Source organism: Sander lucioperca, chromosome 16, assembly GCF_008315115.2.
Source record: "Sander lucioperca isolate FBNREF2018 chromosome 16, SLUC_FBN_1.2, whole genome shotgun sequence".
Taxonomy (NCBI): Eukaryota; Metazoa; Chordata; class Actinopteri; order Perciformes; family Percidae; genus Sander; species Sander lucioperca.
In genome coordinates, this window is record NC_050188.1 from 17,808,638 (window position 1) to 17,873,710 (window position 65,073).

The 65,073-nt window shown below is 40.4% G+C and overlaps 3 protein-coding genes across 6 annotated transcripts in view; 2 read left to right on the top strand and 1 right to left on the bottom strand.

Annotated features, from left to right (window-relative positions):
• Positions 1-27,173: 27,173 nt before the first annotated feature.
• mylipa (myosin regulatory light chain interacting protein a) lies at positions 27,174-44,167 on the top strand. The gene is made up of 7 exons (XM_031296248.2): positions 27,174-27,436; positions 28,642-28,832; positions 37,923-38,111; positions 39,703-39,900; positions 40,025-40,189; positions 41,176-41,599; positions 42,603-44,167. The coding sequence occupies exons 1-7, from the start codon at positions 27,350-27,352 to the stop codon at positions 42,792-42,794; spliced, it is 1,446 nt and encodes a 481-aa protein (XP_031152108.1). The 5' UTR covers positions 27,174-27,349; the 3' UTR covers positions 42,795-44,167.
• Positions 44,168-52,100: 7,933 nt separating this feature from the next.
• gmpr (guanosine monophosphate reductase) lies at positions 52,101-60,581 on the top strand. Of its 2 annotated transcripts, XM_031296250.2 has the most exons (9): positions 52,108-52,506; positions 55,728-55,847; positions 56,324-56,407; positions 56,527-56,700; positions 56,785-56,866; positions 57,452-57,558; positions 58,843-58,885; positions 59,006-59,165; positions 59,322-60,581. In XM_031296250.2, exons 1-9 carry the CDS (start codon positions 52,420-52,422, stop codon positions 59,503-59,505), a joined length of 1,041 nt encoding a protein of 346 aa, XP_031152110.1. In that variant the 5' UTR covers positions 52,108-52,419; the 3' UTR covers positions 59,506-60,581. The 2 variants fall into 2 exon arrangements, with proteins under 2 accessions (XP_035849110.1, XP_031152110.1); XM_035993217.1 differs by lacking the exon at positions 56,324-56,407 and having other exon boundaries at positions 52,101-52,506; positions 59,322-59,563.
• Positions 60,582-64,427: 3,846 nt separating this feature from the next.
• Positions 64,428-65,073, bottom strand: part of atxn1a (ataxin 1a) — a 90,560-nt gene continuing 89,914 nt past the window's right edge. For all 3 annotated transcript variants that reach the window (XM_031296247.2, XM_035993215.1, XM_035993216.1), the window contains one exon: positions 64,428-65,073. This exon is cut by the window's right edge and continues 6,333 nt beyond it. The gene's annotated coding sequence lies outside the window, so the exon portion shown is untranslated.

Sequence of the window (65,073 nt, forward strand, 5' to 3'; positions counted from 1 at the left end):
GGTCATGCCAGATGTAATTATTCCACTCATTTTTTAAACAATGCAATTACCTGTTTGAGCCACCAGGGCGGCAGTGCTCCTCCTGCCCCCCCTCCCCCCAGCAAACTCCGCGTATGCGGTCAGACCATCTGCTAGGGGGCCGAGACTGAGAGCTACATGGATAAATATGCACCAAACAAGCCACTTTGAAATGTTGCTCTTTTCATGAATAAAAAAGTTGGGTGACCCCCCCCACCCAGACTAAAAAATGTTGGATGACCCTCCCCTCAGCATAAAATAAAAAGACCTGACCCTCCCCTATTTTCCTCCGGTGGTCCATTCCATAAATACCGAACGGTCCCTTAGTGCCATCAATATTAAACTACAACACTGTAATATAATTATTTTCCCCAATTCTACCATACCAGAGTTTTTCACACAGGATCGATTTGATTTTCAACAGCTCAAATGCATTTCCATTCCAATTGTGCAGCAATACAGTGTGTGCAAACTATACCATGGCTTTCGGGGGAGGGGGGGCTTGCACATGCCTCAAAGAGGACTGACCGTGACTCTTAAAGAAACATTCATAGCTGCAAGCATGTAGGCCTACTTGCTTTATGTCAGTGCATCTGATATATAATAATCAGTTCATGACCACATCAAACTTCCACACAGGGATCAAAACCAAGCATCACTGTATGATACAATACAGCCAATTAAAGCAGGGCACAGTATACTCTGCAGAGTGAAGTTCTTGATGTTGCACCGCCAGCTTTGATGGTGATGGCAGGAATAGCATGCATGCCGGTATCTTCATTAAAGTGAATTAGTGATGAATCACCCTCATGCATGAATCATATATCAATAATAGCCTAATTTTACACATGATCCATGTTGATAAAGATACAGAAAACTAGAAATGCATGGCAAAAATAGCATATTGTCAATATTTTAGAGAACCCCAAAATTTCACAAATCATGTTTCAGGGTAGCTCATGTCTTCTCAAGAGGAGCTAAGCTCTTCCAGGCTCCCCTGTAGTTCGCACCCTGATCCCTAGTGTCAACTGATGAAAATCTGCATCAATGTGTATGAAAGGATAAGGCTAACACTTTCTTTATCTGACACTCTTCAAGAAGTTGAGGCACAATAATTTCCTTTGTCTGGGTTCGATCATTTTTTTTAAGCACTACTGGCTGCTTACAATTTTTATTGATGGATTTGAGCATATTCAATTACATTAGCATTGTATGTTTGGAAAAGAAGGTACATTAAATGGTTGACATGCATAATGGTTATGGAATTCCTGCTTTGTAAGGTCCTTTAACAAGGACCAATGCTGGGGAGAGTAGAAGAAAACTTGAATCTGTTGTCCTATGAACATGATATGCGTATATGTGATATGTGTCTTCTTGGCCTTGTGGTTTGCCAAATGAAAACAGTGTAGAAAGTTTTTCATGTTAGTTGCTCCCACTCAACACCTCCCTACACAAGCCTGCTGCTGTGTCCCTGCAAAACCACATCCTAAACCCAATCACACATACAATTTCGTCCTCTCATGTTTTTAAAGTACAATGACCTCCCATCTCTCTGTTCTGCTACCTACCACAACTGCTAGAGGCAATGACTGACCTGTGCCACTACTCTTGTTATCACTTTGAATTTTCCCCATTTCATGCCACAGGGAGCCTTTTTGATAGACTACATTAGACCATAAAAAGCCAGCCTTTTATAACTGAAATGATTTTCCTCCCCCCTCATGTTGCTCCCGTTTAAAAGTGGCCCGGGAGAATAAAGACTTGAAGCTTGCTAAAGATACGTAGATAATTCATCACAGTGACCATCATGCCCACTTTGATTATTGTCAAAGGTTATGGAGGTTATGTAATCATTGTGCAGCAATGCAGTGCACAACATTCAAATCAGACATCAATTCTAGCTTTAATACAAAAAATAAAAGCAGACAAGAGGGCTCACTGTTCACAATACTTTATATTTTGCAAGCACATGTTAAGTTCATGCAAGGTGATACCAAATCATAGTGTAATGAATAGTAAATCAAACAGCCAAGAAATCTGGTATACTTTGCAAAATGTCACTTATGTCAAGCATGCACAATTTTCATTTGATAGGCTAAACATGGAGAATATTATTAGGTGAATCAGCTTGAAAAAGGTAGAAACAAAAGTGTGCATGTTGCCTGATATGTTTTGTCATAGGATAGCCCCATCTAGTGTAAGAAAAGCAAAATTCTTCAACATTAACGGAGGGTAAGACGCTTCTCTGTGCTGTATTGTATCCCTGATTGGGCCTCAAGTATTGTGAAAAGGTTCCATATACTATGATATCCATAGCATTTAAAATCTTTATTATCTTAAAGCTATAGTGCATAGTTTCTGTCGCCCCCATGAGGAATTCTAAGTAATGACAACAAAACTGTCGTCACGTCCACATGATACAAGCCTTCCGTGATCGCGCACCGACCCCACCCCTCCTACACACAGTTGCTAGTAGCCAAGGAGGACACGGAAGATTAAAAAAAAACATGATGGACTCTTCAGAAGAGGTAATTATCTTCATTAAAGTTTCTGAGCGTGAAAGCTGCCAGACGACACCAGTTTCTGAACATAGCCATACTGAGAAATACAGAGAGAGTTGTGTGGAGCTGATAGTCTTAATTAGCTTTGTAGCAACTCATTTGGCAATCGCTTGAACGTAACAGACGTTCATTAATATCAAAAAGTTACGCACTAAAGCTTTAAGTGAATTTTGGTCCATCTTAAATGTAGTATTTAATGCCAAAATACTCTCTATCAATATATGAGGAAATGTCACATTGATTGACATACAGTAAGGATAACATATAAACTGGATATAAATTGTATCCTTGACATTGTTATTAAAAATGTTTAGACAAATGCAACATAATGAGTGCTAAATTCAAATTTTCCACAAGCTCAACAACAATACCAAAACAGACTGCAGACGTGAATGCTCTAAAATTACTACAACGAATTTTAAAAATGTACCCTGAAATTGTTAAATGAGATTGTGATGGGAACAAAACATCCCTTGACAGAAGATGCCAACAGCTAGAGAGACAACTGTGGGATGATGTGGCATGAATACAAAACGGAGTGAATGATTGTTTTTCTCTGCTATTGTCTTGAAATGCAGCATTGTCAATCAGGCAAAGTTGCCAATAGCTCAGTCAAAGAGAGGATTAGATAATGACTGGCTTTCTAGCCTCAGAGCAACATTACTGTGTTGTGGGTTCACAGCTGTTCATCCTTTACCAATATCTTCATACTCATTCGTTCTCTGTTCTAAAGAATCAGTGGTAGAGCACTGAGACATGCAGTACACATATGTTTACTCTTTAAGAAAGCATGGCTGCTACTACACATATCCAATATACAGATATCCTCCCCTGACAAGTTTCAGTGTTATGTAACATTACTTTGATCAAAAATGTAGGTTCATTTAAGCTGGAGCAGCTTTCTCTAGTTTGATATTCAAATTTGACAAGTTTTAAGGGACTGTGAGATCCAATTTCAGCAGAATGGTCTATGAAGTCTTGTGTGGACACCAGCACCTCATATGTTCAGTACTTTGGACAGTGTGAGATTCAGGCAGCATGGCATACAGCGCAGGGCGGCCTGCTGATGTACAGCAGTTTGCAGTTGTAGATATAAGCATACATTAATTACTAAACTGGAATCATGTTTCCTTTTCTGAATCCAGAAATGACTGAGTGGAATCACAGTAATTTGTTCTATTTCTGCCTCTCTACATGTGCTCCTAAACTTGACAGAAGCACATGTCACATGTGACATATGACATTGTGTATGTGTGTGGAAGAGAAGGCTGAGTGTCTCATCACATGCCGCAGAGCTGCATGGCTCCACCAGTGACAGGTGTGCTTCATTTCCTCTGGATGCTTTGATAGTCGGTCCAATTTAAACATCTAGTATCTTATTGCTAGCCTAGAAATCTAGACGCACCCTAGTGGCAGCAAATTTATTTTGCAGCCAGAGGGGTCTAGGCACCTCGTTGGCTTGCGAGCTGGAAAAACCAAACTCTGGTCAGGCCAATCACATCGTGTATAGAGTCGGTAGCCGGGCTTATGGCTGCTGCTGCTGGGAACAGCGGTCTTCTGGAAGACTTGGAGTTAAGCTTTTCTTTGAGAAAAGAACAAAGAACAGCACTGAAATCATTCTTAAAAAAGGAAGATGTGTTCGGAGTTTTGCCGACCGGATACGGCAAAAGTTTAATCTATCAACTAGCTTCGCTACCTTCTTCGTTGCTCTGCCTGGTTGTAGCGCTATATATTGCGTGCAGAGGGAATTTGAAAGACAACTGTTTATCCCGCCCCTTGGATTGAGCTCCGTCAATGGTGATTTCCCAGAACCAACATCTTGATGTGGGTCTGGCTTGTCAGATCTTATTGCTGTACGCTAATGAAATCTTAGGTTCCATTTCTCTCTTTCCTGACATATATGACACTTATTGAACATAACTAAATGTGTTTTTTACAGGGTTGTAGTTCCAGTGCAGGAGAAAACTGCTCTTGGCAGCTCCCAATTGAGGATTTGTCTAACTGTGTAAGTGTGAATGATAGACAAAAAGCAAATGATTAGGCAAACTGTCAAAAAAAAAAAAGTAATTCCCGATCCATTTCACGAGAATAAATAAATAAATAAATAAATGAGCACAGTTGGCAAAGTCAAAATGCAAGCAGAAAAAGGGAGCAGGGAAATGAAGAAATACACAGCAGGATGTTGGAGGAATAGAATCAGATCTACATATTCATGTTTTTGGCGTATTGAAGCATTACGCCCACAGGCAGCTGCATATTCCCCAATCACTCCTCCTACTGCTGTAGAAAGCTAGAAAGCTCATAGGGAAGTCAAGTCATACTAACATCTCCATAGACTGTAAAGAGAGGCTGTATAAAGCTCCACTCAGGCAGATGTGATAAAGTCAGTGTTCAAAGCAGGAGGGGATTGTGTCTTTGTCTGAGTGTGCTCTCTTATTAGGAGAGGAGAGAACTTTGTCAACAGACTCCAGCTCAGTGAGGAGTAATATGACAAAGCAAAAATATGGTGCACTTGTGCTCTGTGAATGTTCACAATTTTTTAGTGTCATGTGGTTCTTTTATTATGTACTGAAGGTGAATCAATATAGTATGTGGGGACTATATTTCAGGGGTGTCTGGTGGACCTTAAAGGTGCACTATGCGTTCCTGCATGACGTTACTTCTGTTGACGTTCCAAGTAAATTCAAAACAAAACAGAGCAAGCTCGCCCCTCCGTAACTGTTATGACTAACTGACTAAAGGCCGTTACAGACCAACCAGACGGCCGACAGTTGGCAGAAAAGGCAGTTGGACTGATCAGTCTCCCCGAGTTGGTCAAAAAAAGTGCCTCAGAACACACCAAAGCAACGAAACGTAATACATCTCCATAACAGCAGGCAGCGCTAATCTGTATTGTCGCCCACAAAATGAAAACCGGCAGCTGATTGGACAAAGGGTCTGACTGCTGCATCCAGATTTTTGATTTTTCAACCGACCATTAATGGCAACTCATTCAGAATACGATCTCATATTATACTAAAATAGTTCACCGAAACGTGTTTCTGAAAACATTTTAAGCGAGAAATAGGCCATGCATTTGCTGAATCTGTCTTCATTTTGGATAGGTCAGTTTAAAAGATTTTCGTCAGATTTTGAGAGGCTTAGTCACGGTCATCCCACTTGCCATTTCCGGGTGAGTCCCGACTGCCCTGTCTCCGACTGAGCACATCAGGTCGGCTAAAATGAAGGCCGACAGCTCCTCCAACGGAACACACCGAACAGACTCGAGTCACTAACCTCACCAGACTGTCCAACGGCTGATTATCGGCCCGGTGTGTAGCCTTAACTGTCACTGACCCCCACCCCCGCCCCCAACCATCTTGTCAGTGATTGGCTGGAACATGTTTGTTGTATTTTGGTGCCTATCCTGTGCCTTTAGTGTTTGTTTGACGTTTACGACCCCTGTGTTGTCTCCCGAGAGTTGGCTTTTTCACAGTGTATTCAGGGGGCAGGCAGCTAGCAGATCAAGGACAGATGCCTACGATTTGAGACAAAAATGAAATCGCGCTGAAACCATGCAGGAACGCATAGTGCACCTTTAAGCAGCAGAAAATGTGTCTGGCATGCTGATGGCTGTACTTTGTGGATATGCACAATTGGTTCAGAAACAGTTTGAAGTGGTACTCTCAACATTTAATCTAGGTCAATTGTATGATATTGTATATTGGGGCCGCATTTGAGGGGTGTCTGGCAGGCCCTTTGCGGCAAGTAATTTGTCTGGCATGGTGAGTTTCGGGTTCGGTGGGATGTGCTTTTTCATTTCAAGGTGGTTTCATGTGGTACCTCCTTCGTTTGATCTAGGCCATATCTGAGAGGCCCTTTTTTGGTGTCTGCCGGGCCCTTCGCAGCAGATAATTTGTCTGGCAGGGGCCATTCAGTACTCTGTGTGACCTGCCTGTTCATATCAGATTGGTTTGAGATTGTACTTGTGAATGTTTGATCGAACACATTTTTTCAGCCCTCTTTGAGGCCCCCAGGGGCCAAACGCAGCAGTGGGGCTCCGGCAGACATCCATATCTGCATATGAGAGGTCATCCCCTGGATGCCCCTGTGCTCAAATGTTGGTACTCTTTTTGTTTGATCAAAATTCTCTGGGCTGCCGGACTAAAAGAAAACTGAAAGAAAAAAGTGGGCGTGAGAGGGAAAAATAGTCCCTCGGGCTCGCTGTGCGAGCAAACTCTTTTCTTCAGCCACAGAGAGTGATGGGGTGTATTCCACTGAGACTGCCCTGCCACAGTCAGAATCAAAAGCTCTGCATGTCTATTCCACAGGGTATCACGCAATGCACCACACACACATATTTGCAAAGACACAAGGGAAAATATAAGAAAGAGGGAGTTTGTTCGTCTATATCGTGATGTACAGGTCACGAGTGATGGAACTACAGAGTTATGGTAATGCTTATATCGGTGTGCAATATTGTTTATTTTTATTCTGATCCCATTTAAATCTTTTTCTATTTACAGTATCTTTTTTTGTCTGAGACATGCTACCCTCTAATTATACCAAGTGGGATTTTGAAACACCACTCTTTTGAAACATCACTCTTGAGAGATATATTCTAATGTGACATTTTAATTGACAAAATACAATAATAGTACTACTACTAGTACTAGTAGCTACTATTCTATTCTCATATTCTAACGTCTATCCTTTCATGTCAAGCTTGATTCCTATCATCACTCATCTTCTTAATTAAACTATTAGTTTTCCATCTTTTTTAAACCAGGTAAATACTATTTGGACTGGATTTCTGTGTCTGCACTCAAAATCTGTAGGGCAGGTGCATTAAAGGTTTCAGCTAAAGACTTTCACTTAATTTAGAAAGACATACATTTTACATAATTATATCAATTATATACATTTTTCGTTTCATTGTACATTTGTGACACTACCTGTATGAATTAAGATATGAGCCCAAAGTGGTAATTATAATTCTGAACTCTTGGCCACCTAGAAGCAGAGCAGTAAAGTGAGACAGTCAGCCTGACAGACACCACTAACTCTAATCTGGTTTTAACTCTTACATTTAATGTAAAAGCTCAACTCTATTTGAAGGTAGTACTAACAGATCATACTGAGAAAAGAGATGATAATGGATCACTGGATTTTAATGGATCAATGTCCCCATCTAGTGGTTCAATGATTTAATTCAATTAAATTCAATGCAATTTTATTTATAATATCAAATCATAACAAGAGTTATCTCAAGACACTTTACAGATAGAATAGATCTAGACCACACTCTATAATTTACAAAGACCCAACAATTCCAGTAATTCCAGCTTTCAGCAGCAGAGGTTAACACATTTAATTAATCTAGCCTAGTGGTTTGTTTGAACATACTAAGGGTTTATCTTGTCTACTATGGAATAATTTATCTCTCTATATAAATCTAATCTACAGTTGTAGAAATGGTGACACTAAAACACAGATAAAAAGTTGTGTGTGTCCGTTTGCTTTTTTGTATTTTGGAGACAAATAGTTTATTTTTAAGGTACAATCCAAATGTAAAAACAAAATAAAGAAAACAAAATGAAGTACAGAAAATGTACAGGAGGCAGCCTGGCTGTGTTGCCTTTCGTCCTGTAGTGATTTGTTGGAGCCTACACAGAAGTTTTTATACCAGTGGAAAAATCTCAGAAAATTCAAACTACCAGTTACTCAATCACAGGCTCATATAAATCACAGAGATAGAACTACAAACTACAAATAAGTTTAATAAGTTCATTAAGATTTATCTTTAAGTTTACAGAAGTATTTAGATTCATCAAAGGTTGGCTTAAAGGCTGTTAGTTTATGACCACCAGTGTTGCTATGTTTTTATAAGAGTGTTTCCATTTTCTTGATCACATGCACGTGGACCCAAACGCACATGCACACATGATGCGATACACTGTCCAGCCAATGGTTTCACACTATTCCACTAATCTACACGTGGTGGTAAAGCACCAAGGAGCGCAGCAATGCTCCAGCAAAGACTAGATTGCTAGACTGCTAGCAAGTGGGATGTAAACAATGCAAGTACTAACAATAAAATCAGCTCTGCAAATGTTTTATGGGAAAAAAAACATTCAACACGTTTGTTAGGCATCATGAATTTAGATATTTCTGTATCAACTGTACCAGCAGAGTCTTTCCATTTGTATAGGCCATATATTCAAGCACATCAGACTCATTTTCAAGAAACATACCCACTTCATGACACTCCCCCTAAAAACATGCAAAGCTTCAGCAATGTTGCCCTGAAAAAAGCATTTCATACAGCACAAAAATGCTCTTCACGCTACAGGAAATACAGATGTATGTATGCATGAGCAATTTTGATGAACAGTGTTTCCTCAGTTTAACGGTTTCTACTGGCTATAAATAGAGTTAATTTTGAATTCCTCTATTATAAAATAAAACATTTACCACTGGCATGTTGGTCATGAATAAGACATGAAACAAGGACAGGATTGCTTCAATGAGCAAACAGATAACCTAGCTAAATAAAGCATTACACACTCTTTCCATCTCTGAGAGATGGATGAGATCTACAGTACATCTGAAATGTATACTACTACTTGTCTGTTTCACTGACCTAGAAATATCCTCCTGACTCAGTGAGCTCTGATCCAAAGTGAAGCGTACTCCAGATCTGTCGGAAAGGAGTTGTGGTTTGGTGTTCATTCTGGGGAATGTGGGGCAGGTGTACCTACTCAACTGAAATTACTCCACTTTCGAAAGAAAACCTTTCCATAGTAATAATGAAGATGCTAGAGGAGACGCCTAATAGATGTGACATTTTCACACTTTGGCCCACATACGACCTAATGGTGACATCTGAACTGCTGCCAGAACTCCCTACTCTCTTCACAATGTGTAAATAGTATATATAATACTATAATTTCCTCTGCATTGAATATGTTCAAAATAAAATATTTATTTGGTTGAAATTATTCATCATGAGAAGGAGCAACGTAAATTCCAGTTGTCTACAAATTCAGTCACACGTTAATGTTCGAAGTTGTCTCTTAATATAGTTTCAGGAAGTTTTGCATGTCAAAAAATGTATCTGCTTCACCAAGTAGAATTAAATGAATGAATTTGCCCCTGTCAGCTGGAGACATAAGTATGGAAAGCTGGACATGAAAATTGAAATGGCAAATGACTGTTAATGGATTTTTAGCCAAAAAACGTTGCCACATTTTCATAGTTGTCTTGCTCTATCTTGTGTACTAAATATCAAACTGGAAAGAAATGGACTCCTGGGGACTTGTTGAAGTTATTTATAGTGTGAATTTACAATGAGTTGTGTTTCTATGTTAGCTCTGTGATGGACTGACCTATCAAGAATGTTTCCTGCCTTTGTGCCTAATGCATGTAGGATAGACTGCAGACTCCAGTGACTGAGAGCTTTTCCAGGGAAACATGTTTTTCCATCTTTTTACAGAATGTGGTAAAGCATTAGATAGACGCATGTATAGTTCATTATCTTACAGATGGTGCATAACTTCGCATTTTAGCAGATTGATACAAGAAATTGCAATTATATATATTGTAGATACAGCAGCTACTGTATGGTTGGTTAGTGCACTCCAATAGTGTGCAACTCGTCGCACACTATTGATTTTATACAGTATTTCTTATCCCATGGTCTATTTATCCACCAATGTTCTATACCTAATCAGGATCATGGGGCCTCTCCCAGCATGCACAGGGAAAGGTAAAAAAAATATAGGTCACCAGTTTATTGCAGGACTCGTATCAGTCAGTTGTCTAAACATTTTTGAAACATACAGCCGTCAGTCTGAAAAATCTATCAATCAACCTATTGCATTATTTTTCTTTCATTCATTCTTTATTGCATTATATTTCTTTCATTCATTCTTTAATGGCCAGCGAATTAGCAAAGCCTTTTCCGCTATCATTTGTAGCTGTGATATGCCAAACAATAGTGGCCCGTAGGGGAGACATGCTTTGGGACTTCAACACAATGTGAAAAGATTGATATGTGGCCTTGTGCTTTGCTGAAGCATATCACATACCCCTATGGGCAGCAGTGTTGGCAGCTGTTGTAGTCACCAGGAAGTGTGCTAATTTGGACCTGAGCCAACACCACATGTCAGACAGGCACAACACAGCAACTGTCCCTCCCTCCAAACACAAAGTGACCAAATCGTTATGTACGTACGTCTGCAGTATACCTGGTGCGCCATATATCTAATATAGACTCACTTGCATAGGATGTGGGTAAAACAATTTCTCTATTCAGTAGCAAGATTAATTTGCTTTGAGTGCAAAATCAGGACTATCAGGCTTCGTCCCTCCTTTTAGAGAGCTGGTAATACTGCAACTGACCTTACATTCTTTATTGTTGAAATGCTTGCAGCATCAACTATTTTGCAAAGACACGTAAATGAATTCCGCTGTGCCACTTTTTTGTTCGGCCAATTGCTCAGACTATACCAATTTGATTGTTCTGACTTGCAGCGCTTACAATCAAAATATGAGGATTGTTGTCATTTTGACCAAGATATAACCACCAAAAGTACATGTGTTTCCTGGTTTAAAAGCATAAAACAAAGGCGTGTTAGCTTAACTAAATTACATTAATGCTTACAAGTCATAGATTTGTATGGAGGCTATGTACAGTACTCTATCACCCATTTCTAATTCCTGCTCTATTTCCCGGATGCTCATCTAGTCATGAATATTTCTCTCTCTCTTTCTGTGTCCTACGGCAAGGTGACGCAGAAAGCACTGAATAAGCTTTAATGTGTATCCAGACGCAGCTTGTCAGCTTTGAACTATACTTGTCCGACCACCTTTTCTATGCCCATCAGCCAGCGTTAGAGACCTCTTATCCTAAATTGATTCTGTGCTCCAAAGATCTTTGAGGAACAACAAAGCGAGGACTGACAGAGGACTTGAGAGGTACTTAGGGCATGTGAAAAGAGGCAAGAGAGGGCTGATAGATAAAATGGGTGAGTTACAGTATAACAGTGATGTGGTGTTTGGCTGCAGGGCAAAGGTTCACATCACATATTTCCCCATGTGTCTTTGCACCATATCCAGTGTCAAGGCAGTGCTTATGCAGATGTGTGCCCGTCTCCTGATACTGCTGCTGGAAAAACAAGTGATGATTCTGCTTTGGTTTGAGAGCTGTGAGTGAAAGGTCTCAGGCTTTATCCTGACATCAACTAATGTGATATGACAAGGTCCTTGGACAATACACTGACCTGTTACCTGCTCACACACTGAACTAAAAGCATCACACAAGAGATTCATATCAGATTTTTATGGATAAATGTTACACCTCTGTTTTTGACTAACAATTTCAGGACTTTTAAGGCCTATGTTGATCTTATTTTATAACCCTAGTATTTGTCTGCATGAAAATGTAGTAATATATTCTGGCTTCCCTTAAAATAGCAGTGAAAAGGGGATTGCCTAGAACACAGAACAGAAATTCTGGCCTCTGCAACACTGAGGTCTCTGGATTTTAGAAATGAGCTATTTTGGCACTGATAAGTTCATCGTAATAATCCACATTTGGTTTACGCTATCCCAGCTTTAGCTAAAGTGCTCCTATGGATTTCTGTTTATCAATAAACCTCTTTGGAAAAGCAGGGATTTTTGTCTGGAGATGGAATGAGATAATACTGGTGCAAAAGACAAGAAATTATACATTATCTGAACCATTTCAAAAAGTAACATAGTGTCACTTCAACAACTCAGACTGTTGGCTGGTGAACCGCCTGCAATATAGGCAGATATTAGACATTATTATGATCATTTATCGCATTCTAGATAATAGGCAGTCTCTTGCTCAAGTGATGAGTTTAGGTATATAGGTCACATGTGTATAATCAGGATATAGAGATGCATGCAAACTCATTAACATACTACGTTTAGCAGGATTTAACAAATAGACTATTTATATATATATATATATATATATATATACTTTTATTTTTTTTACATAAGTCAGTGATGACATGGAAGTTGTCAATGTGTCACTTATGCCACTTTATTTATCCAGGGTAACTGCACATGGACCTTACAACATAAGTGTAATAGTCACATCAAAAAATGATTTACATTGATTACTATGCCGGTAACCAAACTTTTTCTTATGTGTGCTATGTTAAAAACCTAAACTTGGAACCAGGCCAAGGACCCAACTAAAATATGAGCCACTGTTCTAGATCTGGTACTGCTAAATGTGAACAATACATCACGATACACATTGGTACATTGAAGCAGGTGTAGCACAGAACACATCAGATCTTCAAACTCACTATTCTCCTCACAGTCAGTCTGTCTGAGACATGACAGCTCTGCAGGGTGAAGAAGCAATTAACAAGGAAAATGATTAGTCTGATTGAAGCAAGAGAGAGGAAGAGCACGTCAGAGTGGGAGAGATAGCAGGGAGAAAACTTCTGACACACACACACACACACACACACACACACACACACACACACACACACACACTGATTTCCCCTAGAGCCTCTAGGCCTGGACCATGGCTGCCTTTAGAGATAAACCATCCTGCTATCTTCTGGAGATTTCTCTTTCATACAAGTTCAATGAAAGCTGTCGCATTCATTTTTTGAAGTCAGCATAAAGTGTGTCTTACTTTTGCTTGGATATTTAAATCTATCTTTTTAGTTCACAGAGTTCATTCTTACCTTCTCTAACAACTAGATTGCTGCTTTTCTAAAAGTTTTAGCAAAGCTTTCCAATTACCATACGTGTGTAGGTTTTAAATGTGTTGTGTGTGGACAAAGATACGTAGGGATTTCTCAGCCTTCCTCATAACGCTGCTTAGCTGACAGTATCCAACCTGGTGTTGACAGCCCATTTATTCTAGTTGCACACAGGTTTTCTTCAGATAGTGAATGTATACTACACATTTTCAACTGCACACCTGGGTGAAGAAACATCTCTCCTAATAGACTGCATCAGCATGAAAGTGTCTGTGCTGATTGTGTAATGGTGTGCGTAGTTGTGTGTGCAAAGGATATTGCAGCCACATTTATCACTCACATACACCAAGAATGCTAAGGAATATGCTGGAACTGTATATATCAAAATGTACAATAAATTAGTGTGCCCTCACGGGTGGCAATATGGTAACTGTGCTAAACAGAATTATGAAAAGTTTTATCCTTCATAAATAAACAATCCAATATTCTAGGCTTCAAACCAAGTTTTTGGCACTGATAATCCTGTCTTTTGAACTTTGTCACCTTAACACTCACAGCAACCTTTGAGCAAGCAATTGTGATGTGTATGAAGGAATCAGTCATTTTATGGTTCTGGCCTAGTGAAACATAACAGGTCTATTTGCTACATGCTGACCCAGAAAAAGTGCAACATACACACAAAACAGTCAACATCATCCAGTTTCTTCACTAAAATGATCACAATAAGTAAAAGCACATGATCTTTCTCTAAATTGATACTTAAAATGAAAACTTTCCCTTCTTTGGCCAAAGGGATCAAAATATACAGTATGTAGCTGTAACATTCATCTCAGACTTGATAAAGAACAGGGAGGGACTTTTTGTTTTAATAAAACTAGAACAGAATTGAGGAATGCGTTGTACCGATATATTATTACAACCGTCACTGGTATATGGTATGGCATCTTAACTTAATAAACCACCATCTTACTTAATTTGATAACATAAAACATGTTTAAAAAAAAATCCAATGCTGCAGTGTTACTTCCCAGTGCATTGTTTACAGGCTGGTCGCCCTCTGTTGAAGGGAAACATCACAACCCATTTGGTACCATAAAACTTCAGACAGAAAGAGTTTTTCCTCGTGGTGATGCTATAGTGACTCCTATGAAGACAGCCTCATTTGAAATGTACATACTGTAAGGTTTAGGTTAAACCTACTTGTCTAGTCCTGTTCGGTTATCTGAAGACCACACCTCTGTTGGCCATATCACGATTACATCTGCCAGGCTGTTTGGCCCCATCTGGTCTTTTTCCTCTCTTCACTCGAGGACATTTCATTATTACATTGGCGCTTACAGCCAATTTATGTTATGTTGTTATGTTGTATTTATAGTTGCTATTGAAAGTGTTCAACTTGGATGCCAGAACCTCCCTCAGGCAGTGCATGTAACATATTTGAACTATGCACTGTTCACTGAGGCATGCAGAGTGGTTACAGTGGGGCAGATGTGAACAGCTGAATATAATAGGGACGGAGGATCACACGAGCAAGCATGAGCACGAAGAGGCAAGTAAAAGCATAGACATGCAGATGTGACAGGAGTGCTTAGAAACTGATTCTTAAACCAAGACTTATTAGCATCTTGTTTGGAACAGGCAGGGTTAAGCTGATCCTTGTCTGCAGCTCATAACTATATTGACCTTGTGATTCTCACACATAATCTACTCTCACACATATCCTCCTGTATGACCAGTTAGCCCTAAGGCAATAAAGGCATCCTGAGAACTCTTGAAACTCCATACAAGCAGACAATTCATGTATTCTGCTATTTAATATAGAAGACATTTGATACTATGCCTCATTTTTCAAATCTTTCACGGGTGTCTTCTATTCTGCTAAAATCCATTCATTAGAGTAAGTCTGTGTAACTTTAAGAAACTAGAAAATTATTTCTCACACTAATGAGAAGTTGAAGCAAAAATGTATACATTCTCAGTTCAACACATTCTCAGTTCAAGACACTCAGGGGGTTGTAAGTCCAGTGGCTAATGTTAGCTGATGTAAATTTGGGTAAATTGAATGTGCTATTATCCTGTCATTACCACTGGTTGCCACAGTGGTTGCAGTTCAGGTACATAGGCTACACTTGAAACAGAGAGAAAGAACTGAGAAATGCCTGTCAGTTCTCTTATCTCTGCCTTCACAAGACAGCTCTGTTCTTGTGCACAATATAGCCTTATTACATTTAGCATGTTTACTAGAGATAAAAACAGCACTTTAACAGTGACATCAAGTTAGTTGATATCTTATTTATTGTGTTATATACAGTAGGTTGGTTGGTTGGTTAGTTAGACATCACTTTTTCATAAAATGAAACATGATCCTTCCAAAAAACATACAAAACCAAAAGATCATTCTTAATATCTCATCCTCTATTAAGTTAATGTCCCGTCCCAAACATTTGACACTCAGTAGCATTTCTGCTTTCATTACTATATATTGCTACAGCTACTTCTGTGGCTGTTAAATGCTAATGTACAAGTTATGTGAGGTTTTCTTTACAGGTGTAAATGTTTCTAAATGAAATAATGACTGCTACAGTGCTAACAAAAGTTTAAATTGTTAGGTGCTGGGAAACTAAAATAAAATAAAAAAAAATAAACACAGAACACTGACCTAAGACCTGCCTTTGCTGTAACCATGTGGTTTTCTTCTCTTCTTGACCAGACTTAATACAGTATTTCATGGTATGATTGACTGTGGTTCATGTGAGTAAAATTGAGAGAAAAATATACACATGCCAAATGAGAAGCTGTAGTCAGCTCAACAGGAGTGTGTTATTTTGCATCAAAGAACATGACAGACACCTAACTCACCGCAAAGGTTGCTATGACAGCACATTTCTATCTGATTAGCTCTGACTGCAAAAAATTCTATGCTCATGTTATTACTATTCTGCCCAAGCCAATTAAATAGAGATTATTGAACCCGAAAACAAGGTGATTTTTATGTTCCATGTGTAGCCCTGTACAAAATTCCTATAAGTTAGAGTATAAAAGATCATTAACAGTGTAACATAAAAAAAAGAAAAGTTCATAAATAGAGTTCATGTTAGTTAAAGTTGGTTAAAAGTATAAATATAATATGTAGAGTTTAATAAATAAGACTATTTACAGTTAAAGATAAATTCATATAAAAGTCTTTAAGTTTCATCTGCGAGAAAAGTAGAGAAGAAGAAGCTGTGTTTATCTGTGTAACCTAACCTGTTACCTGGCACATGTCAATCATTTAATTCCTGTTTTGCTTTTGGTTGTGTTAATACTTGAGCCAATCAGAGTAACATCACCGTGTAAGGGGCGGGACTAGTGGGACAGGTTTGTGTGAGGAGTAGTGAGCACGCATGAGGAGAGAGAACAGACGCTAATGATGAGAGAGCTAATGAAGGAGGCATCGTGGTGTGGGAAGCATTAATGTTTTGTTATGAAGGTCGACTACTCGTGGTCCTGACAAAAACTTTGGTGTGACCTGCAAGAGGAGACGGACGTTGGTGAGAGAGAGAAAGAGAGAGAGACGGGTTTCCAACCGAATGCCCTGCTGTTTCTGCCCTGCTGTTCTGCGTGCCCTGTTGCCGGCCCGTGACTTTTGGTGCTGTGCTTCTTCCTTTGCCATTACCATCGCCATTACCTGTGCCATTACCATCGCCATTACCATTGCCTTTGCTGTACTGATTTAACCTGGATTCGTGAGTACTAACATTCACATGCACGTGCTTTTTGTTTATGCTCAGTTCTGAGTGAAGCGGCCATTCCAGTTTTTAGGCCCCACCGCACACAAAGTGTCATCGAACAGGCCTGCAACGGGTGTGGACATTTTCAGAGGGAATAAATAATTATTTAATTTCAATATAACCACAGGTTTTTTCCTTTTGGGAAAGTGAAGCTTTATTGGCTTGTAAGTGTTATTTTCACTTCTTTTTCCATACCCCTGTGATTTGTTTTATTTTATTCTAAGATACATTTTTTTTTAATTTCATGTTGTAAATAAATACTTTTGAATATTTTTGCATCTAAAATACAGTTGTGGTGGTCATTATAAGAACAGCAAAGAGTATTACAAATATACATTTATGAAGTAACATACAAAACAAGTTGTATTTCCCTACAACGAGCCCAGGCCCAGTCTCATTGTATTAACCACTCCAGCTTTATTTTCTAACCACATGGGACCTGGGTTACACATGCATTTTGGAAAATTTTCCCCAAGGTTCAGTGATGTCTAGCAATGCATTTACCTTCTTACACGTGTAACGTTTTTTTTACCAGCACTTCTTGTGAAACTGGAAACCCACTCGAGGCATTTCTAAGAAAACTGTGGCACCTGCCTGATAGCAACCTCTGTAAATTATCACCCAAGCACATCAATGTAAATGGTACTCAGTGTCTTGAAAAAAGGCTTTCTTTGAGCCATTGACCAGTATGGATTGTCACGGCTTGACTTGTATCACACTGGACCATAAAATAGGATTCCTAAAGCATTTTTGCCATGACATAGACATATCATCACCTTTAACGTTGATATACCAAACTTGATAGGAAATAGCCGCTCCTGAGTAGTTTCAGTGAAGAATCTCTAAAAACCCATTTTTTAGAGATTCTTCACTGAAACAGCTGCCTGACTTTTACCTCTGCTAGATACAGGAACTAGATACCAACTAGGACAAAGTGAGATGACATAAGCAAAAAGTTGAAACGTTATTAATTTCAGATTTAATGAAAAAGTTAATTTTGGTAATCCTATAACAGGTTTGGCTCACCATACAAGCAGAACGGTTTTAAGTTCCATTGAACCCTATTTAGAATTTGTAATTTATCATTGAATATATCACCACTCATCTTAAAAGGTTTTGATTAGTTCTGATGGAAAAATTATAATGAAGCCTCACAGATGAGGAGAAATTAAATTTCTTACTATTCAGCAAATCCAGTTGCTTTGGGCTTACTGGATTTTATGGGTGAGATTGGAAGAAGGGTATTACTAATGGGAATTATTAGTGAAAATTAGTCATGCCCATCCCATTTGGCAGCAAAGTCCAGTATGACTTAAACCCCAGCTGAAGCTTTCTCCGACAATGTGAGTGAGGTTCAGGTGATGACTGCAGCTTGGTAATGTTAACCAGGGGGAGTGGGTGTGGGGGGGAGAGCGAGAGAGAGAGAGCGTGCAGCAGGTAGGAACACAGGAGTCTCATGATAGTAATCTATCATACAGTCGTGCCCTGTGCTGTAGCATAACGCCACCTTGGTATTCCATGCATATGTATGCAGCAGACTATGAATCCACAAGGACAAACACATCTCATAGGAATCCCAAACACGAATTATGTCACCAGAGTAATTTTGTCCATCTGCAAAGCCTGTTGGCATTAGTGTGCATGTGTCCGGAGCTGACTAATCTTGGCCAACGTCACAAATGCACCCGCTGGAATCATCCATCACACTCTTCTTTGTCCTCCACAGACACACACACACACACACACACACACACACACACACACACACACACACCAACAAATTCATCATCCTGAGTCAGGTGCCAAGTGTCCCCTTTGCCCCTATATGCTGCTATCGGTATTATTGTTACTTCAGCGAGCTCACACCTGAGGCTGAGTCCCATCTGCATGCTATGTACCACATCCACAAACAATACATCTATTATACATGAAGGAATCAAAGTGAGCTGGGATGAAATGGATTAACCTCCCTTTACTGACACAAATTAAACACTGTTCCTTGGTTAAAAAAAAAAGTATACAGGGGTGCAAATAGGGAATTATGAAACTATGTAGCCAAATTAACCTGCAGAACACAAAAAAGCAAGTTAAAAATGTGCACATATAGCCTACATCTTTATACTTGTGAGTGTGTGTGGTTTTCCCAATTCAGAAATCTGTGTTCAAATACAGTCTACATCCTCTTGATATGCACTTAATTAAAAAAAAGATCCTTCCTTATTGCATGCTGTTAGCATTGAATGAAAATGCAGTAGTGAAAATGAATCTATTAATGGCAAATGGAAGGAAATATTTATACAACTGTATGGAAAAACAATTCCTCCGCACACCTTGTCTATGATTGGCAATAAAGTACTTTTTAACCACAACTTACTGGTATCATATTCTAGTTTATTCTTATTTCTATTGAGGATAGTACAGCCTAACAGTTCACACTGGATGGTAAAAATGAAAACACCCTTAGCGATAACTCATCAATCACAACCCTTTCACAAATACACTCACATTTATACTGTGTGCAATATATAATTCGAGTCTCCACTTCATCTAACTTTCATGTCTGGAAGAAAACCACAGCAAACCCATATGAAGCCATCTCCATGAAAAAAAGGACAGCGGCTGGCAGTTGAACTTGGGACCTATTGCCTGTGAGCAAAGAATCGCCTCCTCAATATGCTGTAATCCTTTTCTAATTTATTTGAAGCCTGTCAAGAGAGAAAGAGACCCTCAGTGTTCATTCTACATTCCTAAAGAAGTTACGATCTAGCAGAGGCCCAATATAAAATATTAACATTATGTAAGACCGCTTTTTCTCCCTATATTAAGACTTTGGTCATTAGATAATCTAAGAGAGGGCATGAAGTATGTCTAAATGCATACAAGCAGTAGTGGGATTACACTTGGGGGTATAGCTATATGGCTTTTTCTAAAAAAAAAGCTTGAACTCTAATAGAATATAACTAAAAGGCTAAGGAGATGAAGCAATTACTGTCTGGCGAGCCTCCTAAGACCTGAAAATTCCATGAAGTCACATTTGTCCTTTGACGACTGAGACGCGTGTCCTCTGCAGGGATTTTAAGCCCAACACCACATTACGTAACTATATGTTAGGGGACGTTTCCTTCCAGCACAGTTTACAAATGCACTTGTATGACTGAGAGGATGAACCGGGAAAGAGGAGCATGCCATTCTTCGCTTTGTCCCTCTCTTGAAGACGGATGAGGAACACTTCTTTTTTACTCTTGCAGTCTTGACGACTGTCAGGGTATGATGGTATCATTACAATCTTGTGAGTGCTTCCTGCCAGACAAGGTCAGGCTGTTGGTAGTTTCTGGAATAGCCAGCCAAAGACAAAGTCAGGTACAAACTGGTAAAAAAAACAAAAAAAAACAGCTGACAACAGAAAATATTTGACACTGTAGAAACCCATCTCTGTTTATGGACAGGTGACCGTACATTGTAAAGCAACCACCTGTTAGATGGTGATGTCATAGAGATCATTAGGCATACACGTATATCTCACTATTGCACATCGATTTCACTTGTTTTCACCCCTCCAATATGTTGTTGTCCCAATGGATAACTGATTAATTATGGGGAATGTATAATACATGGATCTGTGAACTTTGACTTCTGCAGCCCTGCCAAACCAAAAAGGAATAAATAATGAAATTTAATTCCATAAACTTATCTAGGGTGCTGTCCAACACAATTTGCAGAAGATTAGTTATTACATGTTGAGGAGCTTTGCATATCATAACTAAACTAAAACTAGGCTCAAAGCCAGGAGTTTCTTCCTACATTTGTTGGAATGGCTCAAATGCAGATGGACTTCTCCACAGATTTAATAAAGTATTACTTAAACTGCATATAACAAAAAATTACCTAGTAACAATGGATCTGGCAAAATTTCAAAGAAAATAAATGCCTAAATGAATTCACATACTGTATATCAAATGCATAAATCGCCTAAAGTTGTTGAACTAATCTTAAGTACTACTTACTTATTAGTCGTCTATTTGCTATTTATTCTCATTTCAGTACTCCTACTATAATGACACTGAGATGAGGAGTCACACATTCAATATTAAATCATAATACCCAAAAGTAATTGGATTATCATTGAATACTCGCTACAAGACTATGTCATCGTCTGTGGTGCATGTATCATTTGCCTAATGAGGCAGTCATTAGTGATGATGGGTTGTCAGTTGTGTGGCTTTAGGGATGAAACTCCTGGCTCACAACAGATGAGACTCATTGCTTTCCTTTTTCTCATCCTTTTCACATATACACAAATTTACAGACACTTCTTCATTCTCTCCTCCTGTCTTTTCATCTTCCGCGTGTTGCTATGGGCCAGATATCCAGTTTTAATGTAGAGAAGGCATACACCACTCTGTACATTTCTAAAAAAAAAATGATAATCTAAGCAACATTGTTCATTACCTCCCATCTCCCTCCATTCTCACCTTCCTATTTCCCCAGCACTCCTCATTACAGTGATGATGGTAACTGGCACTGGCAGTCAAGCCAAGCAACTCTCTCTATGCCTCCACACCTCATGCCAGCTCCTCAATGCAAATATGATGCGGTTCATACGGTTACAATACTCAGTCACAAGGCTGAGAAACTAGAAAAAATGCCCCAGTGGTAGAACAACTTTAACTTTGTTATAAGATATAATTTGCATGATGAACTGCCCGCTATGAATGCATAGACATAAACAGGATGTAAGTGAAGTGGAAATGAAAACATGACAAGCCAGCCATAAAATGCAAAAATGAATGATAGTGAGACTGCTGTTCAAGAAAGAAAAATAATAACAAACGTACAGTTTGCATTGGGGAAAGCACTGTATTAAAACATGTATTGCATTGTGTGATGTCTTTATACTTTTTACAAAGAGTCATAGTCAAAAGTAACACTACTGCTTGATGAGATACACTGTACACATACTGTCCATATCCCTATTCATAACCTTGGCCAAAGCATAGCTCTGTTATGTCAAAAGTAGTTAAGTGTGTGCATGCATGCTTAAAATAGGTTACAGCTTGCATAGAAACACTGAGGGATGCTCCTGTTTGGAAAAGCAGCAATAATATAGCACTTTGCAAAATCATAATTGTGTAATCACACATTGTCATTTTGCCTGCAATGGCTTCAAAATGTGCCTAACAACTTCATTGTCAGAATTTGAGGACATTACATTATTTCAATTTATTTAGTCTCATAATGGTGTAATGAAAGGCTGTTAGATTTGAGCTTTGATAAAAAAAACACTACTCATAATTCTCTTCAGCTGAGAGACTGTTAAAGCACTTTGCAGAAATTAAATGTAGTTACTCTGACAGACATGAACTACATTTAAATAATTCCCATCATGTTTTTACTCACACAACCCCCAAGACATTAAAGATGCTGTCTGAGACTTTTAAAACACAAATCACCAAATTAATTTAAAAAAAAGTGTGATTTACTAAAGACTGCTGGCCTGGCACACACTGAACATGAAATTTGAATGTGGGCTTGGACTGTAATCTGTTAAATGACTTTGGTAGCTGTATAAAAAAACACATTGCTTTTCTGTTATTGTTCCGATGCACAGTGACAATAAATCCTATTATTCTGTAAAATTCAAAAATGTAACACATGAAATTATTCTAAGCATACAGACATTTCCAACATACATTTCACCTGTATGTTATAATATAAATTCTCATTAAAAAGTAAAACCTATATCACAAAAAGGCTTTCATTCATACACGACATATTCTATTAGGTCTCCCTTGGCTCCCCACATGGAACCAGCCATGTATAAAATGTTCTCTGAGAGATCCACAAAGGCGGAAAAATACACATTAACACTAACTGTGCTGTGCTGTTTATTTCCGAAAATAGCATTTCTAATTAGTTAGCTACAGTCACGGCATTGTATCAGCACAGTTTGTATCAGTACACAGTGGTTTACACAGCCATCATGCAAAACCAATCTTACTGATTATTCATTGAAATCTAGGCCACATCTTATCAGTAGTCACATAAACTAAGATTATATGATTATAATAACCAATTTACTGATGGTTGCATAACCAATCTAACTTGATGAGTGAATAATAATATAGACTACCCCATCAAAGGCAACCAAACCTCTAACTTAATATGTCAATCCATTATTTTGCTTGGCTTCGAGAGAGCCAGACTCCCTCTGCCAGTTCTTTAGTTCTCTCTGACAGCTTCCACTCTGCCCGGTAGCGTAAATCATCCCTCTCAGCACCTGAATCTACCAGGTCAATCCTCAGGAACATTTCTTTCTCCAAGATCATTGAAGCTAACACAGAGTCTGTAGCTTGTCTGGCTCTTGGCAGCCTGGGGGAGGAATGAGACACCCCGCGACAAGGGGGTGGACCGCTTTTCACCACTCTGCTTCGGACTTCCTCATTTTTTACCAATGCCACTTCTCTATCATCTGAGGTAGGTGTACTCGAAGCGCTCTCATTGGTTGATTCGGAGCTGATGGACGACTGTGTGTCCTCCGATTGGTCAAGGTCCACTTGGTAGGCTAATTTCCTGGTACTTTGTCTGTTGATGGACAGACAAGGAGGCCATCTGAAGGAGAGACATCTTGTCATTGCTAGCCATAATTCCTGAGGCCTGAATAAACCTGACCTCGGAGGTTGATGTGTATCACAAAAAACATCCCTTTTCTCCAATTGCACGCATTCTGCTGCAAATTCTGCCTGCACCTGCTCCGTTACTTCATTAGAGTTCTTTGGCGACAGTTCTTCTCTGTCCTCATTCTTTGACTGTAGCTGATGATCTTCTCCAAAGATGAAAGAGCTGCTGAACCTCTGGCTCCTCTTCATTGCACTTTCTGCCTCCACATCTGAATCTGATGATGAATCTTCATCTGATGAGCATCCACGTGGTGACGACTGATCGTTATAATCCGTTGACCAGAACTGTTGATTCTCTTTGGACTCAGAGGAGCTGCTCACCCTCTGGCATTTCCTCATATTTGGGCAAACAAGTCCCTCCTTTTGACTAATATGTCAGCTCCTTTTGCTGCTCTTCTTCCAGCTTACGAGAGACAGATTGAAAGGAATCAAGGAATGTAATCAAGGCTACCACCACAACAATAACAACAACAGCCGCATGAATCTCTGCTAGCATGGCACTTTCTGACATAATCTCTGCTTCAAGAGGCACAGCTTTGGCTATGGAGATGGGCAGTGATGACGCTGTGATGTCATGTGCCCACACATACACACACACACACACACACACACACACACACGCACCCCAGCATGCCTATGTGTTCACGCTCCAGTCGAGTAAGCAGTGACTTGCCTCAAAGGAAAGTGATGTCACATTGCATAATGTCATCCTAGCCGTGAACCAGGAGTCTGCAAATGGTCTGTGTTTGTGCGAGAGCCCAGATGGTAAAAAAATGCCCTTCCCCAAAATTGACCTAGATGTGCAAAAGGGGAGTCTTAATAGATAAATGTTGTTTTTGTGTTTCCATATTCATTGTATTCTAGTTCTTCTTGCATGCATGTATTGGTATTCAATTACAAATAATATATTTTTATTATTATCTATATTTTATAATTACACTGTAATAGTGCACCAAGGTGATTAGATTATAAAATCAGCGCTTCTATAATCTATTATTGTGCACAAAGAGATATAAATATAGGAGGATAGTATAATAGCAAATTAAATATATAAATATAGCAAAATATACTAAATATAGCAACCACTAAAATTGCGATCTACAACTGATGTTTTTCATTGCATTAATGCATGTATTTATGTATCTATTTACTTTTGCATGCATGTCTGTTATATGTATTTTGGAGGGCTGTGGGACAGAGAGAGGCGAAGAGAGAGAAAGTCACAGTCACCTACAGGTACACCAGCTGTGTGTACCTGCTGGTGTTCCGAGTGTAGTAGAGTACATGTGTGTGTGTGTGTGTGTCTGTGTGTGTGTGTGTGTGTGTCTGTGTGTGTGTGTGTCTGTGTTTGTGTGTGTGTGTTCTTGTTTAACTATATTCGTGGGGTCCAAAAACCGGGAATACAGTATACTTGTGGGGTCCGGACAGCTTTGTGGGGCCAAAATGCTGGCCCCCACAACTTTAAGGGGCTGTTTGAGGGTTAAGACTTGGTTTTATGATTAGGGTTAGAATTAGGTTATGGTTAGGGTAAGGGTTAAGGTTAGGCATTTAGTTGTGATGGTTAAGGTTAGGGTAAGGGGCTAGGGAATGCATTATGTCAATGATGGGTCCCCACAAAGATAGTGCCACGCACCATGTGTGTGTGTGTGCGCGTGTGTGTGTGTGTGTGTGTGTGTGTATGTGTATGTGTATGTGTGTGTGTGTGTGTGTGTGTGTGTGTGTGTGTGTGTGTGCGTGTGTGTGTGTGTGTCCTGTTCGTGTAAGTACCTCCTTTCCCTCGTCAACAGTGGACGTGAGGTCCCTTGCTATCTTTCATTTATGGTTAGAACGGCTGCGCAGACTGCACGTCTCTCTGTTTGTTCATCATATACCTTCTTGCATCACCTCGGGGCAAAAGAACACTGCAGCCACTCCAGACAGGCTGAGCTTATCGCAAACAGAAAGACACACGTTACAGCTGATAAAATCTGTTGAGTCAATTTTAGTGTGTAAGGGAATGAGGCCATAGTAAAGTTGCTGGTGCTCATTAAATAATGGCAATGTTTATCATTAACCACACACAAAATGAACTCACTGATGTTTTTAAGATGTTTGTGATAAATGCTCCTTTATTGACCAATCAAAGTTACTTAAACTCTCAAACTTGAGCAGCATTTAAGAGGCTGATCAATTTTAACAAACCAACCTATCACAGACAAAAACAAGGCTGCTTCTCATTATTATCAGCATTCTTTTTTCTTGACCAGTTGAAAAAACATACAAATAAAGAGACATGAAACAGATGTAATGCATCCTCATGATGTAAATTTTAATCTCACCTCACACTTATTCTAAGTAAATGCGTCAATACAGTAACTGAACGATGAAGTGATTGTGTTTATGAGCTCCTACTGTGTCCTCTTGTATCTGAGTCACTGATGCTACGTCAGGAACGTAGTGGTGGGAGAGCACAATATGGAGAGGCATGCTGCCTCTACCCTAAAATGTATCCTGGCAGACAAACACCAGGCTTGGCTGAACACCATGCCTCCCTAGTGTATGAGTGTGTGGCTGCAGTTTTCTGCAGTGTCTTCTGGCCTGGTCTGTCTCCCACTGTGGAAATTACAACACTGTCGATGAATAATATATCATAAAAGAATTCATATTGTTCAAGAGATGAGGCTGAATAAACATTTAATTATTAAATGGCTCTCTATAAGTAGGCAGGAACCAAACAACAAAAGCAGTATTTCAGTAGCTTGGGTGAAAAAAAAATGTCAAAGGTTCAACAAACGTGTCGAGATGCCAAAAAAACTAACAACACATCTCATGAGGATTTTATCACTCTTCCTATCAGCAATGAAGACAGGGAAGTCACTTTTAACTCAGCCTTTTGTTCATCGCCTTGATAAAGTAACTTCAAATAAGAAGTCTACACTGTCGACGTGTCTTCGGTGCAGGGCAAAAAAAGTAGTGTTACACAAGCAGGAATAGCCTACTTTAGGAAAGGTTGGAACACAACGGAGATGCCATCATGAAACATTCATAAAAGCTTTTTCAGCAGCTGCAGATACTTGCGGGATATTTTCCCGTTATCACAGCTATTTCTGGACTGCATTCCCTTACATTATTTACACAGACCGATGGGGGGAACCGGTATACAAGTCATTAAGCCAATAAAACTCACCCCAAGGTCTGCTGAATTTCGCTCAAATGTCTAATTAATATGAGCAGGTGTGTTGAAAGTCACTTTTGCTCTGTGCAACAGGCGAGCCAGATGAGGGCGCAGTGGACTCCTCACACTTTCAGGCACGGGAGGTGAGCTCGAGCCAGAGCAGCGTGCGGATGTAACATGACTTCCGATTGGTTTAAGTTTTGCGGTGATTATGTCAAATTGGCCCCCATTGGACAGCTGTAAGTAGGCGGTGCTGTGTATGGCATTTCATTGATATATAGCCTACAGCTGGTGGCTGCAGATTCGCCACACGGAGTGGAAGGGCTACGAAGGTGACGAAGGCTTGATGTAGGGGGTGTTCAAGAAGGCTAGAGAAGTGTTTTATTATTTTTCATGAGTGGCACACCAAAGATTTACCAAATACACAGCCAAAATGCTCTGCCACGTTACTCGTCCGGATTCGGTGGTGATGGAAGTGGAAGTTGATGCGAAGGCGAACGGTGAAGACTGTCTGAATAAGGTAGGCTGTGGTGGAATACACATCTCGTTTTGTTATTATAACTTTTTAAAACACCGTGTCATGGTCAGGCAGGGCAGCGGGGCTCTGGTTGTCTTGCGAAACTTTAGATTTTCTATTTTGTTAAACTTCAGGTCGATCGCGTAGGCCTATTTATGACTCCAGTATTCTGTTAAATAAAATTGAGGAATTGAACCTAGTTTCTGCACGACGAGGAGCACTTAAATAATATGTATTAATGTAAACTTGATCTGTAAACAACTATCGAAAGGCTACATCTGCTTTGTTGTAAATTAGGGACGGCGGAAACAAAATGTTCTGCTGCTCGCAACGTGCAGGAAAAAAATGTAACAATGAAACTTTAAAAATGTCGATTTGTAGTCAAAACGCATGACTTGATATACATGTAGGAAAGTTTAGATACATTGTGGTAAACCTCCGGCAGTCGCCTTTACCTGCATGTCAGTCAGAGGCTGGCTTTGTTAAGGTTACTTAAGTTCATTCTTCTGCCTTTGCAAGCACTCAAACTGAAACCTTAGTTGCTTTCACATATTCTCCCTCCAAAGGGGACATGAACAGGGTAGCATGCGAACTTTTCCTTTCATCAGTAGCCTCAAGTAGTTTTCCGCTTATGAAATGTAAAGCTACTTAAAATGCAAGGCATATTCCCAACTTTCCCTGGGCATGAATGATATCCCTGCAGACGTTCAACCGTGGCCGCCGCCGCTGAGGGGGCGTGGGATTGTGGGTTCGATGAGCCCCTTTACCCCGGGAGAGCCTTCAAGAGTACTTCAGTTAAGTTCGTGAGTTCTAGAATATTGATGGGTTTTATCTGTGTGAGAGTAGCACTGGGGTAGCAGGAATCCTTATTTACAAAGTGATTAAAAACGGCCTTTTTTCTTGCTTCTTAAATTTCGTAAAACCTTTATTGATTCCTGTTGGAATTCTATTGATTGCCACCCTCCACTGAGACCAAAATCAGTATGGATTGTCTTTTTCAAGGACATTTTAATCTTCTGTCACAACTCAAAATGTTATTTAACCTATCTAGTCATTGTACTATCCTGTTGTGAAAAAACACCTATAGAAACTGTAACGCTTCCTCTGTCCAAATGATGTCCCATAATACTCTTTCCCACACAGTTTTAGGGTCCTTTTTTGAATTTCTTTATTCACATTCATTGCCAATTTCTTCCATCTCTTTCCAGGTTTGCAGAAAGTTAGGCATAATTGAAGTGGACTACTTTGGGCTGCAGTTCACAGGCAGCAAAGGAGAGAACCTGTGGCTGAATCTGAGGAACCGCATCTGCCAGCAGATGGATAATGTGACGCCCTGTCGACTTAGGCTACGGGTCAAGTTCTTTGTGGAGCCCCATCTCATTCTGCAGGAACAGACAAGGTATGTTTACCAACTCGCATGCTTGCAAAGACATTGTGTGCAAATCTGCCACATGAAACTCATCACATTTGTTTATAGGCATATGAACAGATAATTAAACACTCCTTTATGACACATTCTCTGCCAGGTACCTACACATAAGCTTGTCACCTTCTCTGAAAAAGATCATTGAAAATTAAATCGGGTCTGTTTTTTTCATGAACACATACTACTTCTATGACTGCCTATGACATGCAATGATGAGCACATGCCGGAAAAAACAAAGTCATCATTAGGGAATTCAGTTTAGAATACATTAGAATGCCCTGTAGTAACCTCTTCCTCAAGCTCTTCCGGGGTTACTATAGGTCATTTTATTGGAGCTCCAGGCAGGAAATGTAATCCAGCAGCTCTGGGGGTATGTGTCGCTCTGCGCCTGCCCCCAGGGACCCTCTGTGCGACAGCCAGGACCTCCGTCACAGCCCCCATTCAACTGAAAATATCTTTCTGTTGTGTTTTTTGGTTTCAATTGTTTGTGGCCATTTTTGTCTGAACAAAAGCCTCCATTTGGGGTTTTGCAGATGCTGTTGGAAACTGTGACAGGCCATTGTAGGGTGTTTTTATTTTCACAGCAATATGTCATCATGAGTCACTGTTGGAGCTGGATTACATAGTGATATTTGTAATAGTTTTTTTAAAGCATCAGGATGTAAATTTAATGTGCACTGCATCCTGTACATACAATTTAACAGCGCTGAGCAAATGGGGTCTAGGAACAACTGGATATACTTTTATCTCATTCATCTAAAATGCATGTTTGATGCCTTCATATGTCAACACTTTCACTAACAACATGTTGGAGACCTAATGTATCTGTTGGGCCACAGACTAAAGTAAATGACACCACACAAACTAGCAGTTTGACTGGTGGTAAGATGTTGCTGTTTTGTAACGCTAGATTTTGTTTCTCAAAAATACTAGCAAAGCAACATGGTACATAAAATAAGCAAAACAGAAACCTCAGGTTGGACCACCGCGTTTAACTATATATCTTAACGTTAGTTTTGGGCTGAAAATTACAACGGAAATAAATAAGTTTGCCTATTTCACATATCTCCACAATTCAAATCAACTGCCATGACCTATTGAGATTGCATACATACACGTATAGCAACGGTAAGAACACTTTCTATCACAACTCTGTAGAACTTCAACATCTGCTTCCTGGACACCCCAAATGTTTTGAGCTGGCGCAGGCAAGAGTCTTTGGTGGGCTTTTTTGATGATGCAGATCGAGTTGTCATCCAATTTCAGAGAGGAGGAGATTGTTATTTTCTGAGGAACTTAACGCCGAAGAACTTTGAAAAGTCTAGAACCTGACTCCGAGGCCCAGTTTTGGTTGAAGTTATCAATAGCAATTGTATTTGCAGCCCTCGGAACCTGTCCAAAAAACTTGTTTGACACACTGTATCTGGTGTGATACCGTGGATGTTATATTCACTTCACGTGGTGCCACAAGTGTTTCATACTGCAGGGTTGGAACCCTGTATGTGAGTGAAAATTTGTTTGGTGTCATTTTAAGCTCTGCCATGCTACTCTTGCTCTCTCTCTCATACACACACACACACACACACACACACACACACACACACACACACACACACACACACAGCATGCCATTAGAACTGTTCATTAAACTGATCTGTATCTGCCTTGGCCAGGATTTGCCTAGCATTCCAGTAAGCTCTCAGTTGCTCCCCAGTTCACCCACTGCCCCACCTTCAGCTGTTTCTCACTCCCTCTTTCTTCCCTCAAATATAAAGATATCAACTTTGTTCTCTTGCCATATTTTTATCACAGTCAGATATAAACTGTCCCTGCTCACACATCCCCTCTGTCCATCTCACTCACCCTCCACCCACCTACCTCCACTGTCTGGCCTATATTTGGCAACCTTTGATGAAAATGGAAGGGAAATGGGGGGGGGGGGGGGAGAAGACACTTGGCAGCCTGCGCTCTGACCTCCAGTAGATTAGCAGGGGTTATCAACAGATGGCTGGTGCTGGGTTGTTAAAAAAAAAAAAAAAAAAAGTGAGATAAAGAAGTAAGATGGCAGGATAGGGTGTGTGAGGTTGCTGCTAATAAATACTCACACATGGCACACACCAACATGCTGTCTTATGTGTTTAATTTTGGAACAGCCTTAATGCTGTCCATCTGCTCTGATATCATTTTAAGTGGTGGGGAAGCACTGGTGTCAATTTTAGAGATGAGGGCGAGATGTTGACCGTACACAGTACGATTTTGGGGACCAACACAGGTATGGGAAACTTTACATGGCATTTCTGTGAATTATTTTTCTAAATTTATTTAAACTTCAATTTAAAACTTCTAACTTGCCTTGACTTGTAGGGAATATGTTTATAATTTGAGTAAATTGGGGCTTATAATTTGAGCAAATTGGGGCTTTGAGGACAAGGTAGGATCCCATTTCACTAATTTCTTGTGCGGTCACCTTTGACCTACTTTAGGCTACCATTGCATCCACTCAACTTGTTCTGCATGCAGGCAGGCTCTGAGCCAAGCAGCAAGCAGGCACACCTCGTCATGGCAAATGCAGAACAAGTTCCTCTATTGCACATTTGTGTTACTCGCATACCTATAGAAATGTGGCCAAATTCGTGTCTACAGACATTTCAGCATGCCACACAGCATGTTTGGCGTATTTACTGTAACACAAAAAAAAAGACTGTCAGTTTACCTTCTAAAATTGATCACCGCAATTTTAGAAGGTAAGTTGTGCCCCTCAACACAGTCTTTATAACCACACAGCATGTTTAATTGGTTTCACAAATGGATGTGAGCTGGGGTAAATGTTCTCAGCAGTGTATGGACAAAGCAAAAGGGACTGTATATTACCACAGCTCTGTCGAGCTGAGGGATGGGCCTCTTTTTTTCTACTCCCATCTTATAGGCCTTATTACATAAGCTGCACTAGACTGAGCTCACACAGAGCTGCTTATATAACCTGCTGTGTACTCTGCTGCCACGTAAAGCCTAGCAGGTCACAGGCGTGTTCTTGCTTAAATGCAGCTGATTATTTGGGTACTTTGTGTTAATTAATTTTCCTCTTTTTGCCTGGCCAACTTGTGCTGAAAAATCTATCCAAAATTAAGCCCACATTTCTATAGTATTTAAACCAATTTTCTTATCAGTTATACCTATAAAGCTATAAGTAGTGTTCTCATGCGCAAAACCAAAGTGCAGGCCATATCTATTTGAGTTGCAAGGCTTACATTCAGCTTGATTCTGTGGCAGCCGTATCCCCTGCTTCTAAAAGCAATGAGATATAAGAAAAGGGTTCTAGATTCTCGACTCACCCATCTCTCCCAGGCTACTTTTTTTTTTTTAAATCTAGTATTTCCCAGCTTGCTTTGCAAATAAGATTTTGCAGATGCATAAAGTGTGGCACCCTCTCTTCTCCCAGCTTCTGTTTTGGACAGCTGAAGGGTCCACATTGAACAATAACTGAAAGCAGGGCCGTCCGAACCTTCCAGTGGTGTTAAGATTGAGTTGCACTGAAAGATTCTTCCAACATTTTCTTGGACTAATCTTTTTTTTATTTTAATACCAGTGGAAAACAAAAGCAGTTATCCAAAATCTAGTTGCTTTAAAACATTTCCAACATTTTCCATGACTTATCAGCTGAAGCAAATAACACTTTTAATTGGTTAAGGAAGACTGACCCAAGGGCCTCAACAACAGCCTGTATTAGCTGCATCATGAAACACTTGCTTAGGGGGTGTTTCTGTTTTAAATACGTGAATATTTTCCCTTCATTAGCCCCCGATTTAACATTCTGATCAGGCAACATTTGGATATCCTGGAAGGGCACAGCTATTAGTACAGGCTTTATCAGAGGTCCTGATTGTTCACCTGTTTACTCCTCAGGCGTTAAATTCAAATCCACACCAGGAGCCAAATGAGTTTTTAAGGAGGAATCATTCTAATCAGTCTTTTTAATAATTACATCTCAATATATTTGCATGCAACTTTACTTGTGTATTTTCCCTATAAAGAGTTCCTTCGTGTCACAAATTAAAATATTTATAAACGACTGATGATTTGGCATCATCAAACCAAGTCTTTGAGAATAGCTGAGAGACAGCGAGAAAAGCTTAAAGACAGACATTCATTTCCTCAAAGTCTGTTCTGTGATGCAGCACAGAGCTGGAAAAAATTCCAGACTTGAAATATTTAAATCCAACTTTATGGACTCTGCTCTATTGATGTAATTTCTCTCACAGGACAGTGTTCTTTCCTTCTTACATAATCCCATGCAGTTCAAAGACCTGCTGGTCAGGGGCACTGGAGACTAACCCTGGTACAGGGTTAGTCTCCAGTGCCCCTGACCAGCAGATTTTACAAGCCGTATGAGTTTCTTTCCTTCATTTGTTTCAAGAACGACAGAGTTGTTTTATTTGTTTGGCGCCTGAATTTAGGATTGATGCTGATCTTTAATCACTGTTTTACCATCCAGTGCAGAGCACCACCCTGCAACTCAAGGCATTTAGCTTACAAACAACTTCTTTTTTTATTGCTGTATAGCTTTCAGTTCAACTCGACACAAGCAAAGGCACACATGTTATATTTAGTGTGTGAAATGGTTGTTTTACAACTTTCTGGTCAATTTATGATTTAAACTTTAAGTATTTTAGTCTGGCTTTCCATTAAGCCCCACACCATGGGAAAAGATGTTTCGCTGGGTTACTATAGTTCATTGACCGCTAGTAACCTCACAGCACACAGCTCCTGGCAGTGTCATTTGACTAGCTTACAAACCACATTGCTAAGAGCCCAACCGATGAAGTCTGAAACTCTACTGATGATTGGCTGGATTAGGTGCAGTCTCTAGGCAGAGGTGTTTGGTTTCAGTTTGTGGGGAACGTTTTGTTCTTCCGTGAAGCGAAGCGGCTGACATTCTGCCTACTGGGGGAATAGACACTGGTTTGGGGAAGAAAACATTAAAATGAGACAATGGTTTTATAGATGGGTGAAACGGACTAGAGAGAGTTTAGTTGACTTGGTAATGAGTGTCCGGTTACTTTAAAAAAAAGTGTGCCTGTTCCTTTTTCTCTGGCACCAAAGTACATATTAAAACTAGATTTCTCAAATTTTTTTTTTTTTATATAAAAAGTTGCAAATAGCTCAACATTGAGATGCTTTAAAAAAGGCCAAACACTGCATTTTGGGATAATTTGATGGTCTAAATTTGAATGGTTCAATGACGGGCAGAAGAAATCAGCTGTAAAACTTGAATTATATCCCCTTAGCTCAGTTCTGTAGCCAGTGACCTATTTTCAAATATTCTTTCTCAGGGTTCAGGCTTGCTTTAATTGAATTATTCCAGCCAGGCAATCAGGTATTCAAACAATCCAGCAGCACCTACATGACCTCGCCCTCCCCACAACCACTGTTTTGAATAGCATTTATTTCTCCAATGCTGTTGGCATTCACAGGGGTCTTATGGCTGTAAATAAGTAAGCCTCTTAAGATTTTGATTGATAAAGCAATGATGATATCTACACAGTGTAATACACTAAAAGTAGGCCAGGAGACTTAGGTCTCAGTACAGACTTCATAGCATTCAGTCTGGGACTGGTATGTCAGCGACGGCCAGTCTGAAGGAGGAAATGCTGTGATGATGGCTGCAGTGTTCACGAATGACTCTGTCATGATGCATGGGCAAATGTGTCCAAATAGTAATGTGAGTAAGCGGAAAGATCTAGCTGCAGATAAACTGCTTCTCTAGTGTGAGTCTGATGCAGTATGGCATCCTTACATCCCAACAAGATTTGGGAGATTTTAAGTGCTGTGACTTAGATGCCCGTTTGGTTGAGCGGGGGGGGGGGGGGTCATTTATCCATTCTGTTGTCTCTTGTCTTGTCACCGTGGTTGTCGGCCTGTGTAAACCTGATGGGTTTGTACAGGAATAACTTTTTTTTTTTTTCTTTTTTTTTGTGTGTGTCTAGACAAATCCAGTCATTTTCACATCAGTAGGTCACCCACTCAGGAAACATTTCAAAAAAAGGTAAAGGCTAAAGTCTTTTTTTGAGTTCTGTCTCAACCAGACACCCTCAAACACCATTTTGGGATGGCCTGAGCTAAGGAAGGACCTTGACAGGTGAGGAGGCAGCACTACACCACCTGGACAGATCCTGGGACAGCTGTCTGAGAAATAAGTTAATTTCGAGGCCAAGGAGGAAGGCAGGGTAATCTGTACTAACACTTTTGCCCTTGTTATCATAACCAGAGTTTTGTAGTGAGTTTTTCTTGCTGCACGAAGCTGATTGTTTAGAGCAGATACAGTAGCAGTATAGCTTCACAGGGGCCTTTTTAGTAGGAGAAATTGTTACCTTCGGCATGTGAAGCAGCTGTGTGTTTCCATGGTATTTGGCAGAGTGCATATCTGATTGCTCTCATTCAGCCTCAGGGAGATCGGGCAGAAACAGCTATCGTTGAACTGTAGTTACCTCTGTTGCAGGGCCTGTTAACCTGTCCTACTGTACGACTTAGGTGCTTTCTTCCGAATACTAATTGTAATTTCGGCTCAACAAAGCAACCACACCTGTTTACACATGTGGGTGCCAACAACACAAGGAATGCAGGAGTCGGTCTTGCTCAGCAGCCCAGTGGCCAAATAGTCCATTGTCACAGATGGTTGGTTAAGTAAAACAACACTGAGGTTAAAATTCATCAAGTTGCATATTCTGTCACTGTCACCAAACCAACAACAGGCCGGCACTTGTGCTGAAGGAAGGTATTAAATGTCTTACTCAGTGGCACAGTGATCGATATTAACCTCTTGCCAATCCCTGCCTGAACTATAGTAACCTTCGCAGCTTGTCCTATCATAACCTTTTGTTCGCACCCTGTAGTAAACTCCAGTCAGCCCTATTGTTTGCATCAGGCAGGTAGCTAACTAGCAGCGCTCCATCACATGATGCCTGCTGGGCCTGACACAATAGAGAACAGTGTTTGTGTGTGTGTGCGTTGGAGGGAATGGGATGTTTAACACCATATCAAAGCAATGTTTGTTATGCCTGAGGCTGGTCGGCTATGAGGCTTCGTTGTTATGGTCTGGCTTTTCATGGGCGGTGTAGACCGACTTTGTTTGTGTGCCTCACAGCTGCTTTCGCTACTGTCGTTACTCCTTGGAAGCATTGTGAATGTGTGTTGGATGAGGTGTGCCTCTGTTATTGCATACTGAAGCTGTTATACACAATACACAAGTGTGCGTTTTCTGCCTCCAGTTGTGCGCTGCTCCCTCAAGAGTCTGGTTTTTAAGTCCCATAAGATGACAAAAGAAACGTCCCCTCCAGCTCGTCCCTGTGTCCTCTGCACTTACACATTTCGGCAAGGTTAATTTTCTACATCAATATAAACGCAATGGGTTTATACAAACTTAATAAAAGGGGTGATAAGTTCTACCTTCCTTCTCCAATCAGTGTCCCTCTGAACCCCCTCAAGTATCCTCAAGTCTTGGTGTGACCTGATTTGCACAAATGAAAACTGTCTCCTTTGCATCATGCTTCAAAGAAAACTATAGCCCAAGGGATTTTCTTTTCCAGAAATAACAAGCAGTTTCTGGCGCAGTCTGCTTTTAATCTACCACATCATTATGCGGTCGGCCAAAGTATTCACAGCCATTTCTTTTTAATTTTATTCCACATTAAATTGTTCTACGACTGGAACTTTTGTCAGCACAGGATGCCAAAGTCATACTTTTCATTTCTGGCATTGTCAAGTGAGTTCTATAGTCTATATAAGAGACCAAGAGGGTTACATTAGGTCACTGCATGCTTGAGCGCTGTTGCATTGACAGTATGTACGTAATTGGTGAGAGATGTGGGGAGAAACAATGACCAATGTTAAAAGTAAGAACTAAGGCACACCAACCAGATCCCAGCTAGGCAACAACATGGCCAGTGACGAGCTGTCCAACTAGTTTGTTGTCACAGACACAAGTGACGGGGAGCAGGCCCTTTTTGCCTGTACAGTCTTCTTAAGGTTACTGCGCATAGGTAATCTCAAGGAAGGATCAGTTTAGGTTACTCTAGTTCAACGTTCTTTATGCTGTAAGGATTGAGTCAGTAAGGGTGTTACTCCATTTGACGTTTTGTCTCCTGCTGCTCGAAGGAAAAAATCCTCACATCTTCTGGTCAAAACAATGGAAAGGACCATGGACCTGCCATGGCTTATTTATTTTTAAGAATTGAGCTGTTTTTCTTGACCACATGAGAACTCTGTGTTCTCATGTAATCTCTCAGCCGTAACAATAACAATTGGTTTTTTTTTTGACAATCATTAATCTTTTGAACTATTTTCCCCTGTCACTTCATAAACCCATCTCATTTCAAACAAGAATTCCCCACAAGTCAGGCAAAAACAAGACTAGTTGAGGCATGTCTTTAAATAAGCATACTGTATGAGTGTGGGGGTTATTGAACCACATTTTTGACAACAAGCCATAGAGACACAGACAGGATGCCGGACATTGTAACTCATTTTAAGTCTCGTTATCGTTCATCATACACATTGGCCCAGCAGATATAGTTCAAGCACAATTGCCCACTGTGTCACCACCTGGTTAAAAGTCCAAATACTTCCTCTTCTGGAGGAAACGACTCAATCATGTAGCTATTCTCCCTCTCTCAACCTCCCTGTTTACAACCTTGAGTGAATTCACACTTGAAAGGAAGGAAGTTTTAAGTGTGTATTGAGGAAGAGATTAAAAACTATTGAACAAATGTCACAGTTGCTTTTCCTTCTGCTGCACATACACACACAAACACCTGCTGTCTGTGGTGAAATTCTAGCCCTGTAATGACCACCTGCTCTGGCCTGTTTGTGCTCCAGACGTCCTGACTCCACAACGATTACACATGAAAGTCAGTTGACCAGTGAAAGTGGGCACTGTTTGTGTGATGGGGTGCACAATGGGATAGATTATCATTTGTCCTCTTTCTGGATAAGTGTAAAATAAAGAGTTTGTCATCAATTGAAAGATTTACCATTTAACCACCGTTCTGTTTTCTTCCTGTCCACCAGACACGTCTTCTTCATGCACGTGAAGGAGGACCTCCATAACGGTCACCTACGTATGGGCTCAGAACAAGCAGAGGAGCTGAGCGCGCTCCTGGCACAGGCAGAGTTTGGCGACTACAACCAAAACACAGCCAAGTACTGGTACTCAGAGCTGTGTGGAGACGAAGAGCCCAGCACTGCCACTATGAACAGGTACAACTCTCTTTAAGCAGCCCAACATGGCCCTCAAAGAGGAGCAGGAAATGTAAATGTTGTTGATTGTGAATACATAGCATGGACAAAAAAAGTATTCATTGTTTTGCTGGCCCAGAATCCTTCTGTTCTTTCCACATCTTACTGTAAAAAAAAAAAAAGTCTGACCCTGAACTGAAACCATTACTAATGATCTTCGGGTTGCGGAGTAGTTTACACAAGACAACTGGAATTTGGACATACTTTGAGAAGCTCCTATACATGCATGTTAACTAACTCTGGCTAATCATTGAAACATGTTCTCTGTGCCAGCTCTCCTGAAGCTTTGCCCCCTCACTATCTCTGAGGGAGATAGTCCATCCTGTAAAGACATGATGAAAAGTAAATAATGGGTCATGGCAAAGACTCATGGAGGTATAATGTGGCAGCTGATGTTCAAGGAAATGGAAAGGACTTAAGAATTCAAAAATGCTATCTTAAGCAAAAAACTAAAACAAATGCTACACTGAATTGAATTGATAGTGCTGTCTTTAATATTCTGCAGCATTTTTAAAATAAATGTCAGTGTCTTTCTATATTTATCTGGAGGTCACACACACACACACACACACACACACACACACACACACACACCCCCAGCTGGCAGAAAATCAGATAACATGTGGTTGCAGAGTTCCACTGACATAACCTCCCGCTGTACATCTTGAATGTTTTCCCTGTAAACAAGGAGAGGGTGACAAAGTTTTACTACTGAAAAGTTTTAGATTCTGAGAACGTGGATCCTATTGTATTGTGCAATCACCGCACCAACCACACTTTCCACAGCAATGCCTGTGCCACCTACAACTGTTGGGAATTTATCCAAGAGTTACTGCAGTGTCTCCATTTTGAAGTTGCATCCTTTGGAGCGCCTACTAAAACCATTTGTTGTGCACATGGCACTGTTCCTCACATGCAGAGACTCTTAAATTATACGTTATCAAGCCCCATCTCCCAAACCTGCTACATTAAACCCTTTTATCTATGTGCTGTATTGAGCCAGCAGGCACGGCTGCTTACTGCTACGCCTACTCTCACCTCCAGCCTGTTATGCATGAAGGTGCATGTATTTCCCAACAGTTAGTTTCTATACATTTCATTGAACGATCTCCCTGCTGTGGATCAAAATGGTATACATACGCCCATTAGCAGGGATGGAAAGACTAAAAAATACTCAAGTACAAAAAAAATGCAATTTGTTACTTCCACTCCTGGCCCTTAGGCATTTTCTACCACAGTCTGTTGAGATCAGCAGGTCTCACTGGCTAAAACGAGCCTTCAGCTATGCTGCCCAAGCATTGATCTCGTAAGTATAGTTGTTAGAAGAGCTCCAGTTTAGCATCGGAGATTTCTGCCCGAGGGTGTGTTCAACTTTTGATCAAAAACACACTCTTAGAGTTGCATTTATCCTGCTTGTATAATACACCTGTCACAGTGGGCGTTCCTTGATATATAGCTTGTGTCAGAAAATGTCAGTTCCAATCTGAGCTTTAGAGCTAAATAAACTTAAATGGTTGTCTTTCTTCTCTTCCCGACCTTATCTCCTCTGCAGCATCATATCCAGACACAAGGCTCTGGAAAGTTTGAGCCAGGGCTCAGTGGAATATCAGGCCCTGCAGCTGGTCTCCTCTCTGGAGCATTACGGCGTGGAGTGGCACTGGGCTCGCGACGCAAATGGCCAACGGCTGGCCATAGGAGTCGGCCCTGAGGGTATCGCTATATGCAAGGAGGACTTCAGCTTAGTCAACAGGTATGCTCCACCTAGACATCTGCAAATAGCCCTGTGTAGTGACAGTATGTTTCATGTCAAGTTTTTATTTTTGTTTTATGAACTACATGTCTGATTTACTGTTTACTCTTTTGCCTCATCTTAGAGTAAGCTATCCAATCATCCAGATTGCCACCCAGTCGGGGAAAAGCGTGTACTTGACAGTTACCAAGGACACTAGTGACAGTGTGGTGCTTTTGTTCAAGCTGATCAGTAACCGGGCAGCCAGTGGTCTGTACCGGGCCATTACAGAGACCCACGCCTTCTACAGGTGAGCAGTGTTTGAGCCCGCCCAGATCAATGACACATACGCCCTAATGTTATATAGCTGTGCAGTTTGATTTAAATAGATTCAGGCCTTTTAATAGCTTTGCACTGTTCCACAAAGTTGATACTTCCTTAAATTATTGGTATGGTATGTTAGAGAAGTCGTCTATAGACATGTGGTGAGCCAAGCTATCAATTAAAATGAATTAGAGTAGATACAATACAGGCTCGGTAGAGTCTGTATTGATGTTTGTATTGATGTCTGTCAACAGTCTGTGCTGCAGCTGTTAAGTCATTCACAAATCTGAGCTACGATAGAACAATCTTCCTCATCTCTATCATGTTTTGACAATATAGAGCAGTTAATCGTTTACGGTCCTTCACTAAAGACTAGTAGATTATAAAATAGGTGGGGGAAAACCTGACCTAAAACGACTGACAAAACAGTGTCCTGTTCCCTTTAACACTGTTTTTATGGTTTATATACATGCAAAGTGGGACACATAAAACATGACCGGAATGAGGGTAGATGGAAATATAGATTGGGCAGGACAATCTTCAGTGGGTAGAGGTGGCACTTTTCCTCTGAATTGTGTGCGTGTCTGAAATTTGCAGTGAGCAGGGACAATTCAAATGGCTGAGCTATGAAATTGTCAGTCACAAAGTACAAAAGACAGCCCTGTTCTTTTGTTTCAGAGATGGGGGTTTTTTTTTTAAGAGTCTGCAGAATTTTTTTTTTTTTTTTTTTTGCGGGCATATCTTCATCCTGCTCGTTCAGAAACAAGCATACAGTGTTTATCTCAGTGGTGAATGTGGCATTGGAACAGGATGAATATTAGGTGATGCCTAAATAAAAAGTGCAAGGGAGATATTGGATAAATGGACATACCCTCCATACTGCCGATAAGTTTGGAATTGGTAGTTTGTCAGGTCAAATGCTTTTATTTTGCTGACCGTAGTAATCACGTCTGATCTTATTTTCATTTCCAGGTGTGACACAGTCACTAATGCGGTGATGATGCAGTACAGCAGAGATTTTAAGGGCCATCTAGCGTCACTTTTCCTCAACGAAAACATCAACCTGGGCAAGAAGTATGTTTTCGACATCCGACGTACCTCCAAGGAAGTGTACGACCACGCCCGCCGCGCTCTCTACAACTCTGGTGTCGCGGACCTGGTGTCTGGCGGCGGCGGCGGCGAACACTCCTCTCCTTCACTCGCCCCAAACCAAGACGACTCGCAGGACGAGGGGCTGGACTGTGGCAGCTGCCAGCAGAGCCGAGCCCTGCAGGAGCGGCTGCAGAAGCTCAGGGAGGCTCTGTTGTGCATGCTTTGCTGCGAGGAGGAGATCGATGCTGCATTCTGCCCCTGCGGCCATATGGTGTGTTGCCAGACCTGCGCAAATCAGCTGCAGGTAAGCTTCTTCTTCACTCATAAAATGTCTGTAGACGTTTCTAATGGAATGCTGATGTGTTTGTTTATCAGCCACTTTGGGAATCTTTTCATTAGCACTTTCTTATGTTTTACACACTGAGAAAAGACGGTACTGCTGAAGATGCTGATGTCAACACTGCGTTAGAAGCAGTACTTTCTAAAAGCCAAGGCGAGAGCTTGAAACCAAAGAAAGTTTTGCTTTTATTTTCTGTTTGGTCCTTGACTCAAGGCACCCCAGCCTACTTTGAGTTTCCAGCTATACCGAAAGCTCTTTAATTACACTTCAGTTCTAACGAGTCGGTACAAACTCAAGACGAGATCATTTTGCACTGCTTTCAGCATGATTGTGGAAACTTTTTCACATTATAGCAATCCATTGCACTTTTTCATGATTAAGCTCGCCTTTCCTGTTACTGTAAGATTTTGTCAGTGTCCTTCAGTCTTAACATTAACACTGATCAGAAAGACCCGAGTGGTGACTCTTTTAGTTGCCTCATTGGCAGTCAACCATACTCTCCACAGCTCCTTCGATGAGAGAATTTCCGTGACTCGATTGTGGTTACATACTATTATTGTGGTTACATACTTTGTTAGCTTGCACCTTTCTTTTGCTGGCATCATGCTGGCTCTCTCTTGCTTCATGTCTACTGGCAACATGTGCGTTGACTCTTAGTCTTACATTACAAGACTGGTGCATTAGTTAACTTTGTTTAGTTGTTTTACTCAGGTCTGGGTTTTTTTGGCCATGAAATGGGTGTGCGATGAAGTCTTAGTCTATGAGTTCATAACAAGAAAGATTCCACCCAAGATCATGTGGATCAGCATGCCAAAATATGTATATTGCCAAAGTTTAAGGGGCCACTAAAAGGGTTCCCAACTTTAATGCATTAGTACTTCAGAGTTTGCTCAAAGCATACGTGACCTCCAATATTAGAAAATAAACAAATACTCGATGCTTAATACTTTTCTTTCCTTTCCCTCAGTTGTGTCCTGTGTGTCGGTCAGAGGTGGAGCATGTGCAGCACGTCTACCTGCCCACCTGCACCAGCCTGCTGAACCTGACGCTGACCGACAACCACCAACACCGCAGCAGCATTCCCGTGCCCATCCGCAGAGAAATGGATTCTAACAGCTGCTCTGCCACGGACTACGACCACAAGATCTACCACACATAAAGACAACTCCACCAAACTCCATTTTGAACACTTTGAAGCTAAGCCAAGCAGATTGAGGTTTCATAAAGAAGGAACATTTGTTGTCCATCTGTTTCCTGCCTGGACTCCATGAACTACCAAACGTTTAGAAACTCCTGAGCAAATTCAAAGATCGATACACTCAAACCACTCCCTCGACTAGTGTGTGTGTTTGTTTTATTGTTATTTCCCTTTGGACTGTCAGTTTGTTGGTTCTTAGTATTGTTGCCATCGGTTTGCGTGTCATTCTGTCCAAATCTTGTTTGTTTTAAACATCCCCTGAAGTAGATGATTTTAGATTGTCCTTAAATTATTGCATCAGTTGACCTGATACAGAATAGAAACACATTCTTTTGTTTTGAAATTTATGTCAGTTGTTTTTCTTAGCTCCTAGATCAGTCTCCTCACCCCCGAACCATATGACGAACGTATGTGTTTAATAGCTAAACACAGAACATAAGGGTTGTCTTCTTTTTTTTTTTTTTTGTTCCTTTTTAATGCTTCCTCACATTTTAAAGCTTATGTTTTTGATTTGAGAACTGAATTGTATGGTGTAAGAGTAAAATGCATTTTTTAAATGCATTTTATTTCTTTTACACGTTCCATGTTTTTCATGCCAATTAGGGGGTATTTAGAGGCTAAGCAGCGCTGTTCTGGGTATAGCATTGCATACTAATAAGACACACCAGGCGCTGAGGCCACCATGGTCCTGTTCTTGTGATCTTTGGGTTAAATAGAGTTCTTGAAGGTTCTTTTTAGCCCACCAGAACTGTGACCTTGGATGTGAAATTCAGTATCTTGCTTACACTCCCACAACCTCGAAACAGGTCTTAACTGTCCCTTGACTAAAACAACCTACAAATAGGAATTTGTCCAGCAGTACCTGCTTCTTCTGAAAACCTCAGCTATACATTTCTCCTCTGGGGTGTGCTACTGAGTTCCTTTTTGATATTTTATAAAGGGTACTAGAGTAGGAGATCTGTCAGTGCAATACTTGCTTGCTTTTTGAAAAGCTTTTCATTTTCAAGTTTTATTTAATTTTGAAGATTATATTTAAAAAAACAAAAACATTGTCACTTTACCAAGAAAGTTTTCCATGTGTCTGTAGGGGGTTTAGCCTTAATGTAGCAGCAACACCGTGTTTATTATAAACTTTCCACAGACCTTTTTTTCTGGTAAGAAAAGGAAAACTTATTTCTTTAATGCTGACTCGATTTAAGCTCAGTCACTGCAGGGGAAGGACTTTTATTTTTCACATTGTACAAGTAGCGATTTGTTTCTGTTTTCTGAAGCAAAAGCCACTATTCTCTGTAAAATAACTCAAATCCTTTTTTTATATATCTGTTTTTAACAAAGTATTAATAAAGTTGTTTTTTGAAAACACACTGGATTCGTGGGACATCTGTAGGTTATCTGAAAGCACTTAACCCTCGACACCTTCAGAACAAGTAAAGGCTCTGACACACCAACCCGACGGCCGACAGTCAGCAGAAAAGGCAGTCGGACTGACTGCCTCCCCAAGTTGGTCAGAGAAGTGCCTCGGACCACATCGAAACGACGCCAACTTGCGCGAGAGGTAATACATTTCCATAACAGCAGGCGGCGCTAATCTGTATTGTCGCCCAAAAAATGGAAACCAGCAGCAGATTGGACAAATGCGTCACATGGGTCTGGCTTCTACCAAATTTCAAAACCAACCTTAATGGCGGCTCGTTCGGGATAAGATTTCGTATTTTACTAAAATAGTTCACCGAAACGTGTTTCTGAAAACATTTTAAGCAAGAAATAGGCCATGCAGTTGCTGAATCTGTCCTCATTTCAGATCGACAAAGGTCAGTTTAAAAGATTTTCGTCAGATTTTGAGAGGCGTTCGTCACACTCATCCCCCTCGTTATTTCCGGGTTAGCACTCCACCAATCAGGTTGGTCATTGAGTCCGACTGCCCAAGTCAAATTGGCCCAAATTAACGCCGACAGCTCCTCCGACTGACGACGGCGCGGAACACGCCAAACAGACTTGAATCACTGACCTCGCCAGACTGTCCGACGACCAATAATCGGGTTGGTGTGTCAGCGCCTTAAGACCCCAGTAAAACCAAAAATGTAACACATTTCAGGAATTATGCATAATAATGCATAGATAGTACAGTATGTTAGTTAAAATATGTTGTTTAGGAGCACTAATGATTTCAATAGGTACTAAGCAAGGAACTACTAGGCCAGTGGTTCCCAGCTCGAAGACTGGGAAGTCCGAGGAAATAAAGACAAATGTTTCCTTACCTTTTTTCTTGTGAAATGCTTTCTATTTTCTAGAACTCAGAAAATCCTTCAAATAGGTCTTTGGTTGGATGAGCTGCTCACAAATCATGTTGATTAAGGCCATGTCTTCTGATGAGGGGTTTACCAGGCAAAACATGTTGGGAACTACTGAACTAGGCTGCTTAGTCATCTCCCTGGTGACACTTACACACTCATATCAGCTAGCCTCCGTTTCAATAAGCACATTTACTGACAAATTAGTAAAACGCGGAATCCCCTCAAAAAAAACGTTGACATCATTCATTGGTTTTACTCAGCAAAGTTATCAAGATAAATCTATAAACATGCTGTCTTTAAACAATGTGGCCCTAGAGCTTTCAGATGACACATGGTGGGAAGAGAAAGGTCAAAAAGAGATGACCTGTGTTGAGCGAATACCTGCCGTGACTTTAGTCCTCAACTCTCCAGCATACCAGGTGAATTGCACTGTGAAAGGGAGGAGAGTTGCACAGTCTGTGGTACAAAGAGACTCTGAATGTTGATGAGAAATGACAAGCTCCACTGGACTGTGATTATAAAGTCTGCAAGTAAGAGTTTAGTACATCAGCTATTCCTTATAGTCAGACTTCACCCTCTCTCTGAACCCCTCTGTCTTTTCATGACGCTCCGGATGAGAATGCTTCCCTTTCTCCTCTTATTAGCTCTCATGCATCAGTGTCATTAAACACACTCCAAGGACATTAATGACAGCAGGGAGGGAAGAGTGCTGCAATTTCTAGTCAGGCATGCACACAGGGAACTCCAGTATCATTGCAGGTTGTAGCAGCAGATAGAATGTTACCTGACTGTGACATTAAACTTTAGCCTTAAGATAAAAAAAGAGAGATCAATCAACTCTTGTTCATACCATCTGCATCCCCGACACAGATTCACCTGTGTGTACATGTAGCCACAAACAGGACCATATTGCTAAAGAACACGGTGGGAAAAAAAACAAGGAAACTAATCATGGATACTCCATGGATGTTAAGCGCTTCGAAATGTGAAATTCTGAGAACATCTTCTGTTGTCACACACTAATCCGAAATGTATCTATAATACCACACACAACATTAATCTCTTGTTAAGAAATGTCCAACAAAATATGGATTTTCAGTAGGTAGTGCCAATATCAGAGAAAGAAAGAACTCTAAAAAACTCTGGTTGTATTTGCCTAATCTGTTGCATATTTATGTTTTACTGGAATAATGTTTCAATACAAATGGCCCTGGTATGTGGGACATTTACAGCCCTTTTAATGATTTGAAACAATTAAAATGTACCATTTAAAAAAATAACGTGTCTCTCAGACAGATAAAAAAATATCTTTAAATGTTCTGCCAAAAACATTTTCACAAACAATTCTTTCTATTGTATCAGATTTTATTGGCTTTCTTTTGCAGATATCCCTTTTCTAGTGTGGATGCAGCCAAAAGCAATAGTCAATAAAAGCTGGTAGAGGTGTGACCCACTTTTATGTCTGACAAATACTATACTGGGAGCTACTGTGCATTTTGCTAAGGCCGCAGCAGGAACTACTGGTAAGGTTGTGCTCTGTGTGAATATAAAAGAAGGGAAACAGGCAGCATAATTAAAAACAGGCTAGAACGACACATCGCACATAAACACACAATCAACATACAATTGTCTCATACAAATGCGATCAACTACGGTTAACATTAAAAAAACCTCACATAAGACCCCCCCCCCCATCCCGACACACACACACATTCCTTTTAATAAATCCACTGTTGTAAATGTCTGCATTTATGAAATCCCAACCTATTTTTAATGTCATAACATATCCATTTCATATCTACCAATTCCAGTCTGTGCACCTCTCACGGAAACATCTGCCAATTGTATGACCCGGCTAATAAGCCAGTGTTTACTCCACATGCCACAACCCAATGACAAAGAATGAGAGTTCAATTTGGGACCCAAAATACCACTTTAATTTCTACCAATTCAGACAGAACTAACTAATGTTAAAGGTTATGTGGTAACAGACCATCTCAGGCTTGTGCCCTGACCAACACTGACTGCATGGTGGTTAACGTTAGGAGCTTATTTATTACTTAAGGAATTAGAATTAGGTTAATCATGAAGAGTCCAGTTATATAATTAGATAATGTAATGTTATGAGGCATAAAGGAGAGAAGTGCATGTAGTAAGTAAACAAGTCTGCTCCATTCCTTTGCATGTCAAACCACCTCTCTGAAGACTTGCCATGCCTTCTTGTCAACCCGTCATGGAATTTAACCTATTTCTCTGGAGTTGGAGCTTGTTATCATTTTTACACATATGCCTGTTTAAGTGTGGCCCATGCAGAAGCCTTCTGAGAGAAACGAAGTGCTGCACATTTAGTTCTGTCATCTCCTGCATTTAAATTCTAGTTCATCGCTTCAAACCTCACAACCCAAAGCAGCACATATTCCCTGATGGAGAGGATTCTTCTTCATCCTCGTTACCTCAGCCACTCAGGTAGAAAACAAATAGAATTTTTAAGTTCTTATCATTTCAACTCATGCCAAGAAGAGAACATCAAAGTTACTCAACAACTTCACCCACCCACTGCCACGTGGTTTTCACATCTGCTCGGCCCAATGACACACTGCCAAGGGAAACGCAGCTCCTCTGAATGTGTTTGAGATAAGTTTTCTCTGGGCAAACAGAGCCCACCTCTTGACGGCACTGTCAGCTAGTAACTGAATACAGGTCTAGTCTATGTGTGTGTGCATGCCTCTCGGAGGTTTTAGTCGGGTGCAAACAGCCTGCCAGTGCCAGGCTACACAATGTTCTCCATGGAGAGAATTTGATGACCATGTAGTGAGGTCTGGTGATAATATAGACTGCAAAAGCCTTACATTCTCTTTGTATAGCTGAAAAACGTTAACTTTTTAAAATTTGTAAAATGAAGAGACAGTGTTATATTAATGACGAAGTACAACTTTTTAGAGTGGTATGTAAAAAAATATCTATAGGTTAAAAGTAGTGGTTTTTGGTGTTTTCCATGTCCATTTGGCACCTGAGCCAGCAAAACATCCTCAATGCTACATACCATTTTCTTGTGTTTTTTGTGTGATTCTGGCTAGTGCCTAAAAAACCTAAATCATGGATGAGTAGTGAACACGATGACAGATAAATACAGTAAAAATATGTGCATATGAATAAGACCACAGCTACACTACTATGAAGGTAAATATGGTGCAAAAAGGGAGAGCTTGTAGAATACAATGTGAGAACTTGCAGAACAAAAAATCTGAACTTGTATGTTAAATTTGCACTTGTAAAAATTTAATTTGCACTTGTAAAAATAAAATTTGCACTTGTAAAAAATATTCACACACATGTGATCTGAATTTGAAGTCATACAAAGAAAAAAAACATGAGAGCTTGTAAAAAAAATCTGAACTTGTAAGTTGAAATTTGCACTTGTAGAAAATGTTCACACACCTGTATTCTGAATGTGAAGTTACAGAAAAAATATTCACAAATGTGTAGATTGATATTTACATGAACACAATGACAGCTGCAAACTTATAATGCAACATTTACTCGTATACTTTTTTTTTATTCTGGTTCATTTTCCATCACAACCACAACTCAGTGATTACAACCTCTCGAATCTGTCACTGCAACTTCACATATGTGCTCTCTCGCATCACAAAGTGGCGAATCTGCGCACCTCGACTTTCACAACAGTCTTGACGATACATTTGTTGCTAAACTAATTTGTACCTGTGGACTTAGACTGTGGAGCTCTGAGCTAACAGAACGGGAAAAGCCTGCAGCCGCAGACGGACCGTCATCAGTGGGTAACAGGTGCCAAGTTTCGCATCCCTGCCGAAAATTGCATCCACTAGGGAAAATAATGATTTTATAAGGCAAAGTACTGTTTAAAAACTAGGCAATAGTAAATCTCTTTGTCATGTTCATCAATAATGATTAGGATTTTAGGAGGTTTAGAGACATCAATGTTTTATCAGACTCTGTAATAGCATTTCCTTGCTACCTAGATGCAATTTTCGGCAGCAATGAATTCTGCAGAAATTATTGTTTCTGCCCAAGCGGGTGCAATTCTTAGCAGGGATGCACAACATCAGCAAAGCAAGCTCTGGTCATGGCCGGGGGATGGGCCGCTGCTACCGGATGTGGGGCTCTCCGTGTCCCGCTGGAGCTCCGACTGCAGGTCGAGGTCGGCAGCGAAGCTTTCTGGCAAAAGCGGTGTTGCTACGCTGGTCGATCCCGACTGATGACGGTCCGTCTGCGGCTGCAGGCCGTGGAGCTCACCGCCAGTGTTTTAGTTTGACTGTTAAAAAGTGTTTAGATAATTAAAAGGTATTTATTTAGAAGCGGGCTGGCTGCTAGTAGCTAGCTAACGCTAGCATGCTATTCCACCAAGTTTCCATGCTACATAAATAAGCCAGACAGAGTTGTCCCTCATCTGGCGATAGAAACCCTGATTTTCCCATAGACTGTATATAAGAAGGCTTTTCCCGTTCCGTTAGCTCAGAGCTCCACAGTCTAAGTCCACAGGTACAAATTAGTTTTGCACCAAATGTATCGTCAAGAGTGTTGTGAAAGTCGAGGTGCGCAGATTCGCCACTTTGTGATGCGAGAGAGCACATATGTGAAGTTGCAGTGACAGATTCGAGAGGTTGTAATCACTGAGTTGTGGTTGTGATGGAAAATGAACCAGAGTAAAAAAAAAAGTATACGAGTAAATGTTGCATTATAAGTTTGCAGCTGTCATTGTGTTCATGTAAATATCAATCTACACATTTGTGAATATTTTTTCTGTAACTTCACATTCAGAATACAGGTGTGTGAACATTTTCTACAAGTGCAAATTTCAACTTACAAGTTCAGATTTTTTTTACAAGCTCTCATGTTTTTTTTCTTTGTATGACTTCAAATTCAGATCACATGTGTGTGAATATTTTTTACAAGTGCAAATTTTATTTTTACAAGTGCAAATTAAATTTTTACAAGTGCAAATTTTAACATACAAGTTCAGATTTTTTGTTCTGCAAGTTCTCACATTGTATTCTACAAGCTCTCCCTTTTTGCACCATATTTACCTTCATACCACTAGCAGCTCTATGGGATTGTACTTAAGTCTTAAACACCGCTGTACTTTGATCTAAATGCTAACACTAGCGTGGTAACATGTTACCAATGGCAATGCTAACGTGCTGATGTTTAGCAGGTATAAGGTTTGCCATGTTCATCTTAATTTAGCGTGTGTGGGGTCATAAACCAAAGTATTGGACAAATTAAAAGTTGGACCTAATGATGGCGCTAGAGGAAAAATTAAATAGAAAAATTATCCACAAAGTTACTACAATTTTGTACCAAAATTCACCCAATGGTATTGTTGAGACATTTTACACAAAATCTCAAATGTGAACATAATGGTGTGATATGAAGTGTTTTAATAACAGGTTGTGGGAATCAGACTTTTATATGGGGCAGCTCCAGACATTAAGTTAAACATTAAAGGGATTGTACATTAGTTCAGTGAGAGTGACCCATACCATACAGGCAGTAAAGCCTTCATGTGCAAAGTTGAGATAGCTACTTGTTGCACTTTCACCTAGTTTCTACTTCAGCCTGTAATACATGGAGTACACAGAAATGAAGCCAAAACTTTCTTTACTTATAGGTTTTATTGCCTTAAAGGGCTTTAAAAGGCTGACCTTATTCATAACCTTCTTATCAATGCAGTTTAGCACTAGGTGTTAAAGAGCAGTGTGTTTATAGCAGCCTCTTAAGCTCATAGTGGAATATTCTAAACTTATCAGTTATATATTAACGAAGCATGCCTTTAGACATCTGTAGATCCAGTTCCAATCATGATTACAGATTATTTATTTAATTACATAAAAATTGAATAAAATATAGTTTGTTTGTTTGTGTTTGTTTGTTTATTTATTTATTTATATGTTATAGGGCACTTTAAGTTTTGCATAGAAAAATGCTCCATAAATAAAATGTGTTATTGTTAGACCGTGCTTTTAATTGAGAGCAGTCAACTTACTTCCACCGAAGACATTATTTCAGTTCAGTCAATTTGTTAAGAATTCAATAAAATCTAAAAAAAAAAAAAAAAAAAAAAGTTAATTTTCACAATGTTCATGCTTTCAGGAATAACTGCTTCCTGCATGGAGTGTATACAAAGAAATCCTAGTTACAAACAACATAACAGTGCCGTAAAGGCAGTGACAAAGAGACATTAAAAATCACAAAAGCAGCTCTTGTTGTCAGGACACACTTGATACACATGAGTTTTGACCCTGGCCCTCACTCTGCTCTTTATTTAGCGGTTTTTTTTCCTTAGCTTTGCTGCCATCTACTGGTCTCACTTACTAACAGTTATAAATGCTGGGAAATTGATGCACATGTACAGTACTCCGTTTTTGTTTCTTTAATCTGCTGCCATAACAAAGATAACACATGATGTCAAATGGACCTACTTATATTGTGTTTGAATCAGAGTTGTTTGTACATCAAAGGGTTAAACTTTGACAAAAGTATTTCAAACACAGTTTTCTTTTCTTTGTTATGCATAGTTGACGTAACACTGAAGCAGAACAAAAGACAACGGATGGCCCTAAGAGACATACTTGATCAAGGAAAGATCAATATAAAAGCACATGTACAAACAAAAAACAAAGCATTATGTTCCCTACTGCATACTATCCACCATGACTAATAAATGACTTTTCAATTTTTCTTCCTCTGCATCTCCACATCTCTCCCTCTGTCTGTCTCCCCCCTCTCTCTGTGTGCTGTCTGCCATTAGCTTAGGGAGCAGCAATGCCCCAACTGGACAGTAGGTGTGCTCTTTAGCACTGCAGCACACAACCCACTGCAGTGCTGCTACCATGTTGTGTGTGTGTGTGTGTGTGTGTGTGTGTGTGTGTGTGTGTGTGTGTGTGTGTGTGTGTGTGTGTGTGTGTGTGTGTGTGTCTGCCAGCTTGGCCACTGCTGCTCCTGCCACTCTGCTGAAGGAGAGGCGGGAGAGAGAGGACGCTGGAGGAGTGGAGGGAGAAAGAGAGCAAGGGGGATAGAGAGACAGAGAGAGGGTGAGAGAGTCCAGGCCCAAATAAAGCCATGGGGGCTGGGGCTGGGCTGGGCCCCCCTTTGCTTTAAATAAGCTGGCCGCCTGGAGGTTCGGGTTTGGTAGTTGGGGCTTGGGACCAGCGGCCACCACTGCTGCTACAACCTTCATCAGGAGAGTCTCCTCCGTATACTCATCATCCACATCAGCCTCATCCTGGTCATCGTTGTTCTGGGCAGCCAAGATGCCTCGTGTGGACTCAGACCTCAAGCTGGACTTTAAGGATGTCCTCTTCAGACCCAAGAGGAGCAGCCTGAAGAGTCGCTCAGAGGTTGGTGCTGCTAGTTATTTGTACTCTGATAATGTAATCCAAATATTAAAGCTACAGTTTGATTACTATCTGACCAGGATATTTCTCAGGAGCTGTGCAATCGGTATACTGCTGCATTTAGGAAGTATACTTATGATTACGCCTCTATGGTGGGTGACGCAATATAGATATGTTAATTATTTATACATGGGGGAGGATGGTAGGTGGGGGGGCCTTTTAACCCTTTTTGCAGCACTCATATCATCATGAATAAGGATGAGAATTTGAAAACATTTATTTACAGAGCAGCAGCAGCAATTACATTAATTATCCCAATAACCCTGAGAGGATGTCTCACTAAAGCTCTCAAAAAGTCACTGTAATTGTAGACGTGTGCGTCTCTTTGTTGTCTTGTCTTGTGTAAGCCAGTAGGTGTACAATGTCTTTGTAGTTCGGTGAGCAAAAAAGCTACCTTGACTGAGCATGTAACAGTGGAGTGACCTTCTTAAAGGTGACAGAAAACAAGGCTAGCTTGCCTGTGCCAGACAGAGGCTAAACAATAACTGTCTACAAGCATGTAGCTATGTGGTTATAACAGTTAACAGGGTATCAAGCACCCACTGATTTGGCTCTCTGGGACAAAACAACCCTCTCCTAGTTGTTGTTTATTCACAACTTCCTAAATTTATGTGTCACTGGATCAGGGACTGGTACTGACCCAAGATCACAATGCTGGTGGGGTGGCACTAGATCTGGGTTGGAAGGTGGAAGTGGGTAGGAGTTGGCTTCTGAGGGGTGGCAAGCAACATGAGACACAGGAGACTTCTCAGAAAACCTGTTTAAAAATAGTACTGTGGGTTACAGCCAACCAGAGCACAGTATGCACCACAGAGGTATCAGGAAAACTATATAAATATATATATATATATATATATATATATATATATATATATATATATATATATATATATATATATATATAGGCACAGAGAATACCCAGAACTTGAGCATGCACTGATGTGTACTGAGTGTATAAAAGCCAATTCTATATTTTTTCACAATGTCTCACCTCATTCTTAACATTTCATCAAATGCTCTTTACTTCTAAATAATGAAGAAAACTTCTAAATAAAATTATTTCAGATGACAAAAGTCTACACAAGATGACTTCATTGCAGCATACTAATATATGGGGGTAGTGCAGTGGATGTGACACATGCCTATGGTGTGGGAGATCTGGGTTCAATTCCCACTGCAATACGTCAGCTAACGTGTCCCTGAGCAAGACACTTAACCCTTAGTTGCTCCAGAGGACATCTCCTCTGATATAGCAATTGTATGTTGCTTTGGATCAAAGCGCCAGCTAAATAACATGTAATATACTGCAGCCAAATCTAATGGCCCATGCACCCTGAAAGCATCCATCTGACTGCTCATTTGAATTTTTGCTGCAGGAGCAGAAATCCACCAGACATCCACCAAGTTGTTTAGAGAAGGGAGGGTAAATGTACATTATGGAAGATGAACTGCACCAATAACAAGAGACCAAGATGGTCAGTAATCAAGCACTGATGCACCACCACCAAGCAGAAATGTGTCCCTTCAATTCTGGACATCAACTTTTTTTGCAAATCCTGGTGTGAATTTGCACTGCACTGTGGGAGTTTACAAAAACACCTGCCACACGCCAATAAATAAAAGATGACAGTCAATGTACTGTATTTAAATCCTTTTAATTGTATGGCTGCAAATGCATCTGGTATCTGCTTAGCCAGATGCTTTGAGATTCTTACCACATAACTTTTCTATATAAAAAAATTCATTAGTGTATTTAACATTTTATGAACTTTAAAATCACATCCAGGGAAATTTGTGATTTAATGCAAAAAGGATACATAGATTTTATCAACAAGTACATGGATATATCCAGAGATAACAAAAATGGCATTGCATAAATCCTGAGGATTTTTCCGGATCCTGAAATAGTGAGGCAATTGGATCCATGTGTCATACTTTGTCATAATTCAGTGGCAACTAAACTGGAAAATCCTGCTGACTCAGTGTGCTGTATTGAAAGAAGAGGCCTGTATTGATTTGCTGCACAACCGGGCGCTCCTCCCTTCTTATCCGTACTCCTTTCACCACTTTCCTCTTTCTCCCACCATTATGAGTTATAGCCTTATTTTTGCTGTGTCTCTGAAAATGATTCAACCGTGAAGGTTATGGCACACTTTGTGCTGTTAGCCTACTTCCACAGCTGAAGTAGTTTTTGCATAATACATGCCTTGGCACTACTCAACAAAAGCATTCAGCACTGTGAAACTGTTGAAGAAAAAAAAGAAAATGTAATGAGTTTAAAGGCCTAAACTCTGTTTTGAACACTTGCGTTTCACTTTCCATTCTAAAACTCTTTATAACAATCTATCTAACCTTCCACGTAGCAAATATGTGTTATAATAACTTAAAATATTATATAAGTCCTGGACATGTTAATACAATATACTTTCTATAAATTACTTCTACAACAAGACTATTTAACTTTCTCTAAGCAGACACTGTGGCAAAAGGTGCCATTTACAAGATACAGTACTGGCGAATGCTAAAACGTAGCATGACAGTAATTTCCATTTCCATAAGCACAATGTATCTTAAGTTTGCGAATATAAGCCAGCATTAGCCACCATAAGCTAGTGGTCATACTAGGCCAAGTAGCAGCAAAACCCCTGAACATATTAAATTGAGCAAAGGTGCGTTTTATTTCTTATACATTAAAATTTTATGAAAAGAAAAATGTGTTACTTCTTCTTTGTGACTGACTTTAAAAGGAACATATGCATATGCGTAAACTCCACTCATACTGAGTAACTAACAGGTGATGTTAACTCATTGGAATATGATTTATGTATAGCAGATCTTTTTTGAAAGGAATCAAAGCTATGACTTGCATCATCAATACAGATATACTTCCTGTAAAGGGAGCAGTTGGTGTGTCCCACTGGGCCCTGCTTGTTTCATGTAGCTTATCACATTACATCAGCACCGGCTAAGCTAACCACTGAATCTAAATGATTCAGTGCATCCCCATTAAGACTCAGAACATGAGCTGCTCCCATTTTCTGCAGTGTCAGCTTTAGAGAAAGAAATTATTTATCCGTCGCCTTGAACACTTCCCTAGTAAGCTATGACTAATATCCATGAAACAAGTCTCCACAATTAGCCTACTCATGTCTCTTCCCCCTCAGGTGGACCTTCAGAGGACCTTCACATTCCGCAACTCCAAACAAACATACACTGGCATCCCCATCATCGCTGCCAACATGGACACCACAGGAACATTTGAGATGGCACAGGTCCTCAGCAAAGTGAGTTAACTCTTAACACAACTGAATGGATGGAAAATAAATAAAAGCATCATTCCTCTTTGTGTGGGCCTGCCAAGATCTCTATGCGTCATTCCCCTGAGCTTTCAAGATAGAATAAGGAAACATAAACAAGGATAGTGTGCCATGTAGCCATGGGAAAAACAGGAATTAGCATCCTTGTCCTATTAGACATTGGCCAGCTTGTGGGATGCTGCGGTTTTCTTTACTAACAGCTAAATCAACATGTCTGTAATTTTATGTCAAAAGTTATGAACTGCTTGTTTTACTGCATAGCCTGACATTTTTGTTATTTTCTTGTATGCAAATTAAATGGCCAGAAGAAAACAATTTGAGATTGGAAACCAAGAGGACTTATATTACAAATACAGAGACAAAAATGAGAATGGGAATGTCTAGATTTGTTAAATTATTTCTGTATTCCCTCTCTTGTTGTCTCTTTCTTTCAATCTCTTTAGCACACCCTCTTCACAGCCATCCATAAACACTATTCTGTAGAGGACTGGAAGAATTTTGCTGCTAATCATCCAGAATGCTTAGAGGTAATATCACCAATGTTGGGCCTTTTAAAAAATGTTGTTCTTTATTAGCAACAGGAATATAGTTACACACATATTCATAAGCGTCTACTCCTAAAAGGCGATTGTGGCTTTATCCCCAGCATGTAGCCGCTAGCTCAGGCAGTGGCGTTGCAGATCTTGAGAAGCTGTGTGCCATCTTGGAAGCCGTCCCCGCCCTCAAGTACATCTGTCTGGATGTGGCCAACGGCTACTCTGAGTACTTTGTGGAGTTTGTCAAGACGGTCAGAGAAAAGTTTCCCAAACACACCATCATGGTAAGAGAGTTCGCCACCTTGGCTGGCAGTTATGGGACAAACTGTAAGATTGTGTCTTGTGGATAATGCTTTCTGGCTTCGCAGGCTGGCAATGTGGTAACAGGGGAGATGGTGGAAGAGCTCATCCTCTCCGGTGCTGACATCATCAAAGTGGGCATCGGGCCAGGTGGGTGGGTATGACTGTCTGATTGTGTCTGCAAACAGTCTGAGTGTGTGCTCTCTCTAAATCAACACAAAACTGTACGGGCCTCACATATACAAATACAGACACAACTGAGACGGGCAGGTACGCAAACACACACACAGGCCTTAAACAGCAAGGTTTGACTTGTAGTAGTTTGTACTAGACTCAAAGTGTCTCTTACTGTACAGTGCTTGATTTGAGTTACCACTCATAGGTTGTTGTTAAAAGAGTAAAATATGGTTTTATTACCAGTAGACTCATCTTGGTTAATGCAACAGAACTGTTTGTTGCAAAACATTATAAAAATAAAACTTTAACGAGAAGAAAGAGCTTTATTGTCACTTATTTTACTTTGTTAAGTTTGCTAAACCTCCTCAGGGCCTGGTATTTAGATGCCTATATTAAATAGCTTGTTCCACATGAAGTAGACAGTCTCTTAGATCATCTGTCTTCAGTTCTGAAAGACAACAGGTTCCTGTAGCTATGCAGCAGCAATTAAACACCGACAGGGATGGTTACATAAACATGGACTTCTCTAATGTGTGCATTGTGAACTGTGTGTTGCAGGGTCTGTGTGCACAACTAGGATCAAGACAGGAGTGGGCTACCCACAGCTCAGTGCTGTAATAGAGTGTGCAGACTCAGCCCATGGACTTAAAGGACACATTATCTCTGTAAGTCCCACATCATGGTTCAAACAAATAATGGGGCAGCCAGAGTTACCGAAGTTTACAGTATACTGTACTTGTCAAAGCTTTCTTATACTGCTGGTGGGCAGGCGTTCCTCTCTCAGTTGCTCTCTTGTGGAATGGAAGCCACACAGGGTTTGGTGGGCATCAATCCAACAAAAATGTAATTAACTAAGGTCAAGATAGGCAAAAGGCAAAGCTCTCAATCTACCGGTCAGTTTTCGTTCCTACCCTCACCTATGGTCATGACCGAAAGAACGAGATCCAGGGTACAAGCGGCCGAAATGGGTTTCCTCAGGAGGGTGGCTGGCGTCTCCCTTAGAGATAGGGTGAGAAGCTCAGTCATCCGTGAGGAGCTCGGAGTAGAGCCGCTGGTCCTTCGCGTCGAAAGGAGCCAGTTGAGGTGGTTCGGGCATCTGGTAAGGATGCCCCCTGGGCGCCTCCCTAGGGAGGTGTTCCAGGCACGTCCAGCTGGGAGGAGGCCTCGGGGAAGACCCAGGACTAGGTGGAGGGATTATATCTCCAACCTGGCCTGGGAACGCCTCGGGATCCCCCAGTCGGAGCTGGTTAATGTGGCTCGGGAAAGGGAAGTTTGGGGTCCCCTGCTGGAGCTGCTACCCCCGCGACCCGCTACCGGATAAGCGGAAGAAGATGGATGGATGGATGGAAGATAGGCAAAAGGCCATTGTCCAAATGCATTGGACATAGCAGCAAAATATGCTTCAGATATAGATTTTGAAATAAAAATGACTGACATAGTTTGCATTTAGTTATCTGCGCCTTAAACAGAACATGCTTTTTTAGTGTGAAGCTATTGAGTTGTCTGTACAGGATAGGGTCATGACGAACATTACTAATGCTGATCATAATAATAATAAGTTGCAGCCACTAGAGGGCATCCTCAGTCTTGACAAACATTATCTAAAGACCCTTACCTAATTCATGGTGTAGATCGACACAATAGCCTGAGCATGACGTTATGGGTTAGGGTAAAAAAAGAGGTTTATTTGCTGAATCATACTGACAAAAGTGGTTGCACTTTTCTTTCTTTTTTAAGGCATTTTTTTTTTTATTAATTTGCTATAAGTCCATAATAATAATAATAATAATGCTGTTGCATAAAGGCTCTAATATTTTCTAATGTTAATTGCCACTAAAGGGGCATCCTCTGTCTTCCAAAGCTGGTAGAATAATTAAAAAAACTGAGGCATGCGATTCAGTGTGAAGCTATATGACTGACAAAGTACACTGTACGTTTTCTCTGTTCAGGATGGTGGCTGCAGTTGCCCAGGAGATGTAGCAAAGGCCTTTGGTAAGTATTCAACCCACAATTGTTCTTTTCATACTTAAATTACTCACATATTGGTTCATACACATGTGCTGCACTGTTCTACAAATCTATCTACATGACTTCTCTGCCTTCGCTCCCCAGGTGCAGGGGCTGACTTTGTAATGATGGGAGGAATGCTTGCAGGCCACGACCAGTGCACCGGAGAGGTCATTGAGAAGAATGGCAAGAAATACAAACTCTTCTATGGCATGAGCTCCGACACCGCCATGAAGCGATACGTGGGTGGAGTTGCTGAGTATAGGTGAGAGACTGATATCATGAATTTGGTTTCATCAGTCAATCAATATGCTTCTAAGGGTTCCTATTCTCCTTGATATATCCTTACGTAAGTATTCAGTTCAATAACTCCTTAGAATATCCTTATTCTTACTTTCTCCTCTCTCTGCTCTGCTCCCAGGGCGTCTGAGGGGAGGACAGTGGAGGTTCCCTATAGAGGAGATGTGGAGAACACTATCCGAGATGTGTTGGGGGGCCTTCGCTCCACCTGCACCTATGTGGGCGCCGCCAAGCTCAAAGAGTTGAGCAGGAGAACCACCTTCATTCGTGTCACACAACAGTCCAGCCAAATGTTCACTTCGTAGGGTGGACACTTGTCCGCACACACAGATTGCATAATATGCATTGTACATGTATTATGCAGTTTAAACGTGCAATAATAGGACAGTGGTTTAACGCATACAAAAGAACGACGCACATCCACACCCACACGTCTACGTGATCACCCTGTTTTTCTCAGGATATCTGCTGTCAGAAAGTGGTTTCCTGCAAATTGTGATTTAAAAAAAATCCTAGTTTTGACTTGAATTGTCCTAGAAGAATCACAGCGCTCTAATAGCAAGTGTGTTTACATACTAAGAGACACCATAACATGCTATTGAATGTACCAGATTTAATTTTCAAACGGGCGTGAGAGAGCAAGAACATTGAGGCATGTGCACTTCAGATCTAATATTTTGAAATACTCTTTTAATTTGTGTATATGTAGTAGTCGGGATATTTCCAGATTAACAGCATATTGTGAATAAACAAGAATGTGTGCTATGTGAAACACACTTAGCAGGAGGAGGCTGATAATTGTGCTAAGGTCATTTTGGGAAACTATTCTGCTCAAATGTGTGTTTGAATGAATATGCAAATCAATATGCAAGATCCAGAGATGTCACCCTTCAACTGACACTGGATAAATCGTGTCGCAATAAAAATTGCATGCATGACCCTCTGCTAATTTAGAAATGGTGTTGATCATCCTGTGAATTTTATTCACTGTCTTGATGACAGACATTATATTGTATCTCTCCTTATTGTCTGTGTGCATGTATTTTGGATGTGTCAGAAACATTGAGCCAGCTGATCATGATGACATCTGGATTTATGTATCCCAAACATTTGACAGATTTGATTTACCCCGCTGTCTGTGCATGTAAAACAGTCATGTTTAAGTCATTGATTCCACTGTGCCTGACATTTTAAATCAAGGGCGTCTTGTGGCTTCTACTGCATTGAAGCTCTTGTACTTTAAGCAAGGAACTTCAGGGAAAAGTCATGTAAATTAAATACTATTAAATGGAAATTCTAAAACACATACTGGAACAGCAGCAGTTTCACTGTTATTGCAAAAAAAAGAAAATGGTGCAAATAAACCAAAATGATTAGAGAATGACCAGTGTGATTTTTTTCTGGACAAAAAACTTCATATTTGTTTGGTTAAGAGGTTTTCTATTAAAACATCAGGATTTTGGGACAACACATGATAAAGTTTCTATCTATATATCTAATACAACTAACTTGGAGGTAAGACCATTCCTTTCCCATATGTTTTTTGTTTTAATATTCGCTGTGCAGGGATGGAACAAGTCCTAGAATAATATACTCAAGTAAATGTACTGTTACTGTAAAGACATTTGAGTAAAAGTAATTGTGTAAAAATGTACTTGGATAAAAAGATAAGAGTTTCTGCATTACATTTTAAGGGGGTATCAACGTATACACTAATGGAACGACATTACGCCACCAATGTCCAAACCAACTATAAATTCCATTTCTATAGAAGGCACTTGCAGCCTGTACATACAACTAATTATAAATTATAACCAACCCTCTTCCCTTGTCTTACTGGTAATCAGACAAAATAGGAAAAAAAAAAAACTTAAGAGACGCAGGACACAAGAATCAAGAAGCAGAATAAAACCTCACCACAGCAGACAACACAGAAATGTATAAACAATATGAACTCCACAGGGGCTGCAGCCACAGTCACACACATATATACTCACCTAAAGGATTATTAGGAACACCATACTAATACCATGTTTGACCCCCTTTCACCTTCAGAACTGCCTTAATTCTTTGTGGCATTGATTCAACAAGGTGCTGGAAGCATTCCTTGGAAATGTTGGCCCATATTGATAGGATAGCATCCCCCACACCATTACACCACCAGCAGCCTGCCCAGTGGTAACAAGACATGACGGATCCATGTTCTCATTCTGTTTACGCCAAATTCTGACTCTACCATCTGAATGTCTCAACAGAAATCGAGACTCATTAGACCAGGCAACATTTTTCCAGTCTACAACTGTCCAATTTTGGTGAGCTCGTGCAAATTGTAGCCTCATTTTCCTATTTTTAGTGGAGATGAGTGGTACCCGGTGGGGTCTTCTGCTGGTGTAGCCCATCCGCCTCAAGGTTGTGCGTGATGTGGCTTCACAAATGCTTTGCTGCATACCTCGGTTGTGACGAGTGGTTATTTGAGTCAAAGTTGATCTTCTATCAGCTTGAATCACTCGGCCCATTCTCCTCTGACCTCTAGCATCAACAAGGCATTTTCGCCCACAGGACTGCAGCATACTGGAAGTTTTTCCTTTTTCAGACCATTCTTTGTAAACCCTAGAAATGGTTGTGCGTGAAAATCCCAGTAACTGAGCAGATTGTGAAATACTCAGACCAGCCCATCTGGCACCAACAACCATGCCACGCTCAAAGTTGCTTAGATCACCTCTCTTTCCCATTCTGACTTTCAGTTTGGAGTTGAGGAGATTGTCTTGATGAGGACCACACCCCTAAATGCATTGAAGCAGCTGCCATGTGACTGGTTGGTTAGATAATTGCATTAACAAGAAATGTAACAAGTGTTCCTAATATTACTTTAGGTGAGTGTATAAGCAAAGGAGAGCATGCACAGTGTTTACGTATTGCGTAGGGCACGCACACAAGCTCTAAATTACTAGGCAAAGCAGCGATTGCTGACACTCTGGACAGTGAGTTACAACAATACATGGGTTTGTTATTGTACTCACCTGTCTTAACATCATTCTGTTAGTCTTGTACACTGCAAAGTCCTCCACAATCTGCTCCAGGTTCAACTTCTCTGCTTGTTCGTTCTCAAAGCATAATATAACCAGTCCACTTAGACTCTTTGTCCCAGCATAACCAGTCCACTCAGAATCTCTGTTTAGGCTCCTCAAAAGTTTTCAGCAGAAAGAGTATCTGCAGTCACAACTGTGACCGGCACTGTTGTCAAAAACAGCAGGAAGGCCTCACACACCTCCTCACTGAAGGTGAAAGCACCTCAGTGAACACAGAGGTAAGGCTGGAGGATTCACCATGAGCATTTTAGCATTAAGCATGTTAGCCAGACACAGCCTGCACCTGTTAGGTGGGTGTTTGATTTGGGTCACTGAGGGTGCTTGCCAGGTGGTGCATTAAATCAGTGATTAATTACCAGCCGTCACAGCAACTCTGATTATGTTTTTGGCTTGTGTGTGTGTGTGTGTGTGTCATCATGTACACCGACTGTAGCGGGAACAAACACAGAGGCGGTTTGGACTTTGCCAGGTGTTTATATGCCTGTCTGTCTGTCAATGTCACTGCGATAGCAGTGCAAGATGCAGTCACAAAACTTTACAGGTGTGTAGTTGAGATAAAAATGAAAGCAGTTCAAAGATGGGTGTGGCCCAAGCGAGGGTGCCGAAAGAAGATAGGCATGTCACATCACTGCAGCTCTGCTCTCTGCTCCTGCAGCCTCTGACACTCAAAATACTTACAATAAAAGTACTGAAATAAAAGTAAAATGACTTTGATACAGTAACAAGAGTATGTTATTTGTTACTTCCACCCCTGTGTTCATTCTCAACTTAAGCAACATGTTTGGTAACACTTTATAATAAGGGTAGAAATCATTTATTTAAGTAATGCTAAATGCAACTGAATAAACTGGATTCCACTTACATGAAAGTTTATTTCAGGACCATGCATTTGCTCAGTCTCTCTGAAAGCAGAACAGTACATGTTCGCATAGAAATATGAAGCTTTTTAAAATTTTAATCAAACTGGTCGATGGTATTTTTTTGCCACATTTACAACCTAGGTGGTGGGTCATGAGTTGTTGGTTTGTTTTTTAAAATTATATTTGTGTCAAAGGGAAGTGCAGTGTAGCACGGTAGAGAAAGATCATCTAGCAGGTGCCAATTGACAAATTAAACTAACTGAAGTGTTCAACAGTACTTCACACAAGGTCACCATTACTTATCTGACTTGTGCCCCCCCCCCCCAAGTAAAGTCATGTTGTGATACTCATTTATAAATGAAAAATTATGTTTTGCCTTGTTTTTTTACAATGGCTTTGGTACAGTACAGTGTAATCTCCATTCCCTCTGCTTTTATTTGTGGAAAGTAAAGCAAAACAGTAAAACACAACCGGAACAGGAAAATGATCCGAAGTGCAACAAAGATCTCCTGTGAGCTAACTGTCCAATGTCTTAAAGTGCTCATATTATGCTCATTTTCAGGTTCATAATTGTATTTAGAGGTTGTACCAGAATAGGTTTATGTGGTTTAATTTTCAGAAAACACCATTTGTTGTGCTGCACTTTGCTGCAGCTCCTCTTTTCACCCTGTGTGTTGAGCTCTCTGTTTTAGCTACAGAGTGAGATATCTCACTTCTGTTCGATCTTTGTTGGGAGTCTCACATACGCAGTAAGTACTGCTAGCTTGTCAGTTGCAGAATATGAGGGCGTGCCACGCTAGCAGCTAGGTGAGCATTATAACGTGTGTTACAAAGTGACGCACGTTCGTCACGGAAGTAAAGGCTGGACTACAATAGAGCTGTTTGGAGCAGTTTGTGAACAGTGTTTTCTGATGGAGATGGTAAGTCCCTTTGGGGTGGACTTTGGGCTTTTTCACTTTGTAAACCTATAACGTGCACAAAATGATATATAACACAATAAAGGAAAGGGGAAAAGCCAAAAAGCATAATATGAGCACTTTAATCATTACAGATAGTGGGGATGTCATGCAGCCCATTGTACACTAGAGGGTGTTATTTTCTGCTTAATTCAGCACTGTGCCAAACCAATGAAAACAACATCATAGCTAATGAGAGCTAAGGTTTCAAATGCAGTTGTTGTGTTGTACATGTTTCCATATCAAATTGTGGTGTTGTGTGAGGGTATATCGCGTGTGTGTGTGTTAGTGTTGGTATTGAAATAAAGACACAAATTGCCCATTTATTCCAGATATGTCAAGGTTTCATTTTCTTTTTCAAAGAGGTGCATTTGTACAGATGTCAAATACATACACCGACAGGGTTTCTCCATTGCTATAGAGGAAAGGGGTGGTGAGACACAGGGACTTGGTGAGTACAATATAGTACAAACAAGTTGGCTGGGGACTGCTGCGGCACCCTGCAGGACAGACTGTCCGAGCAGGTCTGTGCTGATGTCCAGTTCTCTGCTACCGTCTGATGGGCCAAAACGTTTCAGTTCAGTACTTGGTGTCCTAGGTTAGCAGAGAAACATCTAGACAGACGGGTTGCTAGCCTCAGGGCTGAGTGTTCAGAACAGGGGGAGGAATCAACTGAGCCACAGCTGACGGATAAGCTCCACCCCCCTCCGTGGCAGTGGGCAGGGTCAGAGGTCACAAAGCGTACAGCCTGTCCTCTGCTGAAGTGTTTGTCGCCTTGCACAGAGACGCACAACAAAGACGTTCAGTACACTGAAGAGTAATCCAAGCCATCTCCAGCATAATACACATAATATCATAATAATAATTCATAGTTAATTCTCAACAATGACAGTTATCATATCAAATTATATGTAATACATTTACATATCTTATAACCCATATGAAACAGCCCACTGTGTAAATTGATT

Coding starts and splice junctions, on each gene's coding strand:
- mylipa (XM_031296248.2), top strand. CDS start 27,350: ATGCTCTGCCACGTTACTCGTCCGGATTCGGTGGTGATGGAAGTGGAA. Junction 39,901..40,024: donor GACTTCAGCTTAGTCAACAG/GTATGCTCCACC, acceptor GCCTCATCTTAG/AGTAAGCTATCCAATCATCC. Junction 40,190..41,175: donor GAGACCCACGCCTTCTACAG/GTGAGCAGTGTT, acceptor TTTCATTTCCAG/GTGTGACACAGTCACTAATG.
- gmpr (XM_031296250.2), top strand. CDS start 52,420: ATGCCTCGTGTGGACTCAGACCTCAAGCTGGACTTTAAGGATGTCCTC. Junction 52,507..55,727: donor GCCTGAAGAGTCGCTCAGAG/GTTGGTGCTGCT, acceptor CTTCCCCCTCAG/GTGGACCTTCAGAGGACCTT. Junction 58,886..59,005: donor AGATGTAGCAAAGGCCTTTG/GTAAGTATTCAA, acceptor TTCGCTCCCCAG/GTGCAGGGGCTGACTTTGTA.